This window comes from Galeopterus variegatus, unplaced genomic scaffold, assembly GCF_000696425.1.
Source record: "Galeopterus variegatus unplaced genomic scaffold, G_variegatus-3.0.2 Scaffold242, whole genome shotgun sequence".
Taxonomy (NCBI): Eukaryota; Metazoa; Chordata; class Mammalia; order Dermoptera; family Cynocephalidae; genus Galeopterus; species Galeopterus variegatus.
Genome location: NW_007726353.1, coordinates 415352 through 487440, shown reverse-complemented (window position 1 = coordinate 487440; position 72089 = coordinate 415352). Strand labels below are relative to the sequence as shown.

The 72089-nt window shown below is 42.8% G+C and overlaps 1 protein-coding gene across 1 annotated transcript; it reads right to left on the bottom strand.

The window, feature by feature from the left end:
* Nucleotides 1-36717: 36717 nt before the first annotated feature.
* NSUN4 (NOP2/Sun domain family, member 4) lies at nt 36718-57460 on the bottom strand. The gene is made up of 6 exons (XM_008566446.1): nt 57194-57460; nt 52823-53166; nt 47989-48143; nt 44768-44928; nt 37934-38058; nt 36718-37343 (listed from the first exon to the last, which is right to left on the bottom strand). Exons 1-6 carry the CDS (start codon nt 57284-57286, stop codon nt 37067-37069), a joined length of 1155 nt encoding a protein of 384 aa, XP_008564668.1. The 5' UTR covers nt 57287-57460; the 3' UTR covers nt 36718-37066.
* Nucleotides 57461-72089: the final 14629 nt, after the last annotated feature.

The following is a 72089-nucleotide window of genomic DNA, read 5'->3' as shown; positions in this document are numbered from 1 at the left end:
TTTTCTTCTTCTGAAAAATGAGCATAATAACAGTACCTACCTCAAAAGGTTGTTAGGGTGATTGAATTAATTTATCTACATAAAGCTCTTAGAACATACTAAATTTTCAATAAATATTAGTTGTGGCTAGTATTATAAAATCTACATACTAATGCTGTAATACCTATTTATTGACTTTGAATTTTCAGAGTCAATACATAAACAAGCACAGAAGAAACATCTATACATACAAATTTATGTAAAAATAAGAACAAAACAGGGCACAAAACTATGCTATCTACCCTAAGTGAATCATTGTGCAGTATATGCAAGTACTGAGATAACATACTGTACCCCACAAATATGTACAAGTAAGTGTTAAAAAAAATTTTTTTTGGTGACTGGTAGGTAAGGAGATCCAAACCCTTGACCTTGGTGTTATCAACACCACAATCTAACCAACTGAGCTAACTGGCCAGCCCAAAATATTTTGAATAAAAGAAAAGAACAAAACAACTAAAAAGTGGAAAGTGTGGGTAGAGAAGGGAGAATTTGTTCACTAAAAGCTTCCATTTTTGGAGAGGAGAGGTGATACCATCTCAAGTTGATATATCAAGAGATAGAGATTGAAATATATTACTGAAAGTCTTAAGAATATTAATAGGCATCATTTATGGAGTTTGTAATATATGCCAGGCCCTATTGTAAAAGCTTTACATATATAAAATCATTTAATACCACAAGGTAGATGCTATTGTTATCTCCATTCTGCAGACCATTCTCTAGAAAAATAAAATAATAGTAGTGTAACTCATAAAACATTAAGGGGAGGGAGGAGAAAACATGGGAGGTGATATAAGTTATCAAATTCTTAATTTTCACAGTAGAAGTCATCAGATACTGGCTAAACTTGATAAATCAGGAAATACAGGTTGGCCAGTTAGCTCAGCTGGTTAGAGTGCAGCCTTGTAACACCAAGGTCAAGAGTTTGGTTTCCAGTACTGGCCAGCAGCCAAAACACCACAATCCAGGTTTCAATCCCTGTACCAGCCAGCCAAAAAAAACAAAAACAAAAACAAGAAACAAAACAAATATCATGAAATAAAGATTCTAAGTTGATTATTTGAAGTTATAAAGATAACCATCAGAAGCAGCTAAAATAGAAATTGCAAATTAAAAGAGAACTGTAAATGTACAATTGGATCCATAGTGTACAAAAATTGTAGTTGATTTTTTTTTTTTTTTCGCCTTTCAGCTATTCCATTATTGTGTGCCTGGTTTACTTGTTCTTCCTGTCATAGCTAAAGTATCCCCTCCTCTGGAAAGACTTTCCAAAATTCCCTAGTCTGGTTCAGGGCCACTCCTCTATGTTCCCTGTGCTTCCCTGGTGGAAGGATTTATAACACAGCATTGAAATCATCTGCTTACATGTCTATCTGGACTCCCCTTAAGACAGGGACTGTGTTCTATACCACTGTACTCCTAGCACCATACACATTTAGTGAACATTTGTTGTATAGATTGTATGAATAAATAAATGAATGTGATTGTATCATATTGTATTGATGACACCTCTGTTCACATCCCAGTGGCTAGTATACTAAATTGGTGGCTGCTGTCATTCCTTCTTAATACATTTAATGAGGAACCTCCAATGCTCGCTGGTCGAACCCTAGAATTGGTAGATTTCTAAAAACTTTTCTCCTACCTTAAGTGCTGGCAGCTCACAAGCTACTAGATCAGGAGCCGAGACCCCCAAAGCAGGCACATTTTCTTCTTCCTCTAAAGGAGGAATATGGACATGGTCAAACTGAGCCTCCTCAGACTATCCTCTCTTGCTTTTGTCACTGCAGAAAAACCTTACGGTACTGGGAAACTGCAGACATATCTGTTTACACCAGACACACATGCTCTGTAGGGCTGTGGACTTAGTAAAGTCAGCTGAGGTCCTCCTGAGAAGCATTTCTGGCTTAACTGGAAGAAAAGAAAGGAAGGACAGAGGCAGAAAGATCTCAACATAAAACCAAACAGCTAGATCCAAGGTCCTGGGAGTGTGCATCTCTGGCTCCTTCCTGCTGCCCACCACCTGCAGCTTTGAACATCTGGCAGGCTTCTCAGCAACAGGTAGCACCTAAGACTCAGAATGAAGGGCCAGCCCATGGCTCACCTGCAAGAATGCGGTGCTGATAACACTAAGGCTATGGGTTCGGATCCCTATATAGGGATGGCTGGTTAGCTCACTTGGGAGAGTGTGGTGCTGACAACACCAAGTCAAGGGTTAAGATCTCCTTACCAGTCATCTTTTAAAAAAATAAAAAATAAAAAAATAAGACTCAGGGCCGGCCCGGTGGCGCACTGGATAGTGCACCACTTGGGAAGCGCGGCGGCGCTCCCGCCCGAGGGTTCGGATCCCACATACAGACCGGTTTCCGCTCGCTGGCTGAGCGAGGCACGGGAGCAACACCAAGGGTTGCGATCCCGTTGCCGGTCCCCGGTCCGGTACGGGGGCAACACTGAGGGTTGCGATCCGTTGCCAGGTAGCCTAAGAGAAAAGCTATGTACAAAATGCAGTAGCTTCGTCAAACACAAAGAAAAAAATACAGAGATAAATTTCCTTTGGAATGCCAATGGCTCTGGCATCCTTCCCAATTAAGCTGATTGATTGTTCAACTAGTAACATAAATTTACATCAACCAGACTTGCAGCTTAAACTCTAAAGGAACCTCCCAACAGAATGCAACTGGACAGTTCTTGGTACTCGTATAACTTCGTATAATGTATGCTATACGAAGTTATTACGGTCCCAAGATCACTGGGCCATCCTCAGCACTGCAGGCAGCCTGTGTCTCTCCTGCCTGCCTACTGGACAGTTGTATACTTGGATTATTACCACCACCACCCTCATGGTGTCCCTCATATGTCCAGACCCAAGCCCAGGCTTCAGCAGCCACTGATGCTTCCTCTGTGTCCTATCCTACACTTTGGGCACAAAGATAACAGCCAGCCTTTATTGAGCACTTTTACGTGTTAAGTATATCACAGATTTTCACCCTACCAACCCTGTGAGGTAGAAACTATGTTTATTCCTGTGAGGAAACTGAGGTTAAGAGATTGAAACACCTAATTGACCATCCAGTTTTTATTAATTCTTTATCTCTTTACAGAGTTCTGTACTTTATACTGTACTGTTAGGAATGTTCTACCTTTTAATCCTGAGACTACTGTGGCCAGAAAGGGGAAGTGACAAGCCCCCACCACCTGGAATCAGGCAAGAGGGTCCTAGGAAGGAGCCAAGGGCAGCACTTCCTGCCCAGGAGCATGCCAAAAACACCACTTCCACACAGGTGGCCCACCACAGCCTCTGCCAAACCATAGCTGCCACAAAGTTGGTTCACTGCCACAGCAGTAGCCACACCACTGTGTAGGCAGCCTGCCAGACACTCAACCACACTAACACAAGGAGAATCATCAGCAGAGACCAGAAAAAGAAGAGGAAGTCTCTCTCCTCAAAAGCCACTCCAGAGTAATAGAAGAAGCAACTGCTCCACAAGATTACCAAACATCAACATATAGATACTAGAGGGGCCGGCCCGGTGGCACATGCTACAGTGCGCCGCTTGGGAGCGCGGCGGCGCTCCCGCCGAGGGTTTGGATCCCACATACAGACCAGTTCCCACTCACTGGCTGAGCGAGGTGCAGGAGCAACACCGAGGGTTGCAATCCTGTTGCCGGTCCCGGTCCGGTACGGGCGCGACACTGAGGGTTGCGATCCATTGCCGGACATGAAAAAAGACAAAAAGGAAAAAAAAAAACATATAGATACTAGAAATATGAAAGCCCAAGAAAATATGACACTACCAAAAAAATACAGTAATTCTCAAATACCAAACCCTATAGAGCAAGAAACCCTTGAAATGACTGAAAAGGAATTCCAAGCAACAATGTTAAAGAAACTCAGTGAGATATGAGAAGACTTAGTTAGACAACATAATGAAGCAAGAAAAAATATCCAGGATATGAAGGAAGAAATTTACAAAGAGATTAATACCTTTAAGGAGGAATGTAGCAGAACTCATGGAACTGAAAGATTCATTCAATGAAATAAAAAATACAACTGAGAGCTTAAGCAGCAGGCTAGAACAAGCAGAAGAAAGAATTTCTGATCTTGAAGATAGTCTTTTCAAAATAACCCAGGCAGACAAAAAAGAAAAAAGAATTTTAAAAGATGAAGAAAATCTAAGAGAGCTAGTGGGCAACCTTAAGCACACAAACGTTTGAATCATAGGTGTTCCAGAAAGGCAGGAGAAAGGAAAAGACACTGAAAACCCATTCAATGAAATAATAATGGAAAACTTCCCAGGTATAAGGAGAGACACAGACCTTCAGATACAGGGGCTTAAATACCCCAAACAGAATCAATCCAAAAAGATCCTCTCTGAGACACACTGTAGTCAAACTGGCAAACTCAAAGACAAAGAGAGAATCTTAAAAGCAGCAAGAGAAAAGCATTAAGTCACCTATGAAGGAGCTGCTATCAACTTCTCAACATAAACTCTACAGGCCAGAAGAAAATGAGATGATATATACAAAATGCTAAAAGAAAAAAACTGCCAGCAAAAAATACTATACCCAGCAAGCCTATCCTTCAGAAATGAGGGAGAAATAGTGTATTTTCAAGACAAACAAAAACTGTGGGAGTTCGTCACTACACAATCAGCTCTGCAAGAAATTCTCAATGGAGTCATAAATCTGGAATCTGAAAAATGATAATCACTACCATGAATACACAAAAAAGAACAAACCCACTGGTAGAACCAAAATGCAAATTAGAAAGAGAAAGAAACTAAATCTTACCACCACAAAAAAACAACAAACATCAAGGTAAAGGGGAAGAAAGGAACAAAAGATATTTAAAACACCCAAATGAAAATTGATAAAATGCCAGGAGTAAGACAATACCTTTCAATAACAACCCTAAATATAAATGGATTAAACTCCCCACTCAGAAGACAAAGACTGACCGATTGGATTAAAAAGCTAGACCCAACTATATGTTGTCTTCGAGAGACTCACCTCACCTGTAAAGATGCACACAGACTAATAGTAAAGAGATGGAAAAAGATATGTCATGCAAATGGAAACCAAAAACGAGCAGGGGAAGCTATTCTTATGTCAGATAAAATAGACTTTAAACCAAAAATCATAAAAAGAGACAAAGAAGGGCCGAGCTCGTGGCGCACTCGGGAGAGTGAGGCGCTGGGAGCGCAGCAGCGCTCCCGCCATGGGTTTGGATCCTATATAGGGATGGCCGTGCACTGTGCACTCACTGGCTGAGCGCGGTGTGGCCTGTCTCAAAAAAAAGGACAAAAAAAAAAAGAGACAAAGAGGGCCACTATATAATGATAAAGGGTTCTATCCAAAAAGAAGACATAATAATCATAAATATATATGCACCCAATACTGGAGCACCCAGATATATAAAGTAAACACTGTGAGGCCTAAAGAAAGATATAGACCCCAATACAATAACATAGGGGACCTGAATATCCCTCTGTCAGCACCAGACAAAGCATCCAGGCAACAAATCAACAGAGAAACACAGGATTTATTTATTTACTTATTTATTTAAGTTTATTTATTAATATTATTTTACATTCTGAGATGTTGTTGCAGAGAAGTTGGGGGAGGGGGAGGGGGAGAGGAGAAAGGGGAAGGAAATAGGGTGGGAGAATGAGGAAGGGGGGCAGGGTTGAGGCCCATGGCACTCCCCTTATTTCTGCAGGGGAGGCCAGGGGGCTTCCAGCAGTGGCTCAGTCATTGCTGGGCTAGATGCAGATGTCAGGGGGCTGTGACTGAAGCCCTCAGCCCCCCACCGCCCTGGCTCAGGAGCCCAGGGTGCTTCCTGTGGCAGCTTGGTGGTCATTGCTGGGCTGGTTGTGAGTGTTGGGGGGGGTGATACTGAGGCCCAAGGCCCCCCAACACCCTGGCTCGGGAGCCCAGGAGATTCTGGTCCTTCTAGGTTTTATAGGTGTTCTTTGGTGATATGAGACTTTTACTAGTTAATATCAAACTTTGCCTCTGGTCTATGAGTATTTTGTTTTTTCTTTCAGCTCTGTGTTGGATTATTTGCTGTTCCCACCATTTGAACTCTGCATTAGAACTAACTTGTTGTCCTTTGCTTACTTCTAAAATGGGAGATCTTCCTGTGGGGACTGTTAGGTTGGTGAGACAAACAGAATGAAATACTCTGAGCCAAACATTATCAAGCAAGGGAGTTTACTACAGTGAATCTGGAGGGAAAACTGAAAGATCAGTGTTCTGCCCTCTTACAGACTAGTAGAGGCCTTATAGGGTTTGTCTGGGAGGGGTATGGGCAACTATTCTGAGCACTCAGCGTTCCATAATGGCTTTGCATATTTTTGTTTTTGTTTTTGTTTTTGCTTCAGACAAGATGATTTTATCAGAATGACCAACCTGAGAGAAAGGGAGGAAGTAAGGAGACAGGGTGAGTTGTACCAGATGTCCTTATCAGAATGTCGCAGCCTTGAGGGAAAGGGAGGGGGCAGGGGGACAAGATGAGGGAGCAGCAGATATTCTTATGTTAAGCTGACTGTGAGGCCTAACAGGGACCAGCACTTGAGCCCTGTAGTTGAGCTAAATTGCTGCTTTGCTGATTCCCTGGGGAAGGCTTTTTGTGCAGCTCAGGTTTTAATTGTTGGCCTTGTATGTACTTCCAAGTCTTGTGAGTTCTGGCATACCTGGGTTGTGTGGAAGCTCTGGTCTGGGCCTGAGACTTTTCAGCAAACTGCACTCTCTGCAGTTCTATATTCCTGACCAGTCTCCACTGAGTGGGCTTGTGCTCATTGAGGGCAGATCAGCTGTCCATGCTGTGCCCTAATGTTCCCCTGGTGGGCCCATCTCCCCCACACCCCACACTCCAGACACTTCCCAGGGGGTGGACCGGTCCCTTGTGACAATTCACCAGCCTCTGAGTGGCTCCTTTTTCAGTTGTTGTGGTTCCTCGCTCTTGTGTGGATCCACAGAAACTGTTAGTGGTCTTGCTGGCCTGGGGGCCACCAAGGCCATCTTCTCCCCTGCCGCCTCCAAGCAACTTCATACAAAGGGCACAGTTGTGGCTTTTGCCAGCTCTTGCTCTGTATGCTCACCAGCTCCAGCCTTAAAGTGGCCAGGGCTCGAAATGGTGGGAATGATCCTTTCTCCAATCCTGGCTTCTCCTAACTTCATGAACTCCATAGGTCTCTCCTCCTCTTCCCCTGAGCTCTAGTGGCCCCAGCTTGGCTGTCACTGCTTTTTCATAGTTGCAAATTGGTTGATTTGTGGGAGAGAGTGATGCCGGGGACCATCTATTCTGCCATCTTAACTGGAAGCCAAAACATAGGATTGTTTTATTGATTGATTGATAAAGATGATCAGTAAGGAGACCTTAACCCTTGGTTTGGTATTGTCAGCACCATGCTCTCCCAAGTGAGCTAACTGGCCATCCCTATATAGGGATCCAAACCCATGGCCTTGGTGTTATCAGCACCACACTCTCCCAAGTGAGCCACAGGCCAGCCCTAAAACACAGGATTTAAACTACACTTTAAACCAACTGGAACTGGCAAATATCTACAGAACATTTCACCCAACAACTATAGAATATACATTCTTCTCATCAGCACCTGAAGCATTCTCCAGTATAGATATGTTAGATCACAAATCAACTCTCAACAAATTTTTTTTTTTCAAAAGATGACCGGTAAGGGGATCTCAACCCTTGGCTTGGTGTTGTCAACACCACACTCAGCTAGTGAGCCAACTGGCCATCCCTATATAGGATCCGAACCCGTGGCCTTGGTGTTATCAGCACCGCACTCTCCCGAGTCAGCCACGGGCCGGTTGTCAACAAATTTTTAAAGACTGAAATCATTTCAACTATTTTTTCAGACCACAATGGATTGAAACTAGAAACCAATAACAAGTGAAACTCAGGAAACTATACAAACACATGGAAATGAAACAACATGCTCCTGAACTACCTATGGGTCCAAGAAGAAATTAAACAGGAAATCAAACAATGTTTTGAAACCAATGAAAATAAAGACAACATATCAAAACCTGTGAGATACTGCAAAAGCAGTACTAAGACGGAAGCTTATTGCAATAAATGTTCACATCAAAAGAATAGAAAGATTCCAAATAAACAACCTAATGCTATACCCTCAAAGAACTACGAAAGCAAGAACAACACAATTCCAAAATTAGTAGACAGAAAGAAATAATTATGATCAGAGCAGAACTAAATGAAATAGAGACCCCCAAAAAGATACAAAAGATCAATAAAACGAAAAGTTGGTTTTTTTGAGAAGATAAACAAAAGAGACAAGCCATCAGCTAGCTTACTAAAAAAACAGAGAGAAGACCCAAATAACAAAATTTAGAAATGAAAAAGGAGACATTACAACTGATGTCTCAGAAATACAAAGAATCGTTAGAGACTATTACAGACAACTATATACCAATAAATTTGAAAACCAGCAGGAAATGGACAAATTTTTGGACCCATACAGACTACCAAGACTGAACCAAGAAGACATAGAAAACCTAAACAGACCAATAACAAGCAACAAGACTGAAGCAGTAATCAGCAGTCTCCCAACAAAGAAAAGTCCTGGACTGAATGGCTTTACTGCTGAATTCTACCAGACCTTTAAAGAGGAATTAATACCAATTCTCTTCAAAGTATTCCAGAAATTGAAACAAAGGCCATTCTCCCAATCCCATTCTATGAGGCTAGCATCACCCTGATACCAAAACCAGACAAAGACACAACAAAAAAAGAAAACTACAGGCCAATATCTCTGATGAACACAGACACAAAAATCCTAAACAAAATATTAGCAAATAGGATACAGCAGTACATCAAAAAATTATACACCATGATCAAGTGGAATTCATGCAAGGGATGTAAGGATGGTTCAACATATGCAAGCCAATAAATGTGATATACCACATCAACAAAATCAAGAACAAAAACCATATGATCATCTTGTAGATGCAGAAAAAGCATTTGATGAAATTCAACATTGCTTCATGATTAAAGACTCTCAGCAAATTAGGTATAGAAGGAAAGTATCTCAGCACAATAAAAGCCATTTATGACAAACTCATCACTGATATCATCCTGAATGGGAACAAGACAAGGATGTCCACTCTCACCACTCCTATTTAACATAGTACTGGAAGTACTAGCCAGAGCAATCAGGCAAGAGAAAGAGATAAAGAGGGCCGGCCCGGTGGCGCACTGCTGTAGTGCACCGCTTGGGAAGCGCGGCGGCACTCCCGCCGAGGGTTCGGATCCCACATACAGACTGGTTCCCGCTCACTGGCTGAGCGAGGCGCAGGAGCAACGCCAAGGGTTGCGATCCCGTTGCTGGTCCCGGTCCAGTACGGGGGCGACACTGAGGGTTGCAATCCATTGCCGGACACGGAAAAAGAAAAAAAAAAAAAAAAAAAAAAAAAAAAAAAAAGAAAGAGATAAAGAGCATCCAGATTGGAAAAGACAAAGTCAAACTGTCTCTGTTTGCAGAAGACATGATCCTATATATAGGAAAACCTAAAAACTACCAAAGAACTCTTAGAATTGATGAACAATTTCAGTAAAGTTGCATGATACAAAATCAACACAGAAAAATCAGTAACTTTTTAATACATCAACAATGAGCTAGCAGAAAAAGAAATCAAGAAAGCAAGCCCATTTACAATAGTAACCAAAAAAATAAAATATGTAGGAATCGATTTAACCAAGGGGTTGAAAGATTTCTACAATGAGAACTAAAAATCACTGCTGAAAGAAATTAAAGAGGACACAAAAAGATGGAAAGACATTTTATGCTCTTGACTGAAAGAATTAACATTGTGAAAATGTCCATACTACCCAAAGCAATCTACATATTCAATGCAATCCCTGTCAAAATACCAGTGACATTCTTTACAGAAATTGAAGAAACAATCCTAATATTCATATGGAACAACAAAAGACCCCAAATAGCCAAAGTAATCCTAAGCTAAAAAAAAAAAAAAAAACCTGGAGGTCTTACACTACCTGACTTCAAATTATACTACAAAGCTATAGTGACCAAAACAGCATGGTACTAGCATAAAAACAGGCACTCAAACTAATGGAACAGAATAGAGAATCCAGAAATCAACCCATGTATTTACAGCCAACTGATATTTGACAAGGGCAACAGGAACATACATTGGGGAAAGGACTGCCTCTTCAATAAGTGGTGCTGGGGAAACTGGACATCCATATGTAGAAGAATGAAACTGGACCTATACCTCTCACCATATGCCAAAATCAACTCAAAATGGATTAAAGACTTATATATAAGACCCAAAACTATAAAACTACTAAAGCAAAACATAGGGGAAACACCTCAGGAAGTAGGACTGGGCAAAGATTTTATGAACAAGACCACAAAAGCACAGGCAACAAAAGGAAAAATAAACAAATGAGATTAAAAATCTTCTGCACAGCAAAAAAAACAGTTAACAGAGAGAAAAGACAACCAACATAAGGGGAGAAAACATCAATTATACACATGACAAGGGATTAATATCCAGACTATACAAGGAATGCAAACAACAGCAAAAAAAAACAAGTAACCCAATTTAAAAATGGGCAAAGGCACTGAATAGGCATTTCTCAAAGGAAGATAGACAAATGGCCAACAGACACATGAAAAACTGCTTAAGATCACTAAGCATAAAGGAAATGCAAATCAAAACCACATTGAGATACTATCTCATGCCAGTTAGACTGGCCAGAATCAAAAAGACAGAGAATAACAAATGCTGATGAGGATGTGGAGAAAGGGGACCCTCCTACACTACTGGTGGGACTGTAAATTAGTGCAGCCATTAATGTGAAACAGTATGAAGGTTCCAAAAAAAACTACAGATACAACTGCCATATGATCCAGCAGGCCTGCTGCTGGGTATATACTCAAAGGAATGGAAATAGTCATGTTGAAGGGACACCTGCACTCCCATGTTTATCACAGCTCTATTTACAATAGCTAATAGTTGGAACCAACATAAATGTCTATCAATGGATAACTGGTTAAGGAAAATATTATACACACACACACACACACACACACACACACAATGGACTACTACTCTGCCATAAAAAGGAATGAAATTCTACCATTTGCAGCAGTATGGATGAACTTAGAGAAAATTTTGTTAAGTGAAATAAGCCAGGCATGGAGAGAGAAATACCACATGTCCTCACTTATAAGTGGGAGCTGGAAAAAAAAAATCACTATCATTCTGTGAACTCTCAAAGGAGATAAGGGAACCGAGGACACCAAAGGTGGGAAAGGGGGAGAGAAAGAGAGGATAGGGAGAAATAGCCACAAAAATGTTTATATTGTATAATGATAAAATAAAAAAATAAAAATAATATTAAAAAAAAGAAAGGGAAGTGACTTGTCTCTGGTGGCATCCAGCTGAGAAGTGGCAGGTCAGGAAACAGAAGCCAGGTTCTTCCTCTCCTCCACAGCCCCCTCCAGCTCTAGGGTAACTAATGAGGGCATCTGCTCTACCTAGACCTTAGACACTATAGTGGATTGAATTATGTCCCCCCAAAACTCACTGAAGCTTGAATTGTGTCCACCAAGTTTTATGTATTGGAAGCTTGGCCCCCACTGTGGATGTTAAGAGGATTAATTATTAATTAATTACTGACTAATTATTAATTACTTAATTAATGTGGTGATTGAAGGGTGGAGCCTTGAAGAGGTGATTGGACCATGCCATAGTGAATGGATTAAAAATGGTGGTCAGGGGCGTGGTTCTGAGGGCTTTAAAAGAAGAGAAGAGACTTTATCACTGAAGTCACCAAAGAAAGCCTTCACCAGATCTGTTCCCTGGACTTTGGACTTTCTACCCTCCAAAACTGTAAGCAATAAATTTTGTTTCTTTATAAATCATCCAGTTCTGTGTATTTTGTTATAAGCAACAGAAACGGACCAATACAGACACCATGGTCACATTAAGGTTCTGAGTGCCAAAGGGCAATCTGAGCCCAAACTTCAGCACCTTTTGCTTGCATGTGACAGATGCTTAGAAGAAATTAAACGTGATACCATGGGTAAGTGCTGCTAGAATGGCAGCTCAAGGAGTGCAGCATGATTAGGCATGCTTCAAGACAGAAATAAGCTTCCCCTGAGCCCTGAAATGTGGGTAGAAATGGCTGACTGAGAGGAGAGAGCAAATAGGAAAGAGGCCAATGACCTTAGGCTTGTGTCAGCTCTCAAAAGAGACCTCAGATGTCATTTGGTCCAGTCTTCCAACAGTACATAAATCCCATCAATGACATCCTTGTCTCAGGACCATCTAGGTCACTGATTCTCAATTTTTAATGTACTTTCAAGTTATCTGAAGAGACATTTTAAAAAATTAATTTATTTAATTGATTGTAATTGTACATACTTCAAGGGTACAATCTGACGTTTTGATACATATATATGTTGTATAATAATTGGGTTAGGGTGGTTAATGTACCCATCACTTCATGCATTTATCATTTCTTTGTGACAAAAACATTCAAAAGCCTCTCCTCTGGCTATTACGTAATATACAAAACTGTTAACCATAGTCACCCTACTGTGCAATAGAACATCAGAACTTATTTCTCCTATCTCATTGTAATTTGTACCCTTTGGCTAACCTCTCCCTGTCTTCCCTGCCCCCCTGCCCTCCCAGTCCTCTTGTAACCACCATTCTACTCTCTTGAAGAGACATAAAAATACATACTTCTGAAGAAAGCCTGCATCCATAGATATGGGGACCAGATATCAATATTTTTAAGTCACTCCAGGTGATTATATTCTCCACACTTTGAAGAACATTGAATTCTGGGTCTTGTATCAATACTTTCCTATCAGTTAGGTTGCTTTCAGTTACAAGTAACAAAAAACTCAACCCAAAGTGGCTTAAACTATAGAGATAATTGGCTGAAATAATGGAAAAGACCAGCATGAGGGTAAGCTTCAGAGTGGTCAGGGTGCTGGCACTGATTCCCTGCAATACTCTTGGTTTTGCTTTCTTCCTTGTGTGTCAGCTTCACCCTGTGTGTCAGGCTGGTTTTTCTCATGGTCCCAAGATGGTTGCCAAGCAGCAAGGCTTCATGCATGCTTCCTCATTCTCAGCCAGGAAGAGAGCACTACTTTCCACGACTCTTGAACAAAAGTCCTGAGTTTTACTCTGATCCACTGAATCAATCACTGTACTAAGAGGGATGGGTTTACCTTGTGTATTAGTCCGCTTAGTGTTGCTTATCAGAATACCTGAGACTGGGTGATTTATAAAGAAAAATAAAATTTATTACTTACAGTTTCTGAGGCTGGGAAGTCCAAAGTCCACTGGTGGTGGCAACAGTGACCAAGGGGTCTCACTTTGCAAGATGGTGGAAGCAGAGAGAACAGAAAGCAAGAAAGACAGACTCTCCTCTTCTTCTAAAGCCCTCAGAACCACGCCCCTGACCACCATTTTTAATCCATTCACTACTGCACGGTCCTACAAACCAATCACCTCTTCAAGGCTCCACCTTTCAACTGCCTTAATAGGATTTTCCACCCTCCTAACAGTCACAATGGAGGCTAAGTTTCTAATTCATAAACAACTTGGGGGACACAGTTCAAGCTTCAATGAGTTTTGCGGGGGACATAATTCAATCCACTATACCTTGATAGGGTTATACCAGTCAGAGACCACCCCTAGGGCAAGAAGTAGGGTCACTTCTACCCAAACCACAAGATTGTTCAACATTATGGGAATACAGATAATGGGAAGACAACCACAGTGTCCGCTACAACTTCCAAAGAACAAAAAATACTAGAGTGTAGTCCTGTATTGATTAGCTATTTTGTTGCATAATAAATTACCCTAAAAATTAGGGCTTAAAAAAAGGCATATAATTTATCATCTCACAGTTTCTGTGGTTTGGGAATTTGGGCATGGCTTAACTGGGTCATCTACTTTAGGATCTCTAACAAGACTGAATTAACAGCTGCAGTCACCTCAAGACTCGACTGGGAAAGATTGGCTTCCAAGCTCATATGGCCGTTGGCAGGATTCAGTTCCTAGAGGGTTTATTGACTGAGGGCCTAAGTTCCTTGATGTTAGCTGGAGGCTGCCCTCAGGTCTTTGCCAGGAGGCCCTCTCTAGTAGGGCAAGCACACAAGAGTCAGAAAGAGAAGACCAGTAAGATGGAAGTCATAGTCTTTTGCAACCTGATCATTGGCAATTTATGTTCTCTCTTTTTTCTTGATCAGTTTAGTTAGGAATTTATCAATTTTGTTGACTGTTCAAAGAAACTATTTTTCCTTTTTAAAAATTTTTTAAATTGACACATAAAATTATATATATGAGGCATCTTCAAAAAGTTCATGGAAATACTCATCTTATCTTTTTTTTTTTTTTTTTTTAAAGATGACCGGTACCGGCCATCCCTATATGGGATCCGAACCCGTGGCCTTGGTGTTATCAGCACCACACTCTCCCAAGTGAGCCACAGGCCGGCCCTCATCTTATCTTTTAATTCTATTTGACCACTAATGCATCATGGATGTGAACCATAATTCAGAAAACACCAATTTAAAGGTTTTTTAAAGGTTTTTTTATATTGACCTGCAATCTGGCTCACTATAATTTCTTTCTGCTGGCCCCAGCTCTGCCCCTGGGGACAATCAAAACACATCTTCTCCCCCTGCCTCTGAATAGTCCTATTTGGAGACAACATCTCTCTTTCTTAAGTTTGCCCTTCTGGAATAATATTCCCAATCCCCTTAGCTCTCTCCAGAATGGGACTTTTAGTTTCTTCTCCATCTTGGTCACCTCATCATGCACGTTTGCTAGTATACCTCCTAATGTGTCATCTCAAAATATTGTCTGAGCAGCTTGGAGTTCGGCAGTTCCCATATTTACACAGAGAGATGAGGGCTGAATAAGCATAAAGATAGAACTGACTATCAGAATCATTTTCTGTTGAGCCAGTTATTTAATTTCCTCATCCAGCAAATGCTATTGATAATCATATTCCCAGTGGGAGACCCACAAAATCTGATCAGATTGTTTTCTGGCTTAAAACTTCAGCAATGGTTTCCAATTACTCAGGATAAAGTACCCATTCCTTCCAGTGGCCTGCAAAGGCCCTATGTGGTTGTAGCCCTGCCTGCTTCTTATATTTTTGCCAGCGTTGTATTTCACAACCATTTCCTTCTCTCTATGTTGCAGTATATGAACCTCTTTCAGGTCCTGGAATGTACTCTTTTCTGCCTTAGGAGCCTCACATATACATGACAGGTTTCCTCTGCTAAAGCCCCCCCAACACCCTCCTCTGACTCACTAGTCTAACTTCTTTCTATCCTCAGGTCTGTTTAAACATCTCTCCCTCCTGGCTAGGTTAGTGCCCCAGGTATATGCACTTTACACTCCTCTCAGTACTTTGCTTACTCATAATTTACTTGTAATTACTTATCTACTTTTCCCACTAGATTGTATGTCCCATGAGAATGAGGACCTTGTCTGTTCTGTTCACTGCTCTCTCTAATATCTAAGATTAAGCCTAGCACACAAAAGGTACTCAAATATGTATTGACTACCTAATATGCTCCAAGCATATTGGTGCTTGGAGATAAGGGATGCAAAAATAAATCCTAGCTTCCTGCCCTGAATAATGCCTAGTCTGGGGGTGAGGTAGAGGAGAAAAAGAAAAAATAAGTGCTATTTTCATAGTGTATACAGAAGACTGGGGAGCACAGAAGAAGGAAAAACTCAGTCTGCTTTAGAGGAATTAGGGAAGACTTCCTGAAGGGGATGGAAATGTGAACCAGCAATAAGAGCAGAGGGAAAAGAGCATTTAGACAGAGAAGATACTGTGTCATGACAGAGGCATGGGGGGCAGGTTATACGTGGGATGGACAAGAATCTGTGAGAAAAGGCAGCAGTAGGAGACCGTGGCGATGAAACAGAATCAACAACCAGTGACCAGATCAAGAGTTTGGATGTGATACTGCAGGCAATACAGGGAGAACAAAGGATTGTAAGCAGATGAATGACACTGTCAGATTTGGGTTTTTAACACGTCAGTTATTTATTAACTGGCATGTGCTAAAAATTTATTTAAATTTACTTAACCACTCCCAGCAAAACTTAGTGGCTTAAAACAACAACTATATTATGTGCTCATGGTTCTGGGGATCAGCAATTTAGTCTGGTCTTGACTGGTGTTATTCATGCAGTTTGGGTCATCTGACTGCTTAACTGAGGTTGTAAGTTCTATGATGGCTTCTGTTGCACATCTCCAGCAGGCTAGCCTAGGCTTCTTCTCATGACAGTAGAACAGTTCCAAGGTGAGAGTGGAAGCTGCAAAGGCCTCTTGAGGCCCAGGCTCAGAAGTTGCACAGCATCCCTTACACCAGATTTTATTGGTTGAATAAGGTCAGCCCAGATTTCAGGAAGAAGCAAAGTTGCATTGTACTGGAACAGGATGGGAGGAATTATTGTGGTCGGTGACTACACAACAGATAAGCGGTGGCATGGGAGGAAAATGAAAGTGTTACCAGCAGACCAGGCTTGTCTTGCCATCTCACATCACACAAATGACTCCAAAGTCCAGAAGCCGGTGCAAGGATTAGAAGGTTTATTCAGATAACCAGCATCTGGGGGATGACCAGGCTAAATCATCTCCCTTCTGATGCCTGTTCTAGGGCTTATAAAGGGGAAGAGGCAGGAAGATGAGGTAAGGGTCTTTGTTCTGAAAAAAGAGGGAGTCTGGGAGCAGCAGATGGTCTGAGTCAGATGTCAGGGTCCCATGATGGACTAGGAACTTCACCATCACAGAGTCGGTGGTCAGCTTCAAACCCTTGATGTTACCTCAGGCTCGGAGTTCTAGGGAGAGCTCAAGGATCATAACCTCAGTCAAACATAAAAATACCTGCCTTGAATTTCTAATTAATGTGGATGCAATTTTCCTTTAAGTAAGAGGGGGAGTTTATAATAAGCTAGGTTGTCTTGCCTCTCTCTTATATCTCCTCTTGTTTGCAGTTGATTAGAAAGGTAATAAAAACAAGTTAGTTTCAGGGGTTGGCCTGTGGCTCATTCGGGAGAGTGCAGTGCTGATAACACCAAGGCCATGGGTTTGGATCCCATATAGGGGTGGCTGGTTAGCTCACTGGGTGAGCGTGGTGCTGACAACACCAAGTCAAGGGTTAAGATCCCCTTACCAGTCATCTTTAAAAAAAAAAAAAAAAGTTAGTTTCGGTCCTTAGTTGTAGATACACAACCTCTGAAGTAAATCAACATAAGGGGGTGATTTCATCTCTGGGCGGTCTCTCAGTTCTGCTAACCTCGAGGAATTGATTGATGATTATCAGTTCCCAAGTTAATGGCTGACTGAAACTTTCTGCTTGGTCTTAGTTACCCCAAAGATGGTTGTTTTTCTGGCTAAGTTCCCTTTCAAAAGGATTTAGGACTGGTTAGAGTCATGCCATTGTTCAGTGAGATATAATGCCCGACCTAAGTCTGGAACAGGAGGAAGGAAAGGAAGAGATACAATAGATATTTCAAGAAAAAAATTTCAAGGGGCTGGCTGGTTAGCTCATTTGGTTAAAGTGCAGCCTTATAACACCAAGGTCATGGGTTCAGATCCTTTTACTGACCAACTGCCAAAAAAATTTCAGATTGTAATTTTTGAAAGTTACTTAAGTTGTCTAAACTTGTTTCCTTATCTATAAAATGGGATTTAAAAGAATATCTCCCAGGGTTTTTGTGAGGATAAGAAACAATAATGTATGTTAAACAATGCTTTCTTAGCATGGACTTGGCTCAGGTAAGTGTTCAACATGCAATAGTGATTATTGTCACTGTTATTAATAGGGCATCAAGAGTAAACACAGTTTCTGGCCTGGACCACAGGGTAGATGGTGGTGCTGTGTTTGAAGATGAGAAACAGATGGCAAGAAGAGCAGATCGGCAGGTGAGTGGTGATTTGAGTTGGCCTCTGGGGGCCTTGCTTGTCCCCCTTGCCTTATACTAAAGGCCCTCAAATCCTAAGAACTAATCCAAAGATTTTTTGTTTGTTTTGTTTTGTTTTTAGAAGATGACTGGTAAGGGGATCTTAACCCTTGACTTGGTGTTGTCAGCACCACACTCTCCCAAGTGAGCCACGGGCCGGCCCCCAAAGGTTTTTAACTTGGGATTACAGATGGGCTCTAGGAACTGCTCAAACCCCTGAAGTCATGTATAAAGTGCTATGATGGTCTTCTTTTTTTCTGAGAAGGGCTAAACCTTTTATCAGTCTCTCAAACAGATTTGTGATCCCAAAAAAGGTGAAAACCACAGATCCAAGCTATCTCTCTACTCTGACCCATGGCTGCCCCAACACCTGACCCTCTGCTACAATTGAGCTGTTGTATATCATAAGGAAGAAGGAATTCATGAACAAGACTAAGGCAACGTTGCTAAGCTTCCAGGTCTCTTGATATGGCTCCCCCACAGCCTGTAAAAAGCTGTATTTGGCACTATTATACTCTGAGGGTTTGGTTCTCTACCCCATTCTCTCTTTTGGGGGGGGGGTCTCGGGTGCACAAACTTGGATTAATCATAATCCTTTTTTACAACACACTTTTATCATGCATAACAACACATTTATGTATAGTTTTTTTTATTAATTTAGTTGTTTCAAATAATGTAGTAATCACCAAACATGAAAGCAAGAACCTTGGCAATAACCTAACTTTATGTTCGCTCCAGCCCATCCTATATACCACTACTGTATTGGTCCGTTTCTGTTGCTTATAACAAAATATCTGGAACTGGGTAATTATAAGTAAATGAAAAGTATTGCTTACACCTTAACACTTTCATAGTGGGTACCAAGCCTCCAACACATTAAACTTTGGGGGAACACAATTCAATCTATAATATTCTGCCCCTGCCCCCCAAAATTTATGTCCTTCTTACAGGTAAATACATTCATTCCATCCCCAAAGTCTTAACTTGTTTGCACTCAAAAGTTCAAAGTTTAAAGTCCCATCTATGAAGTCAAAACAAGTTATCTACTTCCAAGATACAATTGTAGGACAAACATAAGGTACATATTCCAGTTCAAAAAGGGAGAAATAGGCCAAAAGAAAGGAGTAACAGTTCCTAAGCATGTTTGACATCCTGTGCATACTGGTGTGGGGGTTGAGTCCCCAAGTCCTCAGGCAGCTCCACTCCTATGGCTTTATTGGTCTGAGGCCATGTTCTGGCTCTTGCAAGCTGGCATTGTACACTGGTAGTGTTGGAGTGAGCAAGACTGAAGTCATGTTGGGACCTAAAACTGGCTGGGTTGTGGAGGGGGGGAGGATTTTTAAAAGGACAGTTTTTTTCTCTCCATTCTTTCTTCCCATCCCCTGACTTTCTTTTCTTGCTTGCTAAGTAGAAAAACAAGGCTGAGAAGTTAATTAGTACTTTGCAAAGCTAACAGTTCTTTCTTTGAGACAAATGATCGAGGCCAAATGACTAGAAGCTGACCTTGGGCACCAGCCAAGTACACTGGCTCAAATCAAAATCTTGAAGGGTCCTGAGATAACAGCAAAGGTAAGAACAGAAACCAGATGAGCTCTTGGCAAGACCTTGTACCTGACCCATAGAAATGGACCCCTCATAACTTACATCTTCTCTCCTACTTTTTACCTCCCATATTCTGTTCCCTCAACTCCTCCTTTAAAAACTCCTCAGTAAATCTGAATCTTTGAGATGGGAGAGCCTACCATCTCCTTCAGCTGAATACATCTGCTTTTCTAACACCACCCATTTGACATCAGAGTTTTTTTTTTTTTTTTCTTTCTTTCCTTCTCAATTGGGCAGGAAGCTGGACCTGAGTTCGGTAATAGTAGCTCTGCAATTCTGGGGTCTCCATAGTGGTCCCACTCTCACAGCTCTACTGAGCATGGCCTTGGTGGGGTTTTTCTGCTGCAACTCCAACCCCACATTTCCTCTTGGCATTGCTCTAACAAAGGCTGTGTGTGGTGAATCCACCCCTGCAACAAATCTCTTCCTGGGCCCCCAGGCTTTTCCATACATCCTTTTAAATTGGGGTGGAGGCTCCCAAGACTTCACAGCTCTGGCATTCTGTGAGCCTGCAGACCTAATACTATGTGGATGACACCAAGGCTTCCAGCTTTGTATTTTCTGAAGCTGCAGGTCCACCCACACCTGGGTCCAATTTAGCCATGGTTGGAGAAGCCAAAGCAGCTGGGGTGCTGGTGTGAAGAGCAGTATTCTGAGATGGCTCTGGGCCGTGAACTTGTGGAGGGCACCTCGGGCCTGTTCCCCAAGAGGATTCTGTCTCCCTAGGCCTCTGGGCATTTAATGGAAGATGCAGCCTCCAAGATCTCCCTACTTGATTGCTCCAAAATTTAAAAACTGTGAACATCCTTATGATTTTTTGGCAATATAGTTATTTACGTAAGTTCAATAAGGATCTGTTCTTCTTGTAATAGGACACAATTGGAAGCACTGGTTATTTTACCAAGGCTTTGACTGGAATGTCATGTTTTCAGATATGACCAAACTGCCCTGTCATTGCCTGCCCCTGTCACTGCACCTCCCCGCTTCCCCTATTCTTCCCCTTCAGGAGTTAGCAGGAACTGAGGACATTGTTAGGGTCCACGTTCCCTTTTCCTTCAATGATATGGCTCAAATAGAAAAGCAATTAGGATCATATACTACAAATCCTTCTCAATATATATAAAAAAGAAAATTCTCACTTGATATGACATTTGTGTTATCCTTTCTTCCACTTTAAACCTGGAGGAGTAGGAGCAAGTCTGGACTGCACCTGACTCAGCATCCTCTGGGTCCCATGGCCATCCCACATACTGACCCAAATTGGAATTATCAACTAAAATCTCCAAGGGAGGTCACATGCTCACATGTCTCATAGAAGGGATTTTAAAAGGCTTCTTTAAAAACAGTCAATTAAGGCCGGCCCGTGGCTCACTCGGGAGAGTGCGGTGTTGATAACACCAAGGCCACGGGTTCGGATCCCATATAGGGATGGCCAGTTGCTCACTGGCTGAGCGTGGTGCTGACAACACCAAGCCAAGGGTTGAGATCCCCTTACCGGTCATCTTTTAAAAAAAAAGAAAAAAAAAAACAAACAGTCAATTAAAACAAAAACAAGGAAGTTACTCAGGAACCTAATGAAAACCCTGCACTTTTTATGTCTTACCTCACCAAGGCTGTAATATAATATACCAACCTTAACCCTGAAGTAGAGGAGGAATCTGATGGAGTTTGGATGTGTTGTCCCCTCCAAAATTCATGTGGAATTTTGATCCCCAATGTGGCAGTGTTGGAAACTGATTGAGTTATGGGGGCAGATCCCTCATGAATGGATTAATGCTCTCCCTGGGAGAGGGGGGATAAATGGGTGAGTTCTCGCTCTATTGGTTCCCGCAAGAGCTTGTTTAAAAGACCCTGGCACCTCCTCTCTCTCTCGCTTCCTCTCACCATGTGATCTGCTGTACCCACCAGCTGCCTGCTGTTTTCTGCCATGAGTAGAAGCAACCTGAGGCCCATGCCAGATGCAGCTGTCCCAGAATCATAAGCCAAATAAACCTCTTTCCTTTATAAATTACCCAGTCTCAGGTATTTCTGTTATAGCAACACAAAATGGACTAAAACAGAATCTAAAACTGAAAAACTAAAATATGACCAAATCAAACGCCAGTTGCTGGCTGCTGCTATCTGGGAAAATCAGAAACCATGAACACCTTAAGGCAAGACTCAGGGCAAGCCTCCCATTGCTCCCCCAGGTGACTGCTTGAAGTGTGGTAAACCAGGGCACTGTGCAAACGTCTGCCCAAACCCAAAGCTCCACCAGGGTCCTGTCCCATGTGGTGAGAAGGGGCATTGGGGAGTCGGCTATAGTAAAAGTGTCTCTGTACCTGCTCCAGTCCCTCCAAAAACCCCTACTGAGCCTGGTTTGGAGCTGTCTGACCTGCTGGGACAAGCCGCTGAAGACTGACTGATGAGACCCGGGGTTTACAATCTCTGCTGTCCTGCCTATCACTTCTGAATCCCAGGTAGCACTTAACTGTAACAGGTAAGCTCATTTCTTTCTTACTAGATAAGGGGACCACACACACTCAGTGCTTCCAGAATTTTCAGGCCAACTTTTTGATTCCTCCATTTCTGTTGTAGGGGTGAGAGGAATTCCAAACCAAAAGTCACCTCCCCTCTACCTTGTATTCTTTTTGAGGTACCTCTCACGTACCAGTTTATGGCCATTCCACATTGTCCGACTCCTATTTTGGAAAGGGACATTCTCACCAAGTTCCAGGCATCCATATTCTTTACTCCAAACCCACCTGAACCTCTTCTACTCTTATGCTGCCCTGGCTTGCTTCTCCCCTCTAATCCCCTATCCTGATATGGTTAACCCCAAGGTCTGGGATACCACTACTCCTTTGATCATTAACCACCCTCCCCCACTACAAATACAAGTTAAAAACCTTTCCATGGGCCGGCCCGTGGCTCACTCGGTAGAGTGCGGTGCTGATAACACCAAGGCCGCAGGTTCGGATCCTATATAGGGATGGCCAGTTAGCTCACTGGCTGAGCGTGGTGCTGACAACACCAAGCCAAGGGTTGAGATCCCCTTACCGGTCATCTTTAAAAAAAAAACAAAAAAAAAAAACCTTTCCATGTTCCCTCATCAAGCTCAATATCCAGTCAGTAAAGAGCCACTGAAGAGACTTAAGCCAGTTATTCAACAACCACTCCAGGCCAGTCTAATAAAAGAAACCCATCTTCCCAAAATATATCACCCCCTTATGGTAGCAGAGTAACTGACACCAGCCCAACTTAGTCCCCTTGAGCTCATGTGTGGAAGACCTTTTCTGTTGGGTAACTTCCCCTATAATCTTCATCCTTTGGGAGACTATTTACCTGCCTTAAACCACACCCAGCTATTTCTGCACAAATACACTAACACCCGCCTACCAAACGCTATTCCAATCCCTTTCTACCTCTTAACATTGAGCTGGGGGACTGGGTTCTCTCTCCTAAAAGACTTAAATCCAAAACCTCTTCAACCTAAGTGTACAGGCCCACTCAGGTACTTCTAACCCCCTCCGACTGTGGCAAAATTATCAGGCATAAGTGCTTGGGTTCATTTTTCCAGGTTAAAGAAGGTACCAGACTTCAATTCAAAACTCTCAGGGCATCCTGAGAAATATCATTCTCGGCTTCTCATGCCCACTTCTATCAGGCTGACATGGATACCTGAGGAACCCACAGAGGAGTCAGAATCCAGAGCCACAGAGGCCTAACTACTCCAGCCAGCATATATCTGACCTTGAACTGTCCCTGGCTGATGTCTATGTCAGCTGCAAGGGATTTCTATGATCTAATTCTATCTCTCCTTGTAAACACACCCCAAATCCTAGTCTCCAAGGATACACTTCTATATTTTCTTTAGGACTGCTACCTACAAGAAGACCTCAGGGACTTCTCACCCACTCAAATAACCCAATGGCTGAAAGTGGAAGATTAATCGTCCCTACCATGTTCTTTTTCAATCTGGAGAAGGCAACAAACCTAAAAACTCTGCCAACTGGATGGTCTAAGGGCCCATTACTATTACCCATTTTGCTCCCCATGCGAATTCCCTTTGTAATAATCTTCCTTCTGCTATCCGTAGGACCTATACTTCTACAACAATTCTCTTGGTTCCTCCACAATGACTCATGAGGGGGTAACTGAAATTCTGATGATGAGAGATGCCCATTATCATCTCCTCCAGCCTTAAGGACCATGACAAGGAAAACCCCCAGATTATTAACCCCTCGTCACCCCTCTTGTCAGCATGAAGAAGTTATAGAAGATGGATCTTCATCCATATACCTGGTCTGGGGGTCTCCCTAATAACAGTAACTCATGTCATTTTTCTTTTTACCAAACACAAAAGGGAGGAATATTAGGCCTCGTGGCTAGCTTAACATCAGCACAGCCAGGTTAAGCAACTTTCCCCATTCTCCCCCTCCCCTTCCCTTTTCTGCTCTGGGAACTGAGATTCCCCTCCTGGGTAGGGGAAAACATTACTGTTATCAAGGGAACATCTTGTGGGTTGTGTCTAGCAGGCTTCAGGCTAAAATGCTTTGTACTGAGATAGTGACTAATCAGAAGCCTATGACTTAACCTACAAGATGTTATCAGATGGCAAGGACTGTGCCACCTTGCATATCACTGATTTCAAAATTGCCCATTACTCTGAACCCTTCCTAAAAGTCTTATAAACCCCCTTCTATCCTTAAGTTTGAGGGAACTAATCTGGCTCAATCTCCCATCCACGTTAGTGAAATAAAGTTTTTGGCCAAAATGGTGCCTGGCTCAGGTCTCTTTCTCTTCTCCATCTCGCCAAACCTAACAAGGGGTTCGTGACCCAGACTGCACAACGGGTTTGAAGGGTCTGTGAGCCCTAGCCTGATAATTGGCATTGCTCAGCAGCAGGATCTGAGCAGATAAGGGAGCCAATAGCCCCTCAGGAGGGGGAGGAAATGTGGCTACCCTTGAGTATGTTGTATCTGGTGGCTACTTTCTTGCTGACCAGGGTCTGGCTGCTGCTCACTATACTGCGAGCCGGCATGGACCAGGCACTCCATGAAGCCATGCAATTTCGGGATTTGCAGCAGAAATCTGACTTGTTGGAAGCACAGGTACTTGTCCTGGAGGCTGAAGTGCAGCAACAGGTCATCCCTGTTTCTGACGCTGGGGGATGTTCACAAACCCAATGATGAGTTAGGGGAGACTATGTGTCCCCTGGCACGACCTGTTGTTTATCAGAAAGTGAAGCACAAGCAGTCTATAGGACTGAGTGGACATCTGGTGGGCAACCCTCAGGTGATCCAATTCACTATCTATGTCTCGTATACCCAGGTCGAATTACTTGACTTGGAAAAACAGTTTTGGCAAAAACAGGGGGAGCTCCTGGCTGCCTGGCTGCTGCAGTTATGGGACCTAGGGGTGGATAGTGTGATGTGCTCTGGTGAGGAGATGGAAAAGTTAGCCTCTATTACCAAGCACCCACCCCTGAGGCAGCAGCTACAGAATAGCTGCAGATATGCCCAAGGACATGGTAACCACTCCTTAATGAACTGGGTGAATGCAACTAGCCAAACCATGTGGGTGAATACTGGAGAACTGCCCAAAACTGTGAGTAAATAGCAAACATATGCCAAGTTGGTTCAAATAATTCAGGAGCTCGGGATGCAGCAGTCCATGTTTAATGTGAATACCCATGGTCTGGATGATGAACGTTTTACAGCCAGCATGAGAGATGTAGTGCTGCAAAATGCCCCTTTAATGTCTTTGGGGGTCACTAATGGCCATATTGGCCTCATATGTTGGTCATCCTACACATGAAGTAACGACCATGATGGCCAGTCTGGGTGAAGTAGAGGAGAAGAGCAAAAGGGGTCCAAAAGGTGGCTAAGACCAAACCCTCAAGAAATGCTTGGGATTTTCTCCCAATGGGACCAAGCAAGCCCAGTCATAGGCAATGTGGCTTGACTTGCTCACAGCAGGGGCTGATAGGGAGAAAACTAACCAGAAACCAAATGTGGTCCTGTTTGCCTTGTGGCAACAATTGCTCCCCGAACAGCGTTTCACCAAACATCTGGAAACAGGTGGTAAGGTATGCCCCATGAATTTAAAAGATTTTTTTGGTTACTTCCATGGAGGGGGGTGCACTGTTCTGTTTTGATTAGGGAGCAGGCTGAGGTGCTCATCTTTTAGGGGCAGAAGAGGACTAGAGGCCTCACATTGAATTAGCAACACACTGGTCAGGTACAAATGTGCAGTGTGTATTGGTGTTGGTGGATATCAGTGCAGACTGTAGCCTGATATATGGCAATCCAGATAAGTTTCCAGGGGCCACAGTTCGTGTTGATGGCTATGGAGGACATGCTATTGAAGTCAGAGCTCTGTCATTGCCATTGGGCATAGGACAATTGCCCCTCATGTATATACTGTGTATGTATCCCCAGTAGCTGAATACATCTTGGGTATAGATGTACTTTATGGTTTGCACCTGCAAACAAGAATTGGAGAATTTTGGCTGCAAATATGGACAATAAAGCCTGTGTTACGGACTAAACATAACCCACAGATGTTACCCAAGCCAAGACGTGTAGTCAATGTGAAGCAGTATCACGTACAAGGAGGACATGCAGAGACAGGTGCTACCATATTGGAGTTAGAGAAAGTTGGCATTATTTGCCCAGCACATAGCCCATTTAATGCCCTGGTATGGCCAGTGAAAAAACCTGATGGTACCTGGAGGATGACTGTGGATTATCGAGAACTGAACAAAGTAGTGCCTCCTTAGTGAAAAAACCTGATGGTACCTGGAGGATGACTGTGGATTATCGAGAACTGAACAAAGTAGTGCCTCCTTTGCATGCAGCCATGCCTTAGGTTCATGATTTAATGGATCAGCTGATGACTCACCTAGGAACTTATCATTATGTACTGGACCTTGCAAATGCTTTTTATCTCAATTCCAATTTTGGCTGATAGCCAAAATCAGTTTGCCTTCACCTGGGAAGGAAGATGGTGGACCTTTCAAGTGTTGCCCCAAGGCTATCTGCATAGCCCAACCATGTTATGGTTTAGTGGCTGGAGACTAGGCCCAGTACAGTCACAATGTTTCATTATATTGATGATGTCTTACTAACCTCTGATTCTGTTGCAGATTTAACCCAGGCAGCTCCAACGCTGATAGGCCATTTGGAACAATGTGGGTGGGGCATGAACACAACCAAAGTGCAAAGAACTGGGCTGTCAAATTCTTAGGAGTGGTCTGGTCAGGTAAGATGTGAGTCATCCCAGAAGCAGTTATAAACAAGATACAGTTATAAACAAGATAACCTCGGCCCACAACAGTAGCTTAGCTGCAGACATATCTGGAACTTCTCGGGTATTGGAGAGCTTTTGTACCCCATATGGCCCAAATGGCACATCCACTGTATGCATTAACAAAGAAAGGAGCCCCCGGGGATTGGACTGAGGAAGTAGAACAGGCTTACCGGGCTACAAAGAGGGCAATACAGCAAGTGCAGGCTTTACAAGTGGCTGATCCCACTCAGCCTTTTGAATTAGATGTACATATAAACCAAGAAGGGTTAGGATGGGGTTTGTGGCAGAGACAAGACTGATTCTGAACACCTATAGGATTCTGGTCTCAGCTCTGGAAGGGCGCTGAAGTGTGTTATTCTCTGATAGGGAAACAGTTAGCAGCTGTGTATTCTGCCCTGACATCACAGGAACTGCCAAGGTCCTAGCAAGGATGACATACCCCATACTGGGTTGGTTGCACACGTGGGCAACCACCCCCAAAACAGGTGTAGCTCAAATCCCCACTCTGTCCAAATGGGGAGCATATACAGAACAAAGAAGCACTGTATCAACTAGTCCCCTGTCTAATGAGTTGCAAGCTGTGCTAGGACCAATGGAAATAGTGGAAGAGACCTTTGTACAACCCCTACCCTGGAAGTAGAGGCCACACCATTCCATGATGGACAGGGACCTATCACAGAGCAAGCTTGGTATACAGATGGCTCTAGCATGGGCCACTCAGCATCATGTTTGGCTGTTGCTGTCCAGCCCTTAACAGATACCATGTGGTATGAAAATGGCATAGCACAAAGCAGTCAGTGGGCTGAATTGAGAGACATATGGATGGTGATAAAAAATGAGCCTGGGCCATTAACCATCTTTTCCAACAGCTGGGCTGTGTACAAAGGTTTAACCCATTGGATCTCTACTTGGAAATATCAATGGTGGATGGTAGGCCACTGACCCCTGTGGTGACAAGCCATATGGCAAGAGTTATCGGAATTGGGACATGAGAAAAAAGCAACCCTTTTCCATGTCACAGGACAAACCCCCTTAGACAGTCCAGGCAATGATGAAGCAGATGCCTTGGCTAAGGTAAGATAGCTGAAGAAAGCCCTAGCCGCTGATATAGCCCAGTGGTTACATTGACAAATGCAGCATGCCTGCAGCAAAACCATGTCGATGGTTGCTCAAAGATGGGCCCTGCCCATAAAATTGGAAGATGTAGTGAACACCTGTCACATTTGTCCAGTATGTGCTCAAGAAAATCCAGACCCCTGATGGGTGCCACATATAGACGGGCAAATAACCAGTGGAATGGTGCCCCTTACTCAATGGCAAGTGGATTTTGTGGCACCACTGCCAACGTCAGGGAATTTCAGGTATGTCTTCACAGCCATTGATATAGCTACTGGTCTTCTGTTCATATGGCCTTGTAAGACCACAGACCAGGTAAACACTGTGAAGGCATTGAATAGCCTTACAACCATGTACAGTTGGCCCCTGGTTATACAGAGTAATGATGGAACCCACTTTACTGGACATGAGGTACAGAAGTGGGCTTCCCAGTTGTCTATTCAGTGGAAGTTACATGTAGCATATCACCCCCAGGTAGCGGGAATGATTGAACAGTACAATGATCTTTTTATTTATTTTTTATTTATTTATTTATTTATTTTCTTTAAAAGATGACCAGTAAGGGGATCTTAACCCTTGACTTGGTGTTGTCAGCACCACGCTCACCCAGTGAGCAACCGGCCATCCCTATATGGGATCCGAACCCGTGGCCTTGGTGTTATCAGCACCACACTCTCCCGAGTGAGCCACGGGCCGGCCCCAATGATCTTTTTAAAAGGGGACTAAGGCTATCCGCCCAACCCCTATCCCTGAAGAGGTGGACATGGCAGTTATGGCCAATAGTCAAAGTCCTAAACGAGAGCCCCCGCAAGGGCGGGACCTCTCCAGTGGAAGCTCTGTTGCATAGGGCTGCAGCACCTATTCAACTGCAAGTTACTAAGGATGAGCTTTTGAAACCAGGATATGGTAAGAATGGAAATATTCTCTTACTAGCTCCAACCTGTTTACAAGGACAGACAGTACAGTGGGGATGGCCTAACTGGGCCTTGGGGGAAAGGATTGGAGGAGGACTTGTTTCACCTGGGGTGAAAAGTACCTGGCCTCCCAGAGTAAAGGTAATGTGGCCTGCAACAAATAGACACTCATTCTAAAGGGCACATTTGTAGTATCATGATGGCCAATTATGAGTTCCCCTATACTGTTACCTGTAGAACCTACAGATCCAATAGTGTTAGCTGGTAATGTATGGTATCATAGACCAGGTAAGATACCCATTCCTGCAACCATCCTTTCTCAGGATAGCAAACTGGCATGCATTCTACCTGAAGGACGAGAACTCCCCCTATTGGTACCAATAACCCTTTTGTCTTTTCACCCATAGTATTGTGGCTGCGGGCACCAGTTGACTGGGCACAAACATACATTCATGTGGCCAAGGTGTCAGCTTTCTGAATATGTACTGAGCTTCCCATCAGTGTGGCTGCAGGATCCCCCTGGAAAATGATGAACACCAATGACGACCACTAACCAGACATGTGCATGGGAGGGGATTTCGTGGCTAATAGCTGAAAGGATAGAGCTATGGGGACAAGCCTTAAGACATACTGAATGAACAATAGGTTATATGGATACAATGGTCAGCTATCCTCACTAAGGGAAGATCACGGAAGATTACAAACTCGAAGATTGTAGAGCAAGGGATCCTGAAGGGGTGGATTGTAAGGAAAATTGGAATATTAATGGTCAGGATCCCTCAGATGTTTGGAATCTTGCCAAGCATGACCTAGCCTGTTTAATATAAATATGCGCACATGCACCCAGGTATTCCTTGGTTATTGTTTGATGTAATTGCACATGCGTGCCCAGGTATTCCTTGGCTATCTGACTCGCAAAGTATAAAGGACATCTGGCGGCTCTCATCAACAGTGCCCTCGGGATGCCCCAGGAGACTAGGGTGGCTGCTTCTAGCTACCTATTTTTACCTTTATTCATCTGAATAAATTGCATCTGAATAAAGCCTATTAATTTTTACTCATGGCTCCCAGGATCTTTTTTGATTATCTAGCTCATGACCTGCATGTGAGGAGTTTGTGATCCAGTCTGCACAATGGGTTTGAATAGTCTGTGAGCCCTGGCCCAACATTCTGAAAATGCTCTCTGCTGCTCCACCACATGGCCAGGCTGCAAATTTTCCAAGTCTTTACACTTTACTTCCCTTTTAATTATAAATTCTGGCCTTATGTTATGCCTTTGCTACCATAACTCAGCATAGGCTGTTCATGAGGCTTCCTGAATGCTTTGCTGCTTAGAAATTTCTTCCATCAAATACCCTGGTTCAGCACCTTTAAGTTCCATATTCCATAAAACTTTTGGCCATGAACAGAAAGCAGCCAAGTTCCTTGCCAGTTCATAGCAAGGGTGATAATTACCCACTTCCAAAAAAATCTCCTTTTATAAATATCTCAGATCTTCTCAGAATGGCTTTTGCTGTTCATATTTCTATCAACATTCTGGTCACCACCATTTAACCAATCTCTAAGAAGTTCCAACTTTTCCCTGGTTTTCTTGTCTTCTAAACTCCCACCAGCAGCTAGGCTTTTTCTAGCCTGCTCCTTCAAATTCTTCCAGCCTTTCCTCAATACCCAGTTCCAAAGCTGCTTCCACATTTTCAAGTATTTGTTATAAGCAACACCCCACTTCTCTAGTACCAATTTTCTGTATTAGTCTATTTCTGTTGCTTATAACAAAATATCTAGAACTGGGTAATTTGTAAGAAAACAAAATTTTTTGCTTACAGTTTCAGAGGGTGGGAAGTCCAAAGTCCAGGGAACACATCTGATGAGAGCTTCCTTTGGTGGTGACTTCAGTGACACAGTGTATCACATTGTGAAATGGTGGAGCAGAGAGAGACTCTCATGAGCACTCTCCTTTTAAAGCCCTCAGAATCACACCCATGACCGTCATTATTAATCCATTCATTAGAGTACGGTCATCAGAATCTAATCACCTCTTCAAGGTCCCACCATTCAATTACCATAATTTCTCACATTCTTAACACTTTCACAGTGGGTACCAAGCCTCCAATACCTTGAACTTGGGGGGGGGGGGACACAATTCAATCCATAATACCTATCTGTGTGAGCCATTATTCTGAACCCCATGGTGATAACCATTCTTTCCTTTTTACATAGTTTTACTGCATGTGTCCTTTTTAAATGTTTTTAAATTCTTAGTTGTATTTAACTTTATGACATCAGAGTATTTATGTCATCAGAGAAAAGCAAACTATTTTTTATTGGTTATGAATATTCATGAGGTACAAAGCTGATTGTCATCCCTCATGCCCAAGATGTGAAGGCCAGGTTCATACTGGCAGCATGCCCAATACCACAAATTGCATTTGCACCCCATGTCCCCCACCTAATTATCCCCAACCTCCCTCCCCCTCCCGTTTGTCCCCTCCCCCACTCCACTTTGTAGCCCAAGGTATGTTCTCTCCCTCTGCAAGTCCAACGCACCACTGTGGTCTTTCATTCTTCCCTTCTTTCTCTTAGCTCCCACTTATAAGTGAGCACATGCAGTATTTATCTCTCTGTGCTTTGCTTATTTCACTCAACATAAGTTTCTCCAGGCTCATCCATGTTGTTGCAAATGGAAGAATTTCATTATGGCATAGTATTCCATGGGGTATATATACCACAGTTTCCTTATTGAATCATCCGTCGATGGACATTTAGGTTGGTTCCATGTCTTGGCTATTGTAGAGCTGCAATGAACATGGGAGTGCAGGTATCCCTTCAACATGATGATTTCCATTCCTCTGGGTATATACCCAGAAGTGGGATTGCTGGATAGCATGGAAGATCTATCTGTAGTTGTTTGAGAAACTTCCACACTGTTTTCCATAGTGGTTGTACTAATTTACAGTCCCACCAACAGTGCAGGAGTGTTCCCTTCTCTCCACACCCTCGCCAGCATTTGTTGTTCACTGTCTTTTTCATTATAGCCAGTCTAACTGGGGTAAGGTGGTATCTTGATTTAGTTTTAATTTGCATTTCCCTTATGACTAGTGATGTTGAGCATTTTTTCATGCACCTGTTGGCCATCTGTATGTCTTCCTTTGAAAAATGTCTATTCAGCTCCTTTGCCCATTTTTTAATTGGGTTTTTTTTTTTTTTTTTTTTTTTAACTGTGTAATTACACAGTAAATGAGTTCTTTGTATATTATGGATATTAAGCCCCTGTCTGATGCATACGTAGCAAAAATTTTCTCCCACTCTGCAGGTTGTCATTTCACAGCTTTTTAGTTTGATATAGTCCCATTTATTTATTTCTTCTTTTGCTGCTTGTGCTTTCGGGCTTGTTCATAAAGTCTTGCCCAGACCTAGTTCCTGAAGTGTTTCATCTATATTTTCCCTTAGTAATTTTACAGTTTCAGGTCTTATACCAAAGTCTTTAGTCCATTTTGAGTTGATTTTAGTATATGGTAAGAGGTACATATCATTTCATTCTTTTGCACATGGATATCCAGTTTTCCCAGCAATTGTTGAAGAAGCAGTCTTTTCCCCAATGTAGATTTTTGTTGCCTTTGTCCAATATCAGATGGCTGTAAGCCTGAGGGGTGATTTCTGGATTCTCAATTCTGCTCTACTGGTCTGAGTGTCTATTTTTATGCCAGTAGCATGCTGTGTTGGTTACAATAGCTTTGTAGTATAATTTGAAGTCAGGTAGTGTAATGCCTCTGCTTTCCCCCCTCCCACCCCTCAGGATTGCTTTGCCTATTGGGGGTCTTTTGTTGTTCCATATGAAAGTTAACATTGTTTTTCCATTTCTGTGAAGAATGTTGGTATTTTGATGGGGATTGCATTGAATCTGTAGATCTCTTTGGGTAGTATAGACATTTTCACAATGTTAATTCTTCCAATCCAAGAGCATGGAATATCTTCCCATCTTTTTGTGGCTTCTGTAATTTCTTTTAGAAGTGGTTTGTAGTTCTCATTGTAGAGATCTTTCACCTCCTTGGTTAAATTGATCCCTAGGTATTTTATTTTTTTCATGACAACTGCAAATAGGCTTACTTTCTCTGTTAGTTCATTATTTGAGTATATAAATGCAACTGATTTGGGGACATTTATTTTGTATCCTGCAACGTTATTGAAGTTATTACCAACTGTAAGAATTTTTGACAGTCTTTAGGTTTTTCTATATATAGCAGCAGAAATGTAAATTAAAACCACAATAAGATATCAAGACACACCCACTAGAATAAAGTTTGATTTACAATACCAAGTGTTAACAAGGATGCGGAGCAACTGGAACTCTCATACACTGCTGATGGGAATGCAAAATGGTAGATGGGAACGCAAAATTGTTTTCCACATTGGAAAACAATGTGGCAGTACCTTAAAAAGTTAAACATACATTTACCATATGACACAGCAATTCTACCCCTAAGTATTTACTCAAGAGAAAAGAAGGGGCCGGCCCGTGGCTCACTCGGTAGAGTGCGGTCCTGATAACACCAAGGCCGCGGGTTCGGATCCCATATAGGGATGGCCGGTTTGCTCACTGGCTGAGCATGGTGCTGACAACACCAAGTCAAGGGTTGAGATCCCCTTACCGGTCATCTTTTAGAAAAAAAAAAAAAAGAGAGAAAAGAAAACATGTAGGGCTAGCCAATTAGCTCACTTGGTTAGAGTGCAGTGCTGATAATGCCAAGGTAAAGGGTTTGGACCCCCATACCGACCAGCCACCCCCAAAAAAGAAAACATGTACACACAAAACCATGTACACAAATGTTCTTAGCAGCAGTATTGGTAACAGCCAAAAACTAGAAACAACTCCAATGTCCACCAACTAACTGGTGAATGGATAAACAAATTGTGGTATATCTTTACCATGGAATACAATTCACCAATAAAAAGGAAAAAAAAAATTAATACAACAAAATGAATCTCAAAAACACTATACCAAGTCAAAGAAGCCAAACACAAAAGACTATATACTGTATAATTCCATTTATATGTGCAAAAATTTCCCAAGGCCAGATATTTGGAAGGATTCACCAGACTTCACAAAGCATAATCACCTAAGATCTTTAAAGGCAAAGGGACACAGGGCAGCAAGAGAAAGACTGAGCAGGTAAGCATCAAGAATCTGAGAGACAGCCCATGTGCCAGTTCTTCATGGTCCTTATTCACACATGGACTGTACTGCAAAGTGTCTTTGGATTGAATCGCCATGATCTGTGTGAGGAATCCTTGCTTTCAGAGAACTCAAATCAGAACTTTCCAGCAGGGTTTTTATACTCTGGCCATGTAATCAAGCCAGACACACATAAGCAGTTAGAACAGTTGCAAACCCTTAGCAGAGAAAGCAACCCTGACGGTCACAAGAGGAGCTTCAGACTTTAAACCGCACATCATAAATGTCACCTTATCTTGGCCAAAAGGGAAAAACTAGAAATCCAGGTGTCCCCAGAGATAAAGATAGAGCTTTTGCAATCAAGGTATAAATCAACTCTATCTTCCATGATATAAAATTCTAGAATTGACAGAACTAGTGACAGAAAGCAGATCAGGGGTTACCTGGGATCAGGGATGGGGAGGAAATTGAGTGCAAAGGAGCATAAGGAAACTTTTTAGGAGATGGAATTACATTCTACATCTTGATGGTGATGGTGGCTATGCTATTTTATATAATTATTAAAATTCTTTAAACAGTACGTTTAAAATTGATAAATTATAGGACCACCCGTGGCTCACTGGGTAGAGCGTGGTGCTGAGAACACCAAGACTACGGGTTCAGATCCCTATATAGGGATGGCAGTTTAGCTCACTTGGAGAGCATGGTGCTGACAACACCAAGTCAAGACTTAAGATCCCCTTACAGGTCATCTTTTTAAAATAAAATAAAATAAATAAAATAGATAAATTATATTGTACGTAAAAAATATTAAAAAAGAAAAAACTGTTCTTTCAAAAAGAGCATCATGCTAGATTTACTCTTTTAGGATTAAACTTATTCACTTAATATTTTATTGCTAAGATACATCTATATTGTTATGTATCACTATAGTTCATTTGTTTTGACAATTGTATAATATTCCACTGTGCAAATATTCCATTTTATTCATCCACTCTCTTGCTCTTGTGGGCATTTGAGCTACTTTCAGGCTTTTGCTTTTGTGAACAGGGCTGCTATGAACATTCTTGTACACATTTCCTGGTGTATATATATGAATTTCTCTAGGATCTATCTCTAGCATTGGAGAAACTGGATTGTAGGGTAGGTGAATGTTCAATTACAGGAGATAATCAAACTGTTTTCCAAAGTATTTCTCTGCTTTTCTTACCTGGATCTATCTGTCCCCAATTACATCCCAGAGGCAAGAGTCTCTCTCCTCCGGAACTATCACTGCTTAGTATTCAATTAGCACCAGGCTCAATAGCTAAGAGACTAAGGACAGACCAGACACCTGAGGTCTCTCAGCCTCAGCAAATACAAAGTACATAGTAAACAGCAGGTGGGGACCATATGCTCTGGAGCTCCATCTTCTTAGCTTCACTTCATTTTGTGTCTGAAAGACTTTCCAGAGCCCTCAGTTACAATGCAAATCCTAAAAAACAGGAAGGCTTAACCTCAGCTAAAGCCTTTCTCAATTGACACCTCAAATGCCCAAATAAGGATCAGCAGGTAAGGCATAAAGGACAAAAGGAGTGGCAGGAAGAGGAAGAAAAGGAGGAAGAGGTGGGATAAGGAAAGTGGGAAGAGCCAAGAAACCATCAAGTATTCTAAAGTTATGCACCTTTTTTTGCACAAGGGCTGGTTTTTCAGGGAAAAATAATTTTTTAATAAAAAATTATCTGCAAGTAACCATAAGTAATTTTTAATATCCCTGCCAATGGTTACCTTCTTTTGGCTAAAGTTACAAAAACAACATAACTAGCATGCAGTCAGTAAATGATATAATGTTGCCCCTGAATACACACGGTGTGAGGTAAAGCCCTTTTATGCTGAAGGAAGAGCTCTGAGGGACTTGGGAGTGGGCCAAAGAACAGGCACCAGAGCTCGGCACAGACTAGAAACAAGAACGAAAAACCCAGAATATAACAAAACAAAACATCAGGATTTTCCTAAGTGCTCAGAAAGCAAAAGGAGGAGTTGCCATTCCGAAGGATGAGGAGCTCTGATTATCTCCCACAATCCCAACTGCTACATCTCCAATAGCTCCCTACCTATCCGTCATACAGGAGCTCAATATGCACGAACGAAGGAAGAAACATACAAGCGTATGACAGCCTTGTGGCAGAAGCAGCTTTCCTAGCCACATATGGGCAGTAGTGCTGTTGACAGCAGAAGGAAGGGCCAGAATTATTCAGCTCAGGAGAGCTTTCTCAGTGTGAGTTCGTAAGTAGATTATTATGCACTGGCTTAACACTATTATTTACTTGTTCCTTAAATTAGATCATTGGCCATATGGAAAAACTAGGTTGGCTTGTTTGGGGCTGTTGGCTGCTCAAAGCTCATCAGGTGGAACTTACCTCAAGTGTGAGAGGGGCTCTGTAACCAGAGACCTGTAACCATGCTGAGATCCTGGGCTTTGGGCACCTCAGAACTAGTGCTCGGCAGCAGCAGCTGGTATAAATGGAACTAATGGTACTTGGATTGACATGAAGCCCCCAACAACATCCCCAGCTCTTTGGAGCTTCAACAATTTTATTGGCTAAATGCTTCTTTCCATGTTTACAGTTTTAAAGTGTGCCTGCTCACTGGCTCCTTCTTCTAAGCTCCGAAGGGGCAGGAAGCTTTAGCATAGGCTTAGAGATGGGAGTAATAAGTGAATTAGAAACCTGCTGATGCTCCACAATTGGAGAGCAGGACAGAAAAACTCCTACTTCCTACTGCTGAAAACTGTCTGCAGAAAGACTCAAACAGGATGAGGACAGGACTCAGAGGGCATCTCTGCCACTGGTTTCAGTTTCCAGTTTCTAGTGCCTCCAAAAGAGAACACCTTTTGTCTTCCTACTTCAGGGATGGGGTGATGCTATGTCAGTCTACGCATTTTGCAGAAGTACATAGGCCCAAAATTGGCCATGAGGTTTGGCATTACTAGCTCCCCAACCTGGCAGGATGGGAAGAAACAGAATGTGTCCATGAAAAGCTTTTGGAAGTGAGTCAGGTCTTCCACCTGAACCTCGATGCTGTACTGATTGGCCAGTAGCTCGATGGCGCCTTGCACCACATACTCGTTCTGTAAGTGTGAGAGTGAGCAGGTGGAATAGACGATGTAGCCTCCTGGTTTGGTGGCAAGGACTCCAGCTCTGAAACCAAAAAGAGAAAAGCAGTGACTAGTGAGATACCCAGCAGTAGAAGAGCAACATAAGGAGCTGGAAACATGGATAGGGGACTCTACTACGGGATGAGTAGCTGGGTTAGACCATCTTTGAAGTCTCTTCCACAATGACACTGCTTGAAAAGTCATTCTCAAAGAAGAGAGCAACCCAACCTTACTCCATGGGCTTTCCTCTAGGAAGCCTTCTTAAAATGATCCCCTGTGCTCTGACTCTGGTTATGGACCAAATCCTGATGCTGGCTATGGATTGAGTCTTCACACCCTCCCTACAACACCTTGACCTCAGTAGCTACTTTTAAAACATGTGCTATTCACTCGAACTGGGGGTAAAATAGCATAAGTTAACCTGTGCAGCTCATCCTGGTATGTATGTCTTACCAGGTAGGGTTTTTATGTTCCGGAGAAGGACTATCCCATGATGTCTGTCTCCTCCAGGCAGATCCCCAGCCACAGGATCCATCCATGGGTAAGGGTCTTTGAAAGAGCTTTCAGTCCCTCAGACCAGACTCCTATAGCACTGTGGCACAAAGTCCTAAGTTTTATAAATCTATCACTCACGTGAGAAGTTGCACCTGCAGCATAGGCAACATCTGTCGCTCCTTCTTCCTTGACCGTTGAAAGATATTGTTCTCCTCCTCATGAAGGGAGTGGCGGTCTGTGGTACAGGGCACATCCACCAGCACCTGCCCAGAGTGTTAAAGTATTAGGCCAGAGCTGTTTTAGGCCCCTGGCCAGGAGGTTTTATGGAGTGCTCCCTCTGCTCATCCCTGCATTGCAGAGTACCTGACAAAACTTCTCATTTTAACCTCATAGACAACTGTGAAATAACGAGTTGGAAAGTAGTACACTTAGGAATATTCATGGTTGGTCAAAAAGCCAAAACCAACACACAAGTACCTATAATTAAATAACTGTTATCAACCTAGAAAGAAGTCTTAGTGCTTTAGCTATCTGAATAAAAATATCCAATTTACAGATATACAATGCCCAGAGAGTAGCTAAGATACTGAATAAGAAGATCAGGATTCAAAATTATATTAAGTTGAAACAATGTCAGACCCAATAAGGAAATGTAAAGTGAGAGATGTAAAGTCATTCATTCATTTACTAAGATCCTACTATCTGCTAGGCACCAGAGACAAACAGATGAAATTCAAAATGATCCTATATTTATGTTTCAAAAAAGTAAAATCATCTATGGAAAAGATCTGTAAATTTTTAGTTAAGCGGAAACTCCAAGTATTAATAATGACCCATATTCAATATTCTGATGTATTCCTAGATTACATGAGTTGACACAGTGCATACAAAGTAAGAAAAATAATGATCACCTTGCATTCTAGTCAGGTCTTATCTTGAGAACATGATGGGACTGGCCTTCACAGGAAAAAGAGACATTAACTAAAGAAGGGCCAATGGGATGTTCTAGAAACCACATCATAGAAGAAACTAATACCTTCTGTTTCCAGCAATGTGGTAAACTAGATATCCTGAAAACCACTGTAATACAAAATACCTAAAATGGCTCAATAAAATATATTTTTAAAATACTCTTAAATGTAGAGCTCATAACAAATTAGAGAAATCCTCATAAGCCAAAAAAAGACAGGAACACAAATCCAGGGAGGCAAACAGGAGCTGAAGCCAATGGCTTCCATCTTTTATCAATCCCTAGTAATCAAATGCCTAGGACAGAAAACAGGGCACTGGGCCCACTTGAGGTGGGGAAATGGAGTGAAAATCCATAGTAAAACCAAATCCTCAAAGAACTACACAGTCAAAGAGTGAACTAGGAAAAATATTCAGCCCACAAACAAGGATGACAAAAGAACGTATCTGTTTTGGCTTTAACTCTGGGCAAAAAGGAAGACAAGTCTCCTTGAGAATTTTGATCCACGCATACAGGGGTTTCCAAATCACACCTGCACAAAATATGATATATATGTGAGGTAATGTATATGTTAATTAGCTCAATTTAGCCATTCCACAATGTATACATAAGTCAACAGAACATGTTATACACAATAAATATATACAATTTTAATTTGTCAATTAAAAAATAAATTTTAAAAAATCATGCCTGCATGATCTAGAGAGCCCCATATTGAGTAATTAATGGTCCTGGGTTGACGGATCCTCCAAGCACCTGGCAAAAGCAAATGCAGGTTCTCTTCTGAAGAAATGCAAATCACCCCTCAAACCAGGGCTCTTATAATTAACTAGGTAATGATCATAAGCTGACAATAAAATCAGATTTTTATACTTTTAGTAAAAGCAGAATAGCTTATTGTAAACCAACCTTCCTTCTGAGAACTAGAAATGCTTGACAAAATATTTAAAGTATCTGTATGAAATCATCAGAGATCTACTAAATAAGGAAGAACTTGAGGGGCTAACATCCCAGAGAAACATGGAGGTGAGCCAGAGGTAATCAGCAATACTGTGACAGCTGAGAGGCTGAAAAGTTGAACAGAACTTCAAGCAGTCTTATGTGGCTGAGGAAACAAAAACGGGAGTTCAGAGTCCATACCAAGGAACATGAGGGTCTTAGTAAACAAATGCCTCATGCGTTGAGTTAGACCCCTGAAACTTAATACCCTAGGTGTAGAGGTAAACTGGAAATAGAACAGCCCACACACAGTCCAGCTTTGAATCAGCCTAATTTTTGACTGAACTAAGATGATCTGCCTTGATGTTAACTGTCTGCCTGAAGCAAAATCAAATCCTTTCTAGAGGAAGGCAACACAAACTAGAGCCTCAGATTATCTCTATAATTTCTCATACACAACATCTTGCACTCAAATTTTAAAAATTACTAACTTACCATGAGACAAAACCAAATGACCAAAAACCAAGAGAAAAAATAGATAGTAGAAGTACACTCATATGAGATCCAGATACTGGAATTATCAGACATAGTGTGTGAAACAGTCATGAGTAATGTTCAAGAAGTTAGATGAAAAGACAGAAAATTTTATAATTTCCAGTTTCTAAAGAACTGTAAAATTTTTTAAAAAAGAATCAGGGGCCGGCCCGGTGGCGCACTGGATAGTGCGCCGCTTGGGAAGCGCGCCGGCGCTCCCGCCCGAGGGTTCGGATCACACGCACCCAAAAAAAGCTAGTAGGGAAACTTGCCAGAATTTGAACCCAGATCTGCCAAAACTCCAAAGTCAGACCATAATTGTGTCTCCCAGTGTGTAAATATCTATCAAATACTTTGTGCACATGTGTGAACATGCCAAACTTTGAATGATTTAAGTATAACCTGTATTTTAATACTTAGGACAGCATCATAAAATTAATTTCTAAATGAATATTGAAATTTATCCAGTTTCTATGTTTAGCAATTGGTGTTAATTTACCTCTCATAAGTGCTAGAAAGGTTCTACAATACCTCCTCCAGCCCTTTTATACTATTCAAGCTTTTTATTAGCCCTAATGTTGATTGCCTTCCCAGGGCATCTACTAGTTTGAGTATAATTTGTCTAATTAAATTTAAAGAAGAGATGTTTCAGGGAGCACCATTTCATCATTTCCTCTTAAACTCTATGCTGTGGACTTTAATGAGGACCTAAATCAGAAATCCTAAAACTGGAAAATATAATAACTGAAATTAAGGGCTCAACAGATGCATTTAACAGTATATTAGACACAGCTGAAGAAAGGACTGGTGAATCAGGTCAAAATATATTACCCAGATTGAATCATGAAGGAAAAAAGGATGGAAATACAGAAAAGAGTATAAAATATACATGGGATACGGTGAAAAAGCCTAACATACATGTAATTAGAGTTCCAGAATTATGAGAGAAAAAATGTGGCAGAAAAAATATTTGAAGGGCCGGCCTGTGGCACACTTAGGAGAGTGCAGTGCTGATAACATCAAGGCCACAGGTTCAGATCCCTATATAGGGATGGCCGGTTAGCTCACTTCAGAGAGCATGGTGCTAACAACACCAAGTCAAGGGTTAAGATCCCCTTACCGATCATCTTTAAAAAAAAAAAAAATTGGGGGCCGAGCCCGTGGCGCGCTCGGGAGAGTGCAGCGCTGGGAGCACAGCGATGCTCCCGCCGCAGGTTCGGATCCTATATAGGGATGGCCGGTGTGCTCACTGGCTGAGTGCAGTGCGGCTGGTCTCAAAAAGGACAAAAAAAAAAAACCTTCCTAAATAACCAAAACAAAAAAAAAAATTAAAAGAAAAACAAAACAGCAGAGACTAGAGGCCACATAGTGAAAGAAGCACAGTAAATAAAACCCACACAGTAAAATAATTTTACAGAGCCAAGACAAAATATGTGGCATCAATTGTTTAAGTCAGCAATTAAAGGAATAAAATTTACGGATTGGCTCACAAAGCAAAACCCAAGTCTATGCAGTATGTAAGAGACATGTTCACTAAAAGGAAGTGATTCAACAAGGCTAAATATGAAGGGATGAGCAAAGGTATAACTGTAATGCAAATAAAAATAAAGCTGTGGGAGCATCCACCACCCAAAAAGGAAAAAATGTCTACAGGTTCTTTCCCTCCTCCTTCTCAGTGTCCTGACAAGGTGGCTGGAACTCTTAGGAAAATGGCTGCAAGGCATACCCAGGCTTGTTGGATTCCTGAGCCCTGGTGTATGGAAACAGCAGAACTGAGATTTCAAGGGGACTATAAATCAATGGCAATATATTTGAATATCCTGGTTCTAATATATTCTTGATATGTTTCAGTAGTGTCAACTGTGAAAAATGTTGACCTTGCTCAGTCACAGGAGGAAGAAAGGGAAGTTGTACTCTTGCACTACACTTAGGAAACCTTTAAGGACGGCAGTCAAACTATTCAACACCATATATGGTACAGGCATCTTCACATCAGGCACTGGCCCTGCCCAATATGCATGGATATCAGCCATAAATAACCATTCTGACAGGATGGTGCTCCAACTGAATCTCAGCTCTGGACATGTGTCTTACAAATATGATTTCTTTTATTGTCTGGGAAGACAGAAATGTGTTCAAATAAACATTTTGTTATTTGAAACAAACTTTACCTCTCCAAAAAACAAAAAAAAGCAAGCAAGCAAGCTGTGAGTTGGGAGGAAGGGTAGGTGTCTTGCCATGAACATGCAGAGCTCTGGGATCCTGTTTTCTCTCCAGCTGATGGACAACTGGAGCTGGAGGGAGGATGACGTTACCAAGAGTGTGGGGAACCCTGGGGTAGTGTGCTTCTTTGCATCTAAAATGCTTAGCACTTGTCCACCACATAGTAGATTATACACAACTATTTCTTCAACAAAATAACAAAGACATCTTCAAGATATCAAAGCTGTTTTGAAATGTCTGAAGCACTGTCAAGTGAAATGGGAGGTAGCTCATTCTATATTGTTCCACAAGGCATAGCTAGGATCAATGACTGGAAGTAACAATAATAAAAATGATAAGGATTATCGTGATGACAATATCGAATGCTTTCTATATTCCAGGCACTGTGCTAAATGCATTCCTTTTTAATCTTCACCTATGAGATAAGCACTACTATTATCCTCATTTGATACTTCATCCTCAAATGAAGAAGCTGAAGCTTAACTGAAGGTTAGGTAACTTGCCCAAACTTCTCTGGCTGGTAAGTGATGGAGCCAGAACTCTAATCCAAGCAGTCCAACTCCAGAATTCTTGCACTCACCTGCATAACATGTAACATACAGATTTTAATTCCATAAGGGAAAGAACTTTCCAACATCAGAGGTGTTCAATAACAGAACCACAGTGAGCCCCTGTGAACGAAAGTGTGTGACATAGGCCGAATAATGATGATGGCTATACTTGCCTATTCCTCACAGCCAGGTACTGTACTAAGCACTTTCCCTGGATATTCTCATTGAACCCTCACAATAATCCTGCATGACAGGATTACCCTATTTCTTAAATGAAGAGGTTGAAGTTCAGTGAGATTAAGTTGCTGAGCAAATGGCAGCCCTGTAATACAGAAACTGGTTAGGCTGATAGCAGAGGTCATGCTCTCTCCATTTGTTCTGTGGCCTCCATGTCAAGAAAGCCAAATAGGGGATTCCTACACAGTCAGGAAGCAAGTCTCTTCCAAGATGATGGAATCCAAGATTCCATAAGCCTTGGTCTTTCTTTCAGTTCCTTAGAGTGGTTGAGGCAGGATGGTGAGAACTAGACAGATTAGGTAAGTCAGATGATAATACACAGACAATAGCTATATATTTTTTATATTTTTAGAAGTATATGTTTTAAATAAATATTTTTAGAGTATGCCAATTAAAAGAAAATAAATAACTTAAAAATATGAAAATACTTTCAATATCATTCATAATGAGGATATAAATTAGATACTATCAGCTTGGCAAAAACCAAAGTTTGATAGCGCCAGTGTTGGCAAGATGTGGGAAAATGGTACTCACTCATTACCAGTAGAAGTGAAACTGGTTTAACCTCCACAGAGCAATTTAACAATCTCTATCAAAATCTTAAATGGACATAAACTGTTATCCAACAACTATAGTTCATAAACAAAACTAAAAAGGATTAAACCCCAGGATATATTATTAAATGAAAAAAGTACAAAGTTCAGAATAGTACACTAACATTCCTACTTTAAAAAAAAAATACATACACACATTTATATTTATATATACAAATACTATATTTTAAAGAATACAGAAAAAAATAGAAACGATGGTTATCTGTAGGGAGGGGAAGAAGATGGCTGCAGCACAGAAATAACAGAGAAACTTACTTTTCCCTGGATACCCCTTTATGCCTTCTGAATTTTGTACCATGTGTTGTATTAATATTCAAAAATAAAATAAGCTTATTCATACTTATCTTCATGAGGGTTTCTGAGCAACCAAGTGACCTGAGAAATAAAATAAGCCTAATATCTTTTCTCCCCACTCAGGTTCAAACTTTTTTTTGTTGCCAATTGTCTCTAATGAATATAGTAGTCAGTCATCTAAGCTGAAATGACAATTCTTTTTTTTTTTTTTTCTTTTTGTCTTTTTTCGTGTCCGGCAACGGATCGCAACCCTCAGTGTCGCGCCCGTACCAGACTGGGACCGGCAACGGGATCGCAACCCTCAGTGTCGCACCCGCACCCCGCTCAGCCAGTGAGCGGGAACCGGTCTGTATGTGGGATCCGAACCCTCGGCGGGAGCGCCGCCACACTCCCAAGCAGCGCACTGTAGCAGTGCGCCACCGTGCCGGCCCTGAAATGACAATTCTGCAGGTGGCTTTTTTCTCCATATCACCCATGGAAAGCTAGCCAGGTCCAGAAACAGCCCTACACGCTCAAACATGGGGGCTGGATCCTACCCCTTCAGGGCCTGGGGCCAGGATGAGGAGGTCAGATGTAGCTGGATGGATGTCCTAAGTCAGGAATTACTCACCCGGTCATATGTGTCCCCCTCTAGTTCTCCCCAATGCCTGCCATCCCATGAGGTAACTCGAACTCGATTCCCATCCCTGATATCTTGAGGCACATAGCTGTGAAGGACTTTCTGTAGTCTGCCTGTTCGGGAAGTAGAGATATCATTGGCAGCAAGATTGCCTGTGGAAATAAAGATACTTCAGAGGCTGTGGCCTAGCAAAACATCCTACCAGCAATGGTGCTGATGGAGAGTCAGACCAATTTTCAGGCATAGCCAATTTACGCAGACCCTAGCAACAGGGACATTTATTAGGTGCATGGCAAAGTATCAGTCACTTTGAAGTGGGGGTTGCAGAGGCAAACACGTAGATGGGTCAGAAAGGCTGAGTAAATAAATAAAGCAGACCAGGTAAGACTATTTATTTATTTATTATTTTTTTTTTTTTATAAAGATGACCGGTAAGGGGATCTCAACCCTTGGCTTGGTGTTGTCAGCACCACGCTCAGCCAGTGAGCAAACCAGCCATCCCTATATAGGATCTGAACCCGTGGCCTTGGTGTTATCAGCACCGCACTCTACCGAGTGAGCCACAGGCCGGCCCCCAGGTAAGACTATTTAAAGAAATATGCTCTCTCCTATTATTCTTGAAATATCTAGCTGTCTTCATCTTTGGTAGATTCTACAGGTTATTTATTCAAAATTTATTCTCCTCTTCTTCCTTAGTAATAGAACCCCACTTTCATTGGAAAGGGGCAGTGTACCCCAAAAGACTACATTTCCCAGCCTTCTTTTACAACTATACAAGTATCACTATATGACTAAGTTTTGGTCAATGAGTTGTAGGCAGACACATTGTGTGGAACTTTCAAGATTTTTTTTTTTTTTTTTAACTAGAAATATTTGGTTCTTCTTAATCAGCTATTGATGGTATAATAAAATAAATTTAGGTGGCACCTAATTGAAACATTTAAAATAGTTCATCGAAGAAGAATCTACAACATAATATGTTAAGCCTAATCGTCAAAATAACACCTCTTTCTTTTTTTTTTTCTTTTCTTTTAAGAAAGAAATAGAGGCATGATCAAAATTATGACCAACAACATGAATTCATTTGGACACTTACAGATGATTTTGTAGGCATACCGGCAGGAACAATGTTGAAAAACCAATCCACTAGATTAAGAAATAATGGTAAGGTAAAAAAAAGAAAGATATACATTTCAGAGTTAATGTCTGAAATTAAAGAAAAATATCAACCAACTATCACAACAGATCTTTTAATGACTAATTTTTTTTTTTTAACATTAAGATTGTTGTTTGGGGGGCCGGCCCATGGCTCACTTGGGAGAGTGGTGTTGGTAACACCAAGGGCACAGGTTCAGATCCCTATAGAGGGATGGCCAGTTTGCTCACTTGGAGAGCATGGTGCTGACAACACCAGGTCAAGGGTTAGGATCCCCTTACCAGTCATCTTTAAAAAAAAAAAAAAAAGGGCCGGCCCGGTGGCGCACTCAGTAGAGTGTGGCGCTTGGGAGCGTGGTGGCACTCCTGACGAGGGTTCGGATCCCATATAGAGACCGGTCCGCTCACTGGTTGAGCACGGTGCGGGCACGACACCGAGGGTTGCAATCCCGTTGCCAGTCGCGGTACGGGTGCGACACTGAGGGTTGCGATTCCGTTACCGGTCACGAAAAAAGACAAAAAAAAAAAAAAAAAAGAGAAAAAAAAGGATTCTCTGCTCTAGAGAAATCTGCAGGAGAATATGAACTGAGAAAAGGAAACATGGGTTCCAGTTCTAGCTTTACCTCCAACTCCTGTAAGATTTAAGCTATTTAATCTCTCCAGTGCTCATTTCTCCTCTCCATAAAATGAGGGATGGACTAGGTAAACTCTAATCTAAGTTCTATTCTAGCACTAAAATTCTATGATCTTATCTTCCTGGGATCAAGGAGCCAGTCACTTGGGTGAGGAAGTGGAATGAAGGTGAGGTGCTGGTAACTCAGCACACCTTAGAAGAGCAACTCTCAATTACTTTTCCTTTGCCCTTCTCCCTCCTCTTACTTCAAGTTTCTCCTCTTCCAAGTAAGCCTATCCTCATTCATCTCCCTTCTGATGGATTCCCACAGCACCCAGTCAGATCAGCTAGATCAGCTCATAGGCTGGGCTTTCTTGCATTGGACTTATTAAGTCCATGTCAATATCTTTTCTCCTCTCCCTCTGGACTTCCAGATGGCTGAGACCAAATGTGATACCTCTCTGAATCACCCATGAGCCTAACCAATGAGGCTGAAGACTAACTCAAAATGTACAAGCTGGCTGACAAGAACTGGAAAAGAAGGGTCCAGGCCCAAAAGAAAGGCTGGGGTACATACAAGAGAAATCCAGCTGAGCTCCAGGTTGGGTGTGAAAATCTACACCTACTTCTTAGGGTGCCAAGGAAAAATACTATTTTAAGGCAGGATGTCAGCCAGTAGATAGCCAAAGTGAGCACTTATAGTGCACAAGGCCCAGGCTGGGCTATACTAGTAAGAAAAATAAGACTTGGGCCTGTCCCCAAGGAATTCATAATCTCAAAGAAGGAGAACATAGCTATCCAGTAAAGCTCTGAGGCAAGGCTAATGTGCTAACAGTCAAAAGGGTGATGCCCATGTTTGGGGAGATAGGGAAGAGAGGCATCATTCCCAAACTGGCCAGCAGAGGTCATGAGGGAAGACTTCCAGAAGGTGGCACACTTTAACTGAGGCTTGAGAGCTAAAGTATTTAGACAGCCCAGCTAAGGTGAATGTGGGAATTCTAGAGTGAAAATTTAACTGAGCAAAGGCTTATTTGGGCAAGAGAGTAGTAGGGTGTGAATGAAGCACATAAAGCCTGGGGAAGAGTGACATACAAAGCTATAAATGGTGGCTACAGCCAGATCTTATTATTTTAGCTGGCAGGCTAATAAAATGGGACTTAATCTTAGAGACAAAGTAAACACATGCAGAAAGATGATAGTGATTGATTGATCAGAGCCTTGCCTAAATTTGCCTTCAGAGACCCTGACCAGCAATCTTCCTTGACTGACTGACAGAGAAAGGGAGGAAATAATGGCAAACAGAAAAAACACACGAGCTTAGCAAGCAAGCAAGCACTATCCTCCCCTCTGACCTTGGGACCAGAGAGCCTACTGTATTCAGTGTGCCCCTGACTTGGTGAGATGGGGAGCCCTCTCTGCCCAAGACATCAGCACCCTGACTTACGGCAACAGCCAGTCTGAAGCAATGCTAGTGTCTTTCCCCCAGGGGCTGCACACAGGTCAAGCACGGTGTCCCCGGGCTGCAGGCCAAGGGCCAGGACAGGCAGCAAGGAGGCGGCATCCATCAGGTAGTAATCCATGACACCCAGGCTGCCAGGTCTGGAAGAGAGGAGACCACCCAACAGTCAAATTACAGGCCAAGACACCCACAGGGAGTCAAGTCTCCAAGTCCAAGCCCTCAGGGACCACTAAACTCCACTCAGCAAAAATTCATTTCTCAGACCCACACTCACTCACTCTCTCAATCATTTACTCATTCACCTACATGGTAGCCAGAACAATCCTTTTAAAACATAGATCAATTTACTCCAGTCTAGCCATGATAACCACCTTACTATTCCTTAATTAAGCCATGCATGGTCCTGTCTCAGGCTTTTGCAGTTGTGTACATTCTGCCTGCAACCCTACTCTCAAATAACCCTAGATTTGTTTCCTCACTTTATTTGGGTCTCTCCTCAAAAATTATCTCATCAGACACTGGCATTCCCTGACTACTCTAAAATAACAGGCCCTATTCCCATCACCTTCTGTCTCTCTACCCTACATTATTTTTCTTTAAAATACTTATTCATTTTATATGTATAGGGGTGTGTGTGTGTGCGTGTGCGTGCGTGCGCGCGCATTTTTTCCCTCTCTATCTTCCCCTATTAGAATGTTACCTCCATGGAGGCTGGAAGTCTGATTGATTTGTTCACTGTAATATCTCCAGCCTCTGAAACAGTGCCTGGCACATGGTAGGAACTTGGATTTACTGGGTTACATACTGAGATATAAAACACTTCATGGATTTAGAGAGAAATGTGATCAATTGTGCTTGTCTGAGTTACCTAACTCGGGCCTGATAAAGGAATAGGAGGCCTTCATTAGGTAAAAAAGGAAGAAGAGCATTTCAAACAGAAGAAAAAAGAATGAGCAAAGACACAGAAGCATACAAACTCATAGCTTCATTCAGAAACAGTGAGAAATCTAGTGTGGTAGAAACACAAGATGCATGAGACTGAGGTTGGAAAGCAGATTGAGGCCAGATTGTAAAACGTCTTTTTTTGTTAGTTAGTTTTTTGTTGGTGGTGGTGGTGGTGAAAATGGAAGTCAGCTTTTATTCAAGAATACCAGTGACCTGAGGAGAGATGTCAGGCTAACCCATCACTCTGGTAAATCTGGAGGAGAAAGGCCAGACCAAAACCATCTCAAAGACTTAGATTTATGGAGGGGGTTTTATTTTATTTTTTATTTATTTATTTTTTTAAAGATGACCGGTAAGGGGATCTTAACCCTTGACTTGTTGTCAGCACCATGTTCTCCCAAGTGAGCTAACCGGCCATCCCTATATGGGATCTGAACCCATGGCCTTGGTATTATCAGCACCACACTCTCCTGAGTGAGCCATGGGCTGGCCCAAAGGAGGGGTTTTTAAAGAGGGAGCTGAGGGAATGGAATGTGAGAAGTGAAAAGCAGGAGGGAGGAGGGTAGGGGCTCCATGCAAGGAGCTGGGTGCAAGGTCTCGACAAAGCTACCTCTGGTTTCTGTTTCCCATCCTTGATGTTATCTTAGTGTCTTGCTTTGGGGTGGAATCAGCATAGCTTTATTAACATCCTCCTTGGTTTTGTCTGGGTCTGGATAGTATGTGTCTCATGGCAAGTTTGCAACTCCAGGCTGTCTGGAAAACAACTCATCCATTTCTTCTATCATCTCTCACATTTGTTCATCCAGCAGCTACCACTGGCCACACACTACAAGTCCATGCGATTGGGTCGTGAGTGCCTGGAGCACAGAAGCTGTCTGTAAAATGTCTTTAAACCCAATGCTAAGGAGTTTGGAGTATAACCTGTAAGCAGTTACCAAAGGTTTTTAAGGAAAATGGCATGATCAGACAGATCTCAGTTTTAGAAAGCTAAGTGGGCTAGAAGGAACAAATTAGAGACAGAGACACCAGAGAGGAAGCATCAGTGTGGGTAGAGAGGGAGGGATGATCAACAGCAGCCTAACTGACACAGGACTCCTGACTCTCAGGCCAGCTGTCATAAGGGCAATTGGTGGTGAGCAGCCATTCTCTGCCTAAGATGCAGTTCAGTATGGAGAATCTTGGGGACAGACTCAAGAAGACAGAAACTCTGACAGGAAGGATCTGGGAGCAAGACATAAGACACAGCACCACTAAGGGTCAGCAATAAGAGCTACAATCCCCAGTCCTGAGGTTGTTAACACCTCCAGCATTCACAAATAGGCTTACTCTGTGATAGGATCTTTTCAGTCAAACCACAATTGGATTGTCTGTGAAACTGCATGTCTCATGCCTCACAAAGGAGAATGACAAAGAGATTGAGAAATCTGAGAAAGACACAGAACTGCTATCCCACCAGCACTGGTCCATAAAACCCATCCTCAAGTTCCTTCATTTTAGAAGCATCACTCATTAACCTTTTTTTGGTTCACAGTTTTGAGAATCTGCTAAAAGCTACAGTCCTTCTTTCTGAAAAAGCACACACAATTTTACAGACAATTGTAGGGGGTTCTTGGACTCCCAAATATATCGTTGAACTCCTGAGACACTAAGATCCCCTTGATTTTACAGGGAGCTTATCGTGATAAAAACGGAAAAAACCCAAACATATAGGGGTTTTGGTGAAAGGACAAACAACCTCCAGAAATCTGCTGTGGCTGCTTCCCTCTCTACTCTCAGGGTGTCCTACCTGAGTAGATGCCAAGCACCTGAAGCAACTTAGGAGACCACATGGTTCTGCCTAAAGCCAATGCCTCTGAATTGGTCTCCAACCCTGGCCCAATCTATACACCCTTACACAGTGATTAAAATGATCTTCCTGAGCATAACTTTGATGAGAATACCATCAATAGTGAGAGTTACTACTGATGAATGCTATATTGCAGACACTATGCTAAGTGTTTAATATACATAATTTCATTTAATCCTCACCACAACCCTATGAGGCAGGTGAACCAAACTGCCTGGATCTCAAACCCAGCCCAATTGCTCATTAGCTGTGTGACTTTCAGCAAACTAGTCAACTTCTCTGTGTCTCAGTTTCTTCATCTGCAATAAGCATACCTACAAGACAAGGTTATTGTGAGGACTGAAGGAATTAATATATCAAGTTCTTAGAACGGCAGCTGACACATAATGAGATATAGTGTTAGCTATTACTACTATTATTTCCAGATAAGGAAACCAAAGCTCAATTATCCAATGCCATATGTAGAAGGCAGGATCCAAATCTAGGTTTGCCTGAATCCAAAGACCATGCTTATAACCACTGTGCATTACTGCCTTTCACCTGCTCAGAAACCCTTTTTGGTGGTTCTCTAGAGCAGATATTAGCAATTCACAGCAATATGTACTAAAGCACATATGGCCTGAAGCTATCCAGTCCTGGCAACCTCAGTCATCTGCAAACAACCCTGGCCAACCAGAAAAATCCCCTTCCCCCAACCTGCAAGCCCCTGGCATTCAAGGTTCCCACACATGGCCCTTCCATATACTTTTCCAGCCTCATCTCTTACTCCTCTTAAGCATACAGAGGAGCATAAAGCAAAAGCCTCCTAATTTACATCCCCTTTTCCAGCCTTGACTGTCTCCAATCTGTTTTCCATGCAGCAGCCAGAGTTATATCTTAAAAATTCAAATCTGGTCTTGCCATTCCCCAGCTTAAAATCTTTCATGGCTTCCTCTTCTTGTCAGAGAAAAAGTCCAAAATTCCACAAGGCCTATAAGACCTTCATAATCTTACTCCTGCCTGCTTCTATAGCCTCATATTTGGCCTCTCACCCTGATCCACACCCTCATGCCACCAGCTTTAATTCTTACTCAGTTTTCAGGTCTTAGCTTAAATAACAATTCCTCAGAAAAGACTGGGTTAGATTTCTTAATTATAAGACCTCATAGCATCTTTTATTTTTCCTTTGTAGCACTTACCACACTTATAAATAGTTTCTTAATAGTTGTCTTCCTCACAGACTGGAAGCTCGTGGGGGCCTGTGCACCAAGTAACCCAGGCACTTAAATACCTGGCATTTGTTAGACAATAAATATTTGTTGAATTAATCAATCAACCAACCCATCAAAGACCAACTTCCACATCCTACAAATAACACTGAGCTCTCAATTCCTAAAGCACAACTCGGCATTTGATTCTGGAGTCTTTTTTTTCTCAACTCCATATTCACAAGCATTGGATCATGAGACTGGAAATCTTTCTTTTTCCCAGTCTAGTACCAACTTTGTGCCCCTAAGCAAGCCCCATTTCCTAGGAAAGACCCACTTCTTCTTTGGTACCATGAGATTATTTGTCCTACTCACTTTGATGGGTGGGTGTGAAAGGCAAAATGAGAAAACAGCTGTGAATAACACATATTTTAACTGGAGAGGGCATAGTGGGTGCTCATGTGAGAAATGGATGTTTTCTACAGAAAGCAGTAGACTAGAGAAGGTTCAAATGCAGGCTCTGTGGTCAGACCACCTGGGTCTAAATACTAGCTGCATCACTTATTGAGGGACCTAAAGCAAGTTAGCACTTTAACTTTTCTGTACCTCAGTTTCCTCAAATGTAAAACAGCAGCAGTAATACCACCTAATTCATATGGCTGTTGACAGAACAAAAGGAGATAACATGTGTGCAGCACTTGGAAAACTGCCCAGCCTGTGTAAGCACACCATAAACATTAGCAATATTATGATCCTTATCATAGAGAGCAGGAGCTGGGTCTCCTCATGTCTACTTCCAGCAGGCATTCAGGACAGTCCCAGCCATGGCTCTAGATCCTACCTGGCAGGAGGGAAGCGGCTGACATCCCCTCTGGCAAAAGTAAAGCATCGAAGGTTCGGACTGCAGGCCCAGGAGGCTGGGGATGGGGCTGCAGATTGGCCACTATCAGGCTCCAGTTCCCAGTGGGAGATGCCTTCATTCACAAAGTCCCTGGCACTCAGTTGCTCCAGCTTAGCAATCACATGATCCAAAGCAGCAAAGTTATTGACCAGAGCACCATATTTCTGCTCTGAGAGGAGACTGACACGGATCGATGGCCAAAGATCCCCAAACTGCACGCTGTAGGTCATATCAAAATTCTGCAGAGCCAGTCGAATGGCAGGGAATTGGGGCTCTGTGGCAGCCTACAAGAGAAAGAACAGGCTTATTGTTCTTCCCAGTTTTGCCTCTATCCCCTACTACGTGACCCCACCAATACCTTAAAGCCCAGGGGCAAACCTGGATCCAGCTAGTGCCCACTCCTGCCTTTGCATCCTGCCTCTGCCTACCAGAGGAGAAGTGTGGGAGAGAGAAATAGTGGGGATCTGGCTTTCCCATCTCAGGGTTGTGACAGAAAGGAAGCTGTGGCTCTCACAATACCATGTGGGGGTCGGTCATTAAGAAGGGGGACTTTGAAGTAAAAGCTAACATTCAGTAGCTCAGGAGAGGACTCGTGAGGAGAACCTGCAGAAGACTGGATGAAACTATGGAGGTCTTGGGGAAGCTTCAGGCTTAAACAAAAGACGCTTTTCTTCTGAACAGTCCTTTTGTTTTCCAAAGCACTTTCATGTCTACTAGCTTATATGAGGTGGTCTTTAAAAAGTTTATGGAAAGATTTGTACAAGCACTACAACAGACAGCTCATTAGGACAAAAAAATTACCAACCTTCCACATTTCACGGAAAGATGAAGGTAACTTATCTAAGATCATGCAGTGACTGGTACCATGATGCTGAGAATCAAAGGGTTGAGGGATGTTTTGAGAGAGTTCCCAGACCCCAGGAAGGTGGGATGAGGAGAACTCACAGAATCTTGAGGTGTGAACCAAAATAGGGACTGCTAGGATGACTGCTGTGGGGGTAGCACTGAAGGACATGAGGCAGGTTTGATCAATGGTAGATTAGAAGGGAAATAAAGACTACAGATGAGGAGTCCACAAGTTGGTCCTGGTTGCCGCAGCTGGGATGCTTGCTATGGCTGGCAGTTGTCACTGTCTACAACATTTGTTCTGGCCTGGATTTGATGTGGTCAGAAATTTTGCTTGTCATGGTGGGGACTCTTGTGCTGACCATGACTTTTGCCATAGTGGGGACTCTTGCTCCTGCTCCTACCATGCTGGGGACTCTTGCTCTGGCCCTTCCTTTTGCCATAGTGCAAACTCTTGCTCTGGTTCCGAGTTCTGCCTTGGTGGGGACTCTTGCCCCGACTTCTGCTAGTGTGGGGACTCTCAGTCTGGCCTTGATTTATGCAAAGTTGGAAACTATCCCTCTGGTCCTGATTTCTGTTCTGGCAAGGACTCTCGCTTCGGTTCCGACTTCTGCTATGATGAAGACACTTGCTCTGGCTCCGACTTCTGCTCAGATGAGGACTCCTGCTCCGACTCTGACTTCTGCTTTGATGGGGACTCTTGCTTTGGCTCTGACTTTTGCTTTGCTGGCTACTCTCGGTCTGGCTGTCACAACTCTTGCATTCTCTAATAACAGTCGAACTGCAGCTGAGATTAGTGTTACAGCTGGAACTCTCAGATGAAGGCAAAGGGCAGCTGTAGGGGATCTGGGGGGACTTTTGTGGGGAGGCTTGAGAGGCCACAGGGTAGATATGGAGGCCACAAGAGATAGTATCAGGGCAGGCCCGGGCTCGGGGAGCAATGGGTAAACTTCGGGGATCAAAGGGTGTTCTCAAAGGGATAAAAGAATAGATGTGGGTAGAACAAGGAGGCGCCACAGGCTGGCAATGGGGTTTGGGTGGTCCCCTGGGAGTGCTATAGGTGCTACAGGGGGGCACCAAGGGTTGGTTATGACACTGAGGGGGGCCTGTGAAGCAATTGAGAGGACAAGAGAGTGGACAGGGAAGGCGGGGAACCACAGAGTATACATGGGTATGGCAGGGGGATCCTCTGGGGGATCCATGGGTGTTTTTCTGAGCATAACTATTGGGTGAGACAGCATCACAAGGAAGGCAGAGGGGAAGGGAAGTGGGGATAACAGTTTTGAGGGTTCTAGGGACCACAATGGGTAAGACAGTCCCTGGGGAAAGTTCTTTGGGGCAGGAATTTGAAGGAGTTGTGATGGATGGCTCCACACAAGAAGGACCTGAGGGGCCAGAGTGGCAGGAAGGAGGGGGAGGAGAGGTGCTGACCTTAGAGGGCTTGGGCTGGCCAGGAGAGTTATGCTGGGGAGCGTTGACTAGAGAGTGACACCTGTGGGGAGTATGTGACTGATTGAATTCTGAGGATCTGGAAAACTTTACTTGAGGGGAAAGTGGGGTGGGGAGAGGGGGCTCATTGTAGCTTCTGTGGGGAGGTGAATGGGATGGAGATATAAACTGGCTGCCAAGGGGTGAAGGGAAGGAGAGGGGAGAATAAGGACAGTGGGGAAGAGGTGGCTTCTGTGGACAGGGGGGACCAGAAAGCATGGTCCCCGGAGTCAGGACGAGGTAAGAGTTCCCACCAGTCTCCCATGAGAGAAGGGACTCAAAGCAAGCCTTCCTGGGAGCTTGGGACTGGGGTGAGCAAGGAGAACCAGGACTCTCAGGGGGTAGGCGGATGGCACAGTAAGGGCTCCTAGGGGCAGGTACATAGGTTTCTGAGGAAAGAAGGGAGTAATGATAAGAGCCCTCCTGAGGTGTGGTAGGAGAGTCAGACACGCCTGCCTGAGAAGAAAGAGGGGAGTCACAACAATCTTTCCCCAGGGTCAAGTCAAGCTGTGGTTTGGGTTCACAAGAGTCTGGAGGCTTAAGATGGCCATTGTAAAATCTGCCAGTAGGTGGGGAAGATGCTGGGGAAGGAAGAGAGTCATTATAACTTCTCCCTGAGGACCAGTGAGAGAGCAGAGGGGGGCTCACCAGCCCAGTTTCCAAAATTCTGTGAGCAAGGGCTGGGGAGACTATAGGTTTAGTTTCCACTGGCCGGTGATCAAGGGGAGGTGAAACAGTGAAGCAAGTTCTCAGGGTCCTGTGAGCAAGAGGAGGTGAAATCATGGGGCCAGTTTCCAAGGGTACATGAGTGAGAGGAGGGGAGGTCACTGGGCTAATTCCTGGGGACTGATGAGTGAGGGGAGGGGAGGTTACCGGGCTGGTTCCCAGGGCTGAAGGGTATCTACTACAGTAACAGAGGTAAGTGTGCTGGTCAAAGTAAGGGCTTCGAGGACAGGGACGCGGTGTTCTCGGGGGCCTGATCCAGCTGCAATAAGAGCTCCGCTGATGGAGAGGGGGTGACCCCAGAAGGCTGAACTGGTTAAAATAAGTGCCCTGAGGGGGTGAATCCAAGAGGCTGGGCCCGTGGCAGTTGGGCCTTCCGAGGACTGGGGAAGAAGAGGGTTCAAAAGAACATCTTCCCGGGCCCAAGGGAGGCTGTGGGGGTGGGGAGGGGGGCGGTGGGGGCTGGGAGGAAATCTGTTGGGGTAGGCAGGGGGGATTGCCGGTTATGGAAGAAATTCCAGAGCTACCGGTGAGGCCAGAGAATGGGTCTCTGGAGAGGTGGGGAGAGCCCTGAGGGTAAGAGGAGTCCGTGCATCCTTTGCCTGCGTTTGGGGAAACGCAGGCAGTATGGGCAGGGTGGTCGCTGTAACCTTTCCTGGGCGCCAGAGGCAGCTCGAGGGTGAGGAAGGGGCGGAATCCTTTCCCGCAGGGCTGCGGAGACCCAGGAGGGAAGGGGATGTCGCTCTGACATTTTCCGAGGGGTGAGGTCGACCGGGCTGGAAGTTCAAGGAGGAAAGGAGGAGAAGAGGCCATGGGGGGAGGGGGGAGGGGAGCGAAAGGAAAAACGGGGAGGGAGGGGGAGAGGGAGGGAAGTGGAAGGTCGTGAGGGCCAAGCGAAAGGTAAGAGCGAGCCGGGGAACAAGAGTCGGTGGTGACATAACTGAAAGTGACGGTGGAGGGGATGACGTGACTAAGAGGGGCGGAGTCAGGAGGTTGGACGTAACAAGAGAAAGAGACGAAGACTTATGACGAAACAAAAGGGCGGGCAGAGGCAGTGACGTAACAGACATAAGCAGGAAGAGCCTAATGACGCTCTAAGAGCGGCGCTAAAAGAGCCTGAAGCGTTCTAGAGGGGTGGGAGCAGTGAACGCAACTGAGGGGAGCGCGAAATGGAAGGGCTGGAGAAGTCTCCCGAGGGGCGGCAGTCAGTGGCCGCCGTCACTGTTTCCTCGTGCGCCCCCAGCCGCACCTTACCCATTTCTTCTTATATCGATATCTTCGCGGGACAGTCGCGAAGTCCACACGCTGCAGCAGCTTCCGAACCCCTCTCAGCATCAGCGGAGCCATGTCAGCGTGCGCCGCCAGCTAATTCCGCCCGGAACCGCAGCAGGAGACCCGCGGGTTCCGGGAGGCGGCGCAAGCCACGCCTGAGGACGAGAGCGGGAAACAGGGAAGGAGTTACGTCTGATTCTCTTCCAGGGCTCCGCCCCTCTGACCCCGCCCCGCCAGGGGTCTCTGCAGCGTGCTGGACAGAGTAATCAGACCCCCGGAACGGTAATTGAACCTAGAAGCTTGAAGCAGTGCGAGGGACTCCGAAGAGGCCCCTAACCCAATTGGGGGGTTAAGGAGGATTGGGAGCTTGTGGTTGAGTTCTGAAAGAGTTAGCTAGGCAAAAGTGGACGGGAACGGCCTACTAGGCAGAAATTGCACGGGGAAAGATCCTGAGTTAGAAGAAATGAGACCAGACTTGTAAGCAGGGGCGGATTTGCCATGAAGACAATGAAGCTTAAATTTCAGGACCTGTTATTTACACAGCCCCTTTCAAGGCCTGGTATCTGGTTTTGTATTATTTTTCGTAAAGAGAGCCTCCCAAATTGTGCAAGCTTTAGGCCCCACAACACTTGACTCCACCAATAGGAATCCAGTGAAGAGGAGGGATATGACAGATAAGTGTTGTTTTTTTTTTAGATGATACCTAACAATTGATGACCTGAGTAGGTAAGAATAAAGCAGGGAGATTAAATGAGAGAAGATGACGGTCTGGATTTGTGTGATAGCAGTGAGGATGGAGAGAAGAGGATAGGTTCCACTTCTAATTAAGAGATAGAATTACAGGACTGATTGGCCCTATCTAAAATACTTTACCACCGGGCAGGCCCGGTGGCGCACTGCTATAGTGCGCAGCTTGGGAAGCGCGGTGGTGCTCCCGCCGAGGGTTCGGATCCCACATACAGACCGGTTCAGAGACTTCAGTATAGAACAGAGCTCCACTCTGAATACAGCAAGGACGGTGTGGGAATTTGTAGCCAGTGGCAGAGTGAGGGTGTCAGTGGATGGAAAATGATTAATAGAAACTTGATTAGACAAGTTATCAAAAGGACCACAGTATCTACTAAAGAGAAAAAGGGAGACTTTATTTTCCAGGAAAGAGAAAATCTTCAGATTGGGGAAATGCAGCCTCTGGGCAAACCAAAAGTATGAGGGAAGGGAGGAGCCAGGCGCTTACGCCTGGTGGGATCCGTTTCAGCTGGCGCAGAACAATAAATAAATAAATAAATAAAATACTTTACCACCAGTTAATAGCTGTCCTCTTACCCTGCTTTTATTCTTATAGCTTATTACCATATGATATATATTATCTTATAGTCTGCTAAATTATAACTTTCAAAAGGTTAAAACTATAACTCATGCAAATATAAAATGAACACATGCTGAAGATTTTATTCATCATCATAAACTGTAATGTTTGGGAGTATCTCTTCTACCAGATGGAAATCAATTACATCTCTACTGGACAAAATTCATTTACATTGGGCCGGCCTGTGGCTCATTCGGGAGAGTGCGGTGCTGATAACACCAAGGCCCCAGGTTCGGATCCCATATAGGGATGGCCAGTTCGCTCACTGGCTGAGCGTGGTGCTGACAACACCAAGTCGAGGGTTAAGATCCCCTTACCGGTCATCTTTTAAAAAAAAAAAAAATTTATTTACATTACTATGGATAGGAATCATTTGTGTTGCTTTTATTATTATTATTATTACTTTGCATTGCAAAATATATAATGCATTTTCATTATACAAGAATTATTTGTATTGCCATCAGTTTTCTACAAGTTAACCTCCACCTCTTCAAAGGTGTAAGATAGCCTAGTCAATGTAAAGTCAATCAAGGGTGTACCCCATCACTGCAATGAACGAACACCCAGTAATAATCTACCCATTTACAAGTTCTGGACAGTTTTTCTGGACATGTCTCCCTCACTGAAATGTAAGATTTAAAAGAGCAAGGATTTTGTTTAACTCATTGTTGAATTATCAACACCCAGAACTATATATGGTACATAGTTAGCTGTCAGCAAATATTTATTTGTTTTTGTTGGCTGGCCAATACCAGGTTCAGATCCCCCGGGAACGTGATGTTGTATGACTGTGCTCTAAGCAACTTAGCTAACTGGCCAACCTTAGCAAATATTGAATGAGTGAAATATGAGAAGTAAAGATGTAAGTTTTTTCAAGAATTTTCTACAGGGACCTAGCAGTTGTAAGGTGGAGGGAGGTATGTGTATAGAGAAAGGTGGTTTTTTTTAAGCTCATAGACATTTAATGAGGACCCACTGAAGAGCGACTGAATACACTAGAGAGGAGGTATCCCAGACACACCTGTTCTCAAAGGCTTATACCAGGGCCAGCCCGTGGCTCACTCGGGAGAGTGTGGTGCTGATAACACCAAGGCCACGGGTTCGGATCCTATATAGGGATGGCCAGTTAGCTCACTGGCTGAGCATGGTGCTGACAACACCAAGCCAAGAGTTGAGATCCCCTTACCAGTCATCTTTTAAAAAAAAAAAAAGGCTTATACCAAATATGGAGTGTCAGGACCCACAGCCACAACCTGGCCCTTCCAGCCCAGCCTGTTTACCTATCTATAAAATGGGGGAACAAAGGAAGGAGAGTTGGACTAGATCAGTTGTTGTCAAGCTTTTTTTTTTTTTGTAGCTGGCTGGTACAGAGGTCAAACCCTGGACTGTTCTTAAACTTTTTAGTGTCAGGACCCCTTAACTCTCTTAAAAATTATTGAGAAGCCCAAAAAGCTTTTATTCATCTATTTGTTTATCTATTAATCTCTATTAATATCACTGGATTAGGAATTAAAAGTGAGAAATTAAAAATATATATTTATTGGGCCGAGCCCGTGCCGCACTCGGGAGGGTGCGGCGCTGGGAGCGCGGCGGCGCTCCCGCCACGGGTTCGGATCCTATATAGGGATGACCGGTGCGCTCACAGCGCTCACTGGCTGAGTGCGGTGCGGCTGGTCTCAAAAAGGACAAAAAATATATATATATATACTTATTTATTTATTTATTTATTTATTTATTTATTTATTTGAAATAACAACATCAAATCCCCCTACGGGCCAGCTGCCAGGAAAAAAAATGACAAACCCATTATATATTAGCATAAATATCTTTAAGAAAAATAATTACATTTCTGAAAAGAAATTTAGAGTGTGGCATTGTTTTACAAATCTCTTGCAAATTAACAAGAGTGATTTACAGTGTGGTTTACAGGCTGGCCAGTTAGCTTGTTTGTTAGAGCGACACCTGGTAACACCAAGTTCAAGGGTTCAGATTCGGATTCCCATACCAGGTAGCCATCAAAAAAAAAGTGTGGCTTTAATAGGAAACAGCTGGATTCTCATAGTTTCTTCCTCGATCTGTTGCAATATGTTGTTCTAGTTGAAGTATATGAAGAAAATCCAGCCTTCGATAAGTAGTTGGAAAAGGGAGTAACATTTTAATAGCCTTCATAGATAACTATGAATATGTTTCTTTGATACTACACAAAATACAAGTGGTGGTTTACTTAAAGATTAGTGGCGGTGTGAAATCTGAAACCATGTCAAGAACTTTTCATACTCTTATTACGTTAAAATCCATTGGTCAATCCTGTACTTTTAGTGAATTTTTTTTTTTTTTTTTTTTTTGGTAGCTGGTCAGTACGGGGATTGGGTGAATCTTTTGCCATGCATAAGTTTGTAACATCATGCAGTGGTTATTTGGGAAATTATTGGTTCACTGAGTTATGCAGCTGTTCCAAATGTTTCACATTCATTATACAATATCAAAAAAATCACCTTTGTTAATATCACTAGTGATCTCTTCACAAAAGTCTTTAAATGTTAGAAAGTTTTTAAGCTGACAATGGTAGATACAAGTTTTTCAAAATCCTAATTTTTGCTTGAAAGCTTGAATTTTATCAGTGGCCACAAATACCATCAATAATTTTCCTTGAAGTGCCAGGCTCACTTTGTTCCTTTTTTAAGAAAGTGCTAGTATATTAAAATATAATTGATTTTTTTCTATTGATCTTGTATCCTGAGACCTTGCTAATAAATTCAGTTATCACTTTTGTTAACTTTTTTTGGAAACCTCTTCAGATATTCTATGCATATGGTCATGTCTTTTGTAAATAAAGATACTTTTACTTCTTTCCCATCTATATGCCTTTTTTTTTTTTTCCTTTGCTTTGATTCCACTGCCTGGGACTTCCAGTACACCATTGAATACAAGTGGCGGTAGTAGACATCCTCACCTTGTTCCCATTTTTAGGGGGAAAGCATTCAGTGTTTCACCATTATATATGATGTTATCTGTGGGGGGGGGTGTGGGGGTGTGTGTGGGGGGTGTGTGTGTGTGTCTTTGTAGATGTCCTTTACTAGGTTGAAGAAGTTCCTTTCTATTCGTAGTTTGCTGAGATTTTTTAAAATTTATTTATTTTAATTTAATTTATTTTTTTGCAGCTGGCCAGTACAGGGATCCAAACCCATGACCATGATGTTATAAGGTGCTGAGATTTTTTTTTTTTTTTTTTTTTAAAAGATGACCGGTAAGGGGATCTTAACCCTTGACTTGGTGTTGTCAGCACCACGCTCACCTAGTGAGCTAACCGGCCATCCCTATATGGGATCCAAACCCGTGGCCTTGGTGTTATTAGCATAAGGTGCTGAGATTTTTAAAAATCATGAATAGTTGTTGATCTTCTTCACATGCATTTTCTGCACTTATTGAGTTGATCACATGGCTTTTCTTCCATGTTCTGTTAATATGATCAGTCATATTGGCTGATTTTCAAATGATGAACCAAGTTTACATTCCTGTAAAAAAAAAAAAAACATAAATTCATGACATCTTTTTGCATATTGTTGGATTCTTGTGTCATGAAGGATGTTGGCCTGCAATATTCTTTCTCTTTTTGAAATGTCTTCGATATCAGAGTAATGTTGGCCTTATAAAATGAGTGTCCCTTCACTTTTGTTTTCTGAAAGAGTTTGTATAGGATTGGTATTATTTCTTCCTTAAATGATTGAGAGAATTCAACAGTAAAGCCATCTGGGTCTGGAGTTAGGTGTTTCCTTTCTTACCTTTTTTGCAGGGTACAGGGTGAGAAGGTAGGGAAGATTCTTAATTATTAGTTCAACTTCTTTAATTGATATAGGGCAGTGGTTCTCAACCAGAGGTGATTTTGCCCCTCCCCCAAGGGACATTTGGTACATCTGGAGATATTTTGGGTTGTTACCACTGGGTGGTCCTTCTGGCATCTAGTGGGTAGAGGCCAGGGTTGAATTTTCTAAGTCTTCTTGCATCAGTTTTGACAATTTGAGTCTTTTAAAGAATTTGTCCATTTTATCTAAATTGTTGATTGTCTTCACATGAAGTTGTTCAGAATATTCCATTATTATTCTTTTTATGTCCATAGTAGAGGGCAGCTGAACTACAGCCACAAGCCAAATTCAGCCTGCCGCCTGTTTTTGGAAATACTGTTTTATTTTAATACAGCCACACCCTTCATTTACATAATGCCTTTGGCTTGCTTACCTTTGCAATACAGTTGAATAGTTGCTCCAGAGACCATGTGACTGCAAAGCCAAACACGTTTACCTCCTGGATCTTTACAGAAAAAGGTTGCTGACCTCTGGTTTATAGGATCTGTAGTGATGTCCCTCTTTCTTTATGTTGTGGGGTGAACGCACAGAGGAATCCGAGGAATCCAAGACCGGTGTCAGTGTTGTAGTTTTATAGCTCTTTATTTTAGTGTTGCAGTGTTACAGCGCCTCTCTTTGCTTGCAAGCAAGGAAAGCACTAGGAGGAATAAACTACTAAACCAGTGTCTCCCAGAACAAAGGAAAAGGCTCCCTTATATAGCCTAAATTCCCACCCTTTCCCCTCCCAGGTTCCCATTCAGGTCCTCATGTAAATGAGGGATGCTGTCCTGCTAATTTGGATTGGTTGATTGTGGGACACAGTCCGTTGGTCACTTTAGGAGCCTAATTTGCCTCTGGCCCCTGGGAGCTTTGAGACTGCTGTTATCTCATAGAGGACGGGCCCAGGAAGCAAGCAGGCTAAATCACAGGGGCCAGAGTCTGCAGTGGAGCATAGAGTTTCTAACAGTTTTTTAAGTGGAAAAGGGAAAAGCTTAACAATTAGAAAATGCTTAGGGTTCCCTGTAACATTTACTGATGTTGGTAATTTGTGTCTTCTCTTTTCTGTTCTTTATCACACTGACTCGAGGTTTAACTATTTTACTGAACTTTTCAAAGAACCAGCTTTAGGTTTTGTTGGTTTTCTCCTTGTTACTTTTCTATTTCATTGCTCTTACCCTTATAATTTTCCTTTTTTTTACTTTCTTTCCACTTAATTAGTTCTTTTTATTGTTAGCTATCTTTTAAATAAAATTTTTAAATAAGATACAATACCTATTTTATATTCATATTATATATATATAACATAATATATATAATATATATATATATAATATTTTATATATAAATATTAATTTATAAAATATAATAAAAATAATAAATATTAATATATAAATATTAAATATAAAAATATATTATTTATTTATTTACTATTATTATTATTATTATTATCTTTTTTTTTTTGCAGCTGACCAGCACAGGGACCTAACCTTGGACCTCTGAACCCTTGACCTTGGTATTATAACACCATGCTCTAACACCAACTGAGGTAACTGGCCAATCCCAATACCTGTTATATTTACCATTTCTGGGACTGTTTATTCCTTTATGTAGATCCAAGTTTCCATTAGGTTTCCCCCCCCCCCCCCCGAAACACTTCCCTTACCATTTATTGTAGTCCAGGTCTGCTGCTGATGAATTCTCTCACCTTTTGTTTGAAAACAATTTTATTTTACTTTCATTAAGGATATTTTCACTAGGCATAGGGTCAAAATTTTCTTCTTTCAACACTTTAAAGATGCATTGTTTCTTATGAGAAGTGTGTAGTAAATTCTTATCTTTGTGCCTCTGTGTGTGAATGCATCTTTTTTCTCTCTAATCACTGATTTTCAGCGATTTGAGGATAATGTGACTTGATGTTATTTTCTTTGTGTTTATTCTGGTTTGGGTCTACTGAGCTTCTGGGATCTATGAGTTTATAATTTTCATCAAATTTGGAAAATTTTAGCCATTACTGCTCAAACATTTTTTCCTGCTTTCCTCTCAACCCCCTGTCCCTTTTTGGGCCACTTAATATTGTCCCATAACTTACTTTGACCTTGTTCATTATTTTTGGTGGATTTTTTTTCTCTGCTTCAGTTTTTAGTTTCTATTGCTATGTCTTCAAATACATTCCACTATAGTAGTTTTTTTTCCTTCTGTAGTGTCTAAACTTTTAATCCTGTCCAGTGAATTTTTAATTTGATGCTGTATTTTTAAGCTCCAGAAATTCCATCTGATTCATTTTTATACTTTTCACTTCTCTTCTCATTATGTTTATGATTACCTTTAAATCCTTGAGCATATTTGTAATAGCAGTTTCAGAGCCTTTGACTGCTATTTTATCATCTCAGACTTTGAGTCTGTTTCTAGTGATTATTTTTCTCCTGGTCACATTTACTTGCTTCTTTGCATGTTTAGCAGTATTTTATTCGGTGCTTGGTATTATGAAATTTACATTGTTGAATGCTGGATTTTATTGTCTTCCTTTAAAATGTTTTGGACTTTGTTCTGACAGGCAGTTAGGTTTTTTGTTAATAAGCTCAATCCTTTCAAGCTTCCTTTTTAAGATTTGTTAAGGCAAGTCTGGGGTAGCCTCTCTCTAAGGCTAGTTTAGCCCCATTGCTGAGTTGTTCACTTCTGGACTTGCTACCCAACGCTCCAGGTGTTCAAGTTCAACAGGAACTCCCCACGTTAGCTGGTCAAAACTCAAACATCTCCCAGCCTTCTGTTAACTTCGAGAATTGTTCAGTTTACAGCTACCCAGTAGTTCTTTGCCTGGCTTCATGGAGTTTTACCCTATTCATTTGCAGCTTAGTATTTAGCAAAATACTCAGCATCCTGTAAGCAGAATTCTAGAACAATGTCTCTGGGTAATTGCCTCCTTTTTATGATAAAACAGGTATAATAACAATTTACAAAACATTTACTAAAATCTGGGTGATGGGTTTAGGGATGTTCACTGTAAAATTTCAGCTTTGCAGTACATTTGAAATTTTAATAAAATGTTGGAAAATTATCAGATTACATACAAATACAATGCCAAAATTTATAAAGGTATCTGTGAGATTATATGTCACTGTGAAATGGGTTCTAAGACAGTGTATTAGTCCATTTTTAACAAAATACTTGAAACTGGATGATCTGTAAAGGAAGACAAAATTTATTGCTTACAGTTTCTGAGGCTGGGAAGTCCAAAGGCCAGGGAACACAACTGGTAAAGGTCTTGGTGGTGGCAACAGAGATGGCAGGTATCATATTGCAAAAATGGCAGAGCAGAGAGCAGAGCAGAGAGCAGAACAGAGAGAGCAAGAGAGAGACAGATTCTCTTCTCTCTTCCTTTAAAACCCTCAGAACCATACCCTGACCACCATTTTTAATCTGTTCACTATGGCACAGTCCTACAATCTAATCACCTCTTCAAGACCCCACCTTTCAATTACCATAATAGGATTTCCCACCCTCTTAAGAGTCACAGTGGGGGCCAAGTTCCTAATACATAAAACTTGGGGGACACAATTCAAGCTTCAATGAGTTTTGGGGGGACATAATTCAATCCACTATAGTCAGAAGTGGCTGGGAAATGCTGGCCGTCCCTGTAGCTAGGACAATAGATTGACTTTGCCCCATTTTTATAAACATAATCCTTCAGATTCTCAGAAGTACCACAAGTTTATCTATGAAGGTTTCCTCAGTCTTGCTGGCTGTACTGAATATCAGCCTGCTGATTATTTCTGAAGTACAAGGCACTCATTTTTGGCATGGCTTACTTTCTATCTGTGTATAACCATTTGTACAAGTATATAGGTCTTTCTCATGTGCAACCAGAGGTTGCAAACTAGTAAGCCAAATCCAACCCATAGATATATTTTATTTGGCCTGTATACTTTCCAAAAGTTAGTTGACCACATTTAAAAATTGAGATATTTCAGGGCTGGCCCGGTGGTGCACTGCTACAGTGCACCGCTTGGGAGCACGGCGGCGCTCCTGCCGAGGGTTCAGATCCCACATACAGACCGGCCACTCACTGGCTGAGTGAGGTGCGGGCGCAACACCAAGGGTTGCAATCCCGTTGCCGGTCCCAGTCCGGTACGGGCGCGACACTGAGGGTTGCGATCTGTTGCCAGTCACGAAAAAAGACAAAAAGGAAAAAAAATTGAGATATTTCACATAAAACTTGGATTTCTGGCTCCTTGACAAGAGATCTGGCAACACCAGGTCTGCGTTCCTACATACAACAGTGGCTGGAGTAGAGAAGGTCCAATGCCTACAGGGCCTGCTTCTCTCAGTTACCATGCAGATGGTTGAGTTTGCAACTGCTAGACCTCCATTCTCTAATATGGTAACCACTAGCCACACGTGGCTACTTTAGTTTAATTAAAATTTAATTAAAATTAAATAAAATTTAAAATTCAGTACCTCAATTACATTAGCCACATTTCAAGTGCTCAATAGCCATATGTGGCTAGTGGCTAGCATATTATTGGACAGTACAGAAAACTGCCATCATCACAGAAAGTTCTGTTGGATAGTGCTGACCTAGCATGTCCTTGTCTTGCTAGGTGACTACACCAATTGTATGGCTACACTAATGCTAGAGCCTGGTTAGGGCAATTGTCAGAATCCTACTGAGGTGGCCAATTGTATTGCTAGGGCTAGGGCCCATAGACCCTTCAAATGCGTTGTACAGACTGGGCCACCAGACCTGTTACATGCAGGTCTATGAGTTAGGTAATTGGGAAAGATCCCGGGAGCTGTTGGCAGACAACACGAGCTCAGTCCTCAGCTTCCTCAGCGGTGGCAGTGGCTTACAGCAGATCCAGCAACAGCAGCAGTGGCAGCAGCATCCCCCTGACCCCCCACACCCCCGTGGGCCTCCCAGGGACAGGGGGGCCACCATGGATCAGAGCCATTATTCCTTTATACTTAAGTCTGATAACCCAGGATACCTGGGCGCACATACGCAATTACATTAGACAACCAAGGAACACCTGGGCACACGTGCATATTTACATCAAATGCTCAGGAAGATTTCAAACCCTCCGAGGGATCCAGACCATTTATCTTTACTTTCCCTACCATGCTCCCAATTGAAACAGGGAACATGTCCACTATCCCTTGGGCAACATATATTACTAGCAATACTGTGGAGCCTTATCCTGATTTACTGTTTTTATGGGAAAATTCTGACACAAGACATAGGAATGTGGAGAGCTCACATTCCTAGCTGTTGCTAAGTCTGAAGGCAGCCTCTATTATACACATTTGGGATTTTCTGAGGTTATTTTTAATAATTTCAAACTTTAACATTGATATGTTATTGACATCTAGTAGTAAGACTTCATTGAAGATTCAGCAAGTATCCCAATAATGTCCTTAATAACAAAAGGATTCAGCTCAGAATCACATGTTGCATTCAGTTACCTTAAGTCTCCTTCAGTCTGAAGCTTCTTCAGTCTTTCACAACCTTGACACAAGTGAAGATCTTATACAATGTCCAGTTTTGCAGAATGTCCCTTGTAAAGCTACACGACTACACCCGTTGTTGGGTTAAGGCAATAGCTACACTAATCAAATGGCTAGGCATTTCATAACTAGCCAAAATGTTTCATTATTTTAGTTACACTAAGTTTCCATTTGTATTGTCAAGGCTAGGGTTCACAGACTTTTCAAGCCTGTTGTACAGACTGGGTCACCAGACCCCTCACATGCAGGTCCACACTAGGTAAATGGGAAAGATCCTAGGAGCCACTGGCAGATGACACAAGCTCAGTCCTCAGCAGCAGCAGCAGCAGCAGCAGCGGCAGCAGCAGCAGCGGCGGCGGCGGCAGCCCCTCTGGGCATCCCGGGGGCGCTGGCAGCAATAGCCTCCAGCAGCAGTAGGGGCATCCTGAGGGCAGGGAGCCCTGTGGATCAGTACCACTCGCCCTTTATACTTAAGTCCATAACCCAGGACACCTGAGTGCCCATGCACAATTACATTAGACAATAACCAAGGAACACCTGCACACGCGTGCATATTTACATCAAATGCTCAGCAAGATTCTGAACATCTGTGGGGCCGTGACCATTTTCCTATATTTTCCCTACATCTTCTTCACCAAACTTTCAACTAATCCATTTATTTATATTAGTATGAATTAATGGATCCCTATTTTATTCAATGGAGTATAAACCAGTACTATCATCATATATTTCAAATTGTCAATGCTCAAATTGTCCCAGATTTGGCTGGTAGTTTTTGTGCACTTTTGACATGTCCCTATCCTTCTTTGAGCACTTCCTTCTTTCTGGAATAAAATGTTCCAGGCTTATCTTGTACTTTCCTTGTCTCAGCGCAGGAATCACTCATTTCTCCAAAGAATCCTAGTTCCCTTTATTAGACAATGAAGACCTATTGTGGGCAGAGCTAGAGAATATATGCATTCCTTACATGTTCGGAAAATATAGAAAAATGGTGGACGAATGCTGGAGAGCTGCCCAAGTTTGTGAGTAAATGGCAAACATATGCTGAGTTGGTTCAAATAATTTGGGAGCTGGTGATGCGGCAGTCCATGTTTAATGTGAACACTCGTGGCCCAGACGATGAAAGTTTTACAGGCAGCATGAGAGACATAGAAATAGAAGATAGCAGACAAGCAAAAGGAGTCTGAAAGGTGATTTTATCCCAAAGGGACCAAGCAAGACTAGCCATAAGCAGATGTGGCTTGACTTGCAGCAGGGGTTGATAGCAAGAAAATTGACTGGCAGCCAAATGTGGTCCTGTTTGCCTTGTGGCAGCAATTTCGCACTGAACAGCATTTCACTAAATGTCCAGAAACAGGTAGCAAAGTATGCTCAGTAGATTTAAAGGATTTTTTGGTTGCTCCCGAGGAGGTGGATGGAATGTTCCATTTCTATTAGGGAGCAGGTGAAGGTACTCATCTTTTGGGGGCAGGTGAGGACCAGAGGCCTCACGTTGAATGGGCAATACATTGGTCAAGGACAAATGTGCAGCATGTTTTGGCATTGGTGGATACAGGCACAGAATGTAGCCTGATATATGGCAATCCAGATAAGTTTCCAGGGACCATAGTTCATATAGATGGCTATGGAGAACATACTATTGAAGTCAAAGCTGTGTCACTGCCCTTGGGCATAGGACAAATGCCCCCTAGCGTGTATACTGTATATATATCCCCAGTAGCTGAATACCTCTTGGGTATGGGTGTCCTTTATGGTTTGCACCTGCAAACAACAATTGGAGAGTTTCAGCTGCGAATACAGACAGTAAAGCCTATGTTATGGGGATATGCTAAACATGACCCACAGGTGTTACCCAAGCCAAGATGTGTAGTTAACATAAAGCAGTATCGCCTACTGGGAGGACTTGCAGAGATAGGTGACACTATATTGGAGTTAGAGAAAGTTGGCATTATTTGTCTGGCTCATAGATCATTTAATGCTCCGGTATGGCCAGTGAAAAGGCCTGATGGTGGGCCGGCCCAGTGGCGCACTCGGTAGAGTGTGGTGCTTGGGAGTGCGGCGGCGCTCCCACCGAGGGTTCGGATCCCATATAGAGACCGGTCCGCTCACTGGTTGAGCGCGGTGCGGGCGCGACACCGAGGGTTGCGATCCCGTTACCGGTCACGAAAAAAGACAAAAAGGGGGAAAAAAAAAAAAAAGCCTGATGGTACCTGGAGAATGACTGTAGACTATTGAGAACTAAACAAAGTAGTGTCTCCTTTGCATGCAGACATGCCTTCAGTTCATGACTTGATGGATCAGCTGATGACTCAGCTGGGAACTTATCATTATGTACTGGACCTTACAAATGCTTTTTTCTCTATTCCAATCTTGGCTGACAGCCAAGACCAGTTTGACTTCATCTGGGAAGAGAGGCAGTGGACCTTTCAAGTATTGCCCCAAGGTTATCTGCATAGCCCAACCATCTGTCATGGTTTAGTGGCTGGGGACCTAGCCAAGCGGACTAGACCCAGCATGGTTACAAAGTTTCGCTACATTGATGATGTGTTACTAACCTCTGATTCTCTTGCAGATTTAACCCTGGCAGCTCCAACACTGCTAAGTCATTTGGAAAATGTGGGTGGGCTGTGAACACAGCCAAAGTGCAAGGACCTGGGCTGTCAGTCAAACTCTAAGGAGTGGTCTGTTCAGGTAAGAGGAGAGTCATCCCAGAAGCTATTATAGACAAGATACATGCATACCCTCGACCCCCAACTGTAGCTCAGCTACAGACATATTTAGTTCTGGGTTATTGGAGAGCTTTTGTACCCCACATGGCCCAAATGGGACATCCACTGTATGCATTAACAAAGAAAGGAGCCCCCTGGGATTGGACTGAGGAAGTAGAACAGGCTTACTGAGCTACAAAGAGGGCAATACAGCAAGTGCAGGCTTTACAAGTGGCTGACCCCACTAAGCCTTTTGAATTACATATAACCCAAGAAGGGTTAGGATGGGGTTTGTGGCAGAGACAAGACTGATTCCAAACACCTGTAGGATTCTGGTCTCAGCTCTGGAAGGGTGCTGAAGTGCATTATTCTCTAACAGAAAAAGTTAGCAGCTGTGTATTTTGCCTTGATGGCCACTGAAGCTATCACAGGATCTGCCAAAGTCCTAGTAAGGATGACATACCCCATACTAGATTGGCTGCCCACGTGGGCAACCAACCCTAAAATGGGCGTAGCTCAGACTCCCACTCTGTCTAAATGGGGAGCATATATAGAACAAAGAAGCACTGTGTCAAGGAGTCCTCTGTCCAAAGAGTTGCAAACTGTGCTAGGCCCAGTAGAGATTGTGGAGGAAACTTTGACACAACCCTTACCCATGGAGGTGGAGGCTACACCTTTCCATGAGGGACAGGGACCTATCACAGAGCATGCTTGGTATACAGATGGCTCTAGCATGGGATCCTCAGCATCATGGACAGCTCTTGCTGTCCAGCCCTTAACAGATACCATGTGGTATGAAAACAGAACAGGGCAAAGCAGTCAATAGGCTGAATTGAGAGCAATATGGATGGTGATAAAAAATGAGCCTGGACCATTAACTATCTGTACTGACAGCTCTGGGCTGTGTACAAAGGTTTAACCCATTGGACCACTACTTGGAAATATCAACGGTGAATGGTAGGCCACCAACCCCTGTGGGGACAAGCCATGTGGCAAGAGTTACAGGAATTGGGGCATGAGAAAGAAGTAACTCTTTTCCATGTCACAGGACACTTCCCCTTAGCCAGTCCAGGCAATGATGAAGCTGATGCCTTGGCTGAGGTAAGATGGCTGGAGAGAGCCCTAGCTGCTGATGTAGCCCAGTGGTTACATCGACAAATGCAGCATGCTGGCAGTAAAACCATGTGGATGGCAGCTCAAAGATGGGCCTTGCCTATAAAATGGGAAGATGTAGTGAATGCCTGTCGTGCTTGTCCAGTATGTGCTCAAGAGAGTCCACACCCCCAGCAGATGCCCCATACAGATGAGCAAATAACGTGAGGAAGGGTGCCCCTGACTCAATGGCAAGTGGACTTTGTTGGACCATTGCCAAGGTCAGAGAATTCCAGATACATCTTCACTGCTGTTGATAAGGCTACTGGTCTTCTGTTTGTATGGACTTGTAAGGCCGCAGACCAGGT

What these genes read in the sequence shown, in the direction of transcription:
- NSUN4 (XM_008566446.1), bottom strand. Translation starts at nt 57,286, where the DNA reads ATGGCTCCGCTGATGCTGAGAGGGGTTCGGAAGCTGCTGCAGCGTGTG. An exon ending in ATCGATATAAGAAGAAATGG is followed by an intron (nt 53,167 to 57,193) that starts GTAAGGTGCGGC and finishes TTTCTCTTGTAG; the next exon opens with GCTGCCACAGAGCCCCAATT. An exon ending in AGCCGCTTCCCTCCTGCCAG is followed by an intron (nt 48,144 to 52,822) that starts GTAGGATCTAGA and finishes CCTCTCTTCCAG; the next exon opens with ACCTGGCAGCCTGGGTGTCA.